At 41.1% G+C, this 72089-nt stretch overlaps 1 long non-coding RNA gene across 1 annotated transcript; it reads right to left on the reverse strand.

The window, feature by feature from the left end:
• Positions 1-30016: 30016 nt before the first annotated feature.
• On the reverse strand, positions 30017-56168 carry LOC149449867 (uncharacterized). Its single transcript, XR_016315357.1, has 4 exons — positions 56030-56168; positions 54872-54920; positions 36897-36997; positions 30017-30152 (listed from the first exon to the last, which is right to left on the reverse strand). It is a non-coding gene; the product is annotated as an uncharacterized LOC149449867 (long non-coding RNA).
• Between the last annotated feature and the right edge of the window lie 15921 nt (positions 56169-72089).

Below are 72089 nucleotides of genomic sequence, written 5' to 3' on the forward strand. Positions count from 1 at the left end.
TTGGTAAAATATAAAATATGAGGTTGTGCCGAGTAAATAGATATCCAACATGCCAAACCATAAATTTGTGTGTGTCAATGAAATTGCGTCAAACTTCAGTACCCTATATTTTCCATAGACAACACTTTAAAAGCCTCTTATAGGTCATTGGTTTAATGTTACAGAGGAGGTCTGTTGCTAGAATTATTGCTCTCACTCCGGCGTGCACAGTGATATGTAACATGTGTATTGCAATTGACATTTTCACGTATAGGCACCCGATGTGTGCGTTTATGTTCATATGTGCGTAAATTTTGGGCGGGGGGGCCTCAACATTTTTTGGGGAAGGATATCATGTGCTTGGGTGTAACTTTGTTTTTTTTTACAAATAATAAAAAAATTTTTTACCTAACTTTTTTTTTCATTACATAGGGGACACAAAGTCTCCTATGTGATTATTTTTTGGTGACATGTTCTCTTTATTGAGACATGCAGGGTCTAAAAGACCCTGCATGTCTCCTCTGGTTTCCATTAGATGTATTGCAATGCAAACCTTATTGCAATACATCTTTCCCCTGCTATTCTAGCCAGGAAAGTGAAAGCTGTGACCCGGAAGTGACGCCATGGGCATCGCCTTCCAGGTCCGCTCTCCTCTCCCTCCTCCAGCTGTCAGCACCCGCCATAGCTCTCACTGGGCCTGCAGATGGGCAAGCAAAGCCTGGATACATGACAGAGTACGCCAGTGGGGGGACACTGGAACCAGGGTGTGGAAGCGATCTGTGGCAGCGGAGCCACCTGACTGCTTTCACCTGACAAGCAGGAGCCACTGGATTGTGAATAAAAACCCCTGCTGTCAGGGACCTGGCAGTGAAAGGGTTAAAAATCACCCGCTAAATAAATCAGAATATATGAGCTGTTTGTTAAATAGCCAAAAATTGGTAAATACAGGAGAATTCTGGGAGAATGGCAGAACACTGGGTACAGGTCAAGCCAAAAGGATAACAGAATGGGAAGCTCATAGAACTGTTATTTTTTTGTAGTAGGGTTTGATATTGTATCCCATTGTCCTGTTTACCCCTAATAACAAACCACTGCAGAAAACATTTCAAAATATCAGATTTGGGCTATTCCTGTAAAATTGATGAGGCCATTAGGTAATGAATTGGATTGGTTGGAGTACAATGAAGTTAGATAGCATATCTTTAGAGTTGTAGATCCTGTTGTCTTACCACACTGAACATTACTAAAAATGCCATTTTTGGCAACTTTGAGAGCAATCTAGTAATATTGCAATTATGAGTCATACCATGCCATGTCAAGCAAACACCAGTCCTGAAATATTAAACAAATGGCATTACAGTTAAATATAATTCAAGAAGCCATCAAGCATAATGTTGCTTTAACCTCCTTAGCGGTATTCCCGAGTGTAGCTCGGGGTAAAATTTCTATACCAAAAGCGGTAACCCCGGGCTACACTCGGGCTTACCATGCGGTGTTGCTCTGGGGTCCCTGCAGCACTTACCATGTCCTTCGCTCCCACGATGTGTCCCCTGCAGCGTCCCCGGCCATCTCCTCCGGCCGATGCCGGCATCCGGCTTCTGTGTTCTGGTCCCTGTGACGTCGGGACGTACGGGCGCCGGAACCGGCAGGAAATTTGAAATTTTTTAAAAATGTCATTTTTGCTGTCATTGCTGTTTCAATGCATTTCACATATATTTTGTCCCTACTGCTTTGTCCTGTGCCCGCATTTTGAATGTTCTTTCTGCCTGAAAATTTAGAAAAGTTCATGGCGTCCAAAAAGCGTCCCTTTACATCAAAAGCGGTTTTAGAACAGCGATAGTAAATCAGAACCACTTGCAGAATTGAGTGATAATGATTTGTGGGGAAATTCGTCATCAGACACTGAAAACGATTTTGCGACTTTGCTCGGTGATGTGCGAATTTGCCTCTGTATTTCAAATTTCAGTGTTTTTGGTTTGATTATATTATTGAATTAAATTTATTATTATTATATTATTATTTTTTATGATTATTTATTAAATTATAATTTATGATTTCGTGTTTCAAATTTTATCCTACCCGGGATGTTTACTAGACTCTTGTTCGTACAGATTTCAGTGAGTTATTCCTAAAAATTACAGCCTACAATAAAAAACTACATATTTCCATGCAAAAAAATGGTACCGCTTTCAGCACAAAAAATCGGAAAGAATCATACCGCCAAGGAGGTTAAAGTGGTTGTAAAGGCTGGATGTTTTTTTACCTTCATGCATTCTATGCATGAAGGTAAAAAAAAACTTCTCTGTGTTGCTCCCCCCACAGCCCTCTCTAACAGTCACCTGAGCCCCATCTCAATCCAGTGATGTGCATGGCAGCCTTAGTTGTCTCAGGTCTCTCCTCATTGGGTCCTACTGCTGTCAATCACAGCCAGTGAGCCAATGAGGAAAGAGTGGGGGGGGGACTGAGCTGCAGCTCTATGTGTCATATGGCAGCATAGAGCTGGGCTCTGGAGGGAGCATGCACCAATGCCTCCATAGCAAGTGGCTTGGTCAAGGGTGAAGAGCCAGGAGCATGGGCGAAAGACCCAAGAAGAAGAGGATCAGGGCTGCAGGTAAGTATGACATGTTTGGTTTTTTTTGGTTTTTTTTTAACTGAACCTTTAATATCACATTAATATTTAACAAATATATATCTGCAAATGAAAGCTATACATATTATTCCCACCTAATATACCACAGTATATACAGTAGTTTCAGTTCAGGTACTACACATAATTATTTTACAAAGTTTAAATCCTAAGAATTACATTTAAGTGTCCACCAGTGCATACTGTGTAATATGTCCAATTATACCAGCATCAGGAGTCCATTTACTTTCATTTCTTATAAGTTACATGAAGAGAAAGTTATTAATCTCACAAATGCCTACACAAGACCATGCATGTAAACTCATTAAAAAGTGAGACAAGTTTTCTCGTACGTTCAGGCCTTGTACATTTAGTTGGTAAACATTTACAGTTTACCATTTCATTGCATGAAACAAATATCAGTAAATGTTTATTTCCTATCAAATTTTCATAAGGGTTTCACCAGTTCTACTGTTTGTGCATTTATTTTGATAGCCCTCTGGTGGAGATGGAATAAATAAGGGCTACTTCACTATTGTGCTCACGATCTTTCGGGGTCTACAGTGAAAATGTTGGAAATCTGTTCTAACAGAAGCCTTAATTGTTCCAAACAATTGGAGACTCACATGCCCTTTGTGCTGGATCCTAATTAGGAATATGAAGGAAGAGTGTACAAGTTTTCAGACTGTTTAATTAGATCTTAATTGTTTTATAATTATAAGCTTGTTAATTAAAGTGTTTTCTTAGCAAAATATTTCCTCAAGAAAAACAAGGAACATAAAGTGTTCATTTAAAAGGTAATTGATTATACTGATTACAAAGGTTAATAATGAAAATACAATCAATAACCACGACATTAATTAATATTGAGACTATTTGCTGCTAACTTGGCATTAACAAAATGTACACAATTACCTAAAAAATTAAACGGTGAACAAATATACATATGGAATTTTAAAAACATTTTATATACTATTTACTTCTGGATGATGGGGAACACAAGCCATTTGCTGTGTTGGAGCAAGTATATTCCAAATTGTTCTCAAAGAGCATCTGTGTATAAAACAAAAATATAGTTATTCTGTCTGTATGAATTCCAGTGCTTTGAAAAATATTCCTTTATTTTTGAAAGTAGTTGTTTATTTGTCACAGTAGAAGAATATACCTGAGTTGTATAGAATTCAGTGTATGACAATCACTATTATCATACTTAGCAGAGAATATCATGTACAGTTGCAAACAATGAAATTGCATTGCACACAGCTTCATGTTAATGACAAGATTTTTTATGATGGTAAACAAACAAATACAACAAATCAGCTTCAAACAAATGTTTACATAAAATGTGCAAAAAGTGCCATAGAAATCCAAATATCTGGCTATAGCTTATTCTTGAAGTGCAATACAGAATACAGACTAGGGTTTGGTAACCTGGTATGGTATAGTAGCCAAAAGCTGTAAATGTAGGAAGGAAACTGTAATCTCAGTGCAAAGAAACAACAGCTGTTGGAGATGCAACCCATTGCTCCCAGATTTTAAAACATGTAGAACATTTTAGAACTGTGGTCAAACAATAGCTCCATACAGTATGTGAGTTTATTAGGTAGAAGTGCCCTATTAATAAGGGTTACCCATATTGGCAGTTTGGGTGTATATGTACATTTACATTTCATCGCAATGCATGCACAAGCATAAACAAGAAGTTCCTGCATAAGTGCCTAAGTGGCACAAAACACATGACGGTCAGGTAACATCCATAAGAGATATTAAGGCTGCAGATATTAGGGATGTGCAATAGATTGAAGATTGAATATAGCCTTTGTGATTCAGGACCAAAATGTCCTTAACACACTCCCATGTCATTTGCAACCCCCCCCCCCCCCCAGCTTTCTGTGACATTTGAAACAAAGGTTATTTAACATTTTTCTTATCCTGTACAATCACAGAGCTGTATAGTAAGAATGTTGAAAATATCTAATTTGAATCATCTTGTCTTTGAATGAAATGAGTGTGGATAAATAGGTATGTAAAGTTTTGTTTCAATCCGTGTCAGTAGAGAATTATATATTTTGACACAATTGCTTCTTAAATTTGTCAGGTTTCATTTTTGTGGTAGAAAGTAATTCATGATAGTATCAGGAGATCAGTTTATATTTCTTTGCAGCATTATCAATTCTTGTAGACATTAAAATGACCTCCACTTGCCCAAATTGGGTGTATACTCTTAGTTGTAAATAACGATAAAACCATAAGTAGAGAAAATAAAATTGTTACTGCAGCTACTAAAATCTTTTAAAGAGGTTATGATCGAAAGCCTGATGTTCTGTATGTATGTCTACCCCATAAATGCCCATTGAACATTCTCTTCCATGGTAATAAGTTTACTGAGGTCTGGATTCATTGAGAGAGAGTTATTGCGTGAGGTTGATAATAGAAAAGAACCAAAAAGCTTAGCTGTTTGTTTAAACATTTTTATATTACTCACTGCTTCATAGGAATCAACTATAGTAGACACAGGTGCAGTACTTGAGATTTATCCACCATGTTTTATATAAATACAGTACACTATATTGCCAAAAGTATTGGGATGCCTGCCTTTACACGCACGTGAACTTTAATGGCATCCCAGTCTTAGTCCCTAAGGTTCAGTATTGAGTTGGCCCACATTTTGCAGCTATAACAGCTTTAGCTATTCTGGGAAGACTGTCCACAAAGGCAGAGGAGTGATATAAAAGGGACCTGATCAGCTAATGACACTGCCAGTCCATTCCCAGGAAGAGATGGCCACCCACATGTGTTAAATGAAAAGTATTTGTTCCTCTTTTCCTTCTTTGCTGGCTTTTTTCTTGGCCATCATTTGTATGTATACTTTTTTATCATAGTGAAACTCACCACTAGATTTGCTTTTCAGGGTTTTATATGGACAAACTTATAGCATAGGAACCAGTATTGGGAAACTGTGGATGTATTGGCTTTCAAGAGGTATGTTATTATCTTTGTAGACAATAAAGGTGCAGCGCTGTAAAATGTATTCAAGTATAGCATGCAATATGCAAAAACATCTATTAAAATGCAATAGTGTGGAAATTATATATAAATAAATAAAACGTCCAAAAATATGTGAAGATCCTGAAGAGTCACTGCTTATGGTGAGAAATGTGTGATCCAGAGGTGATAGATAATGAACAGAATGCGCACTCACCAGAAGTGCGTATTAAATACGCATTGAGGAAATCTCCTGTAGCATCAAGCATGTGTGAGCTCCTCCATATTCGGATCAGGCTGCATTCACTATCATCATCTGGTCACCGGTCAGGAAGGATTCTGGGGTTCATCATTCAGTCCTAACATCCAGGGTCACCTCTTAAGGGCAGGCACTGCGGATGGTAGCACTCACGAAGAGAGCCCAGTAAAGGACATCACATAGTGTGATACTGTTTGGATGAAATTGTTTTCAATGTAGTAAGGTAAAAATCACAAATACTGACCAGATATAAGATGGCCACCAATGGTGGCTAGATATCCAGATACTGTAGCCCACCTGTTCATCCAAACAGTGTTTCCAAGAGTGTTTAATAGTCCATAAAATGTCCCAATTCCAACAAAATAAAACTCGGTGAGAAAGTGCTTCTCATTTTTGGGGGAAATGTGTCAGTAGGGCTTTTTAGGTGACGTCATCACACACGCACGCTGCTGGGACTCACGGCTGTGCTCGGAGCCTGATTGTGTTTAATATGCTATCATATTCCTACTAATTTGTAAGTGCACTATCCCTGTAATAAATATGTACAGAGGTTTACTGCAGTATGAAGCTTCTCCTCTTTCTACCCCCTATCCGGTATTTGTGGCTGTAAATTGCTTTGTGGTACAGGGCTCTATGACTTTGATCTGGGCAGCACAATGGCTAAGTGATTAGTACTTCCACCTGGCAGCACTGGGTTCATTGGTTTGAATCACAAGCATGGAACTACCTGCCTGGAGTTTGCATGTTCTCCCTGTGCCTGTGTGGGTTTTCTCTGAGTACTCTGGTTTCCTCCAACACTCCAAAGACATGCTGGTAGGATAATTGGCTCCTGTCTAAATTGGCCTAATATGTGTATGTATGTAAGCTAGGGACCTTAGATTGTAAGCTGCTTGAGGGCAGGGACTGATGTGAATGTACAGTATATGTAAAGCTCTGCGTAAATTGACAGTGCTATTTAAGTACCTGTAATAAATAAAATATTGGATGGCAGGCTGGAGGAGACATTGCCCATGTGTATAAACACTTTGAGATCTGTACATTTGGTAAGCTGCCTTACATGGCAGCCTTGCATAGCCCTATCAGAGCACCAGAGTTATTTGTTTTTCACACTGAAAAGCACTTTCTCACCAAGTTTTATTTTGTTGGAATTGGGACGCTTTTGGACTATTTACAATTGATAATGCATTCTTTAGGTTTGTACATCTGGACTTTTTTTTAACTATATAATCTTTATGATTGAGTTATTTAAATTTAAAGGATTTACCCCCCTTAATGACCAGAAATGAAGAAAAACAATATTTTTTACTTTTGACTTTAAAAAATATACAGTAAACTCAAAGTTAGTTATACATTTAGACCAAAATGTATTCTGCTACATGTTTTTGGTAAAAAAAATTCCAATAAGTGTATATTGATTGCTTTATGTGAAAGTTATAGATAAACTATGGTATAGATACTGCAATTTATGCCATTTTTTGCTATACAGCATTGCACTAGTTTAACTGACAATTGCGTAGTCATGCAATATGGTACATAAATGAAATTTATTTCCTTTTTTCACACAAATAGAGCTTTCTTTTGGTGGTATTTGATCACCTGTGCGCTTTTTATTTTTGACACTACAAACAAAAATTCTGTCATAAAAAATATTCAAAAAACTAAAATTTTGTCACAAATTTAGGCCAAATGTATTCTGCTACATGTTTTTGGTTAAAAAAATTCCAATAAGTGTATATTTATTGCTTTGTGTGAAAGTTATAGCGTCTACAAACTATAGGAAAGATAATGGAATTTACACAGCTTTTCCATTCTGACTGCTCATCATATTTCTTGAGGTGCCAAAATACCAGCATAGTACAAACACCCCGAAATGACTCCTTTCCGGAAAGTAGACACCCTAAGCTATCTGCTGAGAGGCATATTGAGTCCATGAAAGATTTATTTTTTTCCACAAGTTTCCGGAAAATTACAAAAATTTAATTTTTTTTTTTTTTTACACAAAGTTGTCATTTAAATTATATATTTCTCGCACAAGCCATGGGTATATGTGGAATTACACCCTAAAATACATTCTGCTACTTCTACTGAGTATGGGGATACCACATGTGTGAGACATTTTGGGAGCCTAGCCGCATACAGGAGCCTGAAATCCAATGACCACTTTGAAAGTCTGAAGGTGCGTAACTTCCTCATTTCACTTTCTCACTACCTATCACAGTTTCGAAGGCCCTGAAATGCCAGGATAGCACCAAACCCCCCCAAATGACCCCTTTTTGGAAAGTAGACACCCCAAAAAATTTAAAAAGAGGCATAGTGAGTATTTTGCAGATCTAATTTTTTCTCACAAGCTTTTAAACAATAAAAAAAGAAAAGAAAAAATATGTTTTTGTTTTTTTTCTTCATTTTCCAAAAACTTGTGGCAACAAACGAGATCTGCAAAATACTCACTATGCTTCTTATAAAATTCCTTGGGGTTTCTACTTTCCAAAAAGTGTTTTTTTGGGGGGGTTTGGTGCTACCCTGGCATTTCAGGGCCTCCAAAACTGTGATAGGTAGTCTGGAAGTGTAATGAGGAAATAAAGCCCTTTAAAAGCCTGAAGGTGATTATTGGATTTTGGGGTCATGTACTTGGCTAGACTGCCAAAATGTCTCTCACATGTGGTACCCCCATACTCGGGAGAAGTAGCAGAATGTATTTTGGGGAGTAATTCCACATATACCCATGGCATGTGTGAGCAATAAATCATTTAAGTGACAATTTTGTGTAAAAAAAAACTACTTTTTTTGTTTGTCATTTTCCAAAAACTTGTGGTAAAAAAATAAATTCTTCTATTGATTCAACATGCCTCTCAGCAAATAGTTTGGGGTGTCTACTTTCCAAAAAGGGGTCATTTTGGGGGATGGGGGCATTTTATGCCCAGCATTAGAAGTTTATGCCACACATCACTCACTCTTCTAACCACCTGAAGACCAAGCCTTTTCTGACACTTTTTGTTCACATGAAAAAAATCTGTATTTTTTGCTAAGAAATTAATTTAAACCCCAAACATTATATATTGTTTTAAAACAAACACCCTAGTGAATAAAATGGTGGGTGCTGCAATTTTTCCTGTCACATAGTACTCACGCAGCGATTTTTCAAACGCAATTTTAAAAAAATTCAATTTTTTTACTTTTAATGCACAAAAACACAATATATTGGCCAATTATTTGGTAAAATATTAAAGATGATGGTATGCCGAGTAAATAGATATCAAACATGACATGCTTTAAATGGCGACAAACTGCATATGTTTTTAATATCCATAGGTAACGTTTTAAAAGCCTTTGCAAGCTACCATTTTAGATTTACAGAGGAGGTCTAGTGTTAGAATTACTGCCCTTGATCTGACGTTCATGGTGATACCTCACATGCATGGTGCAACTGCTGTTTCCATACTGGCACAGGGTCAAGGCTCACAAATGCAGGTGCGCGCGAAAGGGGGGGGGGTGGTGAGGGTACTTTTTTTTCTTTTTTTTTACACTGTCTTTTTTTTGTCACAGGGAATGCAAATATCCCCTATAACTTCAATGGGCATTGTCATATATTCTTTTTTCAGAAATCTGGGTTCTATCAGACTCTAGATATCTCCTCTGCCCTTACAATATCTAGTCAAACCAGGATCGGTGTGATCAGATGCTTTCCCAATTTACAAATGGCGCTGTTTATATCCTGCGAAACTGAAGTGATGAAATGCTCGTAGCTTCTGATTTCTTAGGCTATAGAGATGATTGGCACCATTCTGGTCTCCATCAGCTCTATGGTCAGCTGGCAGGAACACCGGCTGCATTCTCAGGTTCCCCCGATGGCACGGGACTGCCTGAGAAGGCAGTGGAAGGCAGCGGGGGAGGGGGGCATTGTCTCCTGCTGCTTGTAAAAGCCTGCAGCTAATTAGCCACTAGGATTGCTTTTACATGAAAGCCAATCGTCAGCTGAAAAAAAATGATACCAGGATGATGCCTGCAGCTGTAGGCATCATCCTGGTATAACCATTCAAAGTCCAGTGATGTACCAGTACGTCGCTGGTCCTTGTTGGGTATATATGCTATTTTCTTTTTTTTTTTGTATGCAGCCTGTGGACTGAATGAAAAAAAGAGAATAAATCTCTGCCAAAAAAAAAAGTGTGTGGTATGCCCACCATTAGAATATACCTCCCTGCATCCACCCACTTCTCATGGTGGGCACACATTAGGTCACACTTTGCCAGAAAAGCCAGTTCCAAGATTGTACAAATGTCTAAATAGTGGCACGCTTGAATAAAAATTGTCCACGTATAAGTGGTACCCCATATGGTAAAAGGATGACACCAATTCCCAAACTATCTTGCCACTGCTCCCCATGTAGTCTGGGCATCCGGGGGGCTCCATGTGACTATCTTTTCCCTCGTAAATCCGCAACTTATAAGCATAGCCTGCTGTCCTCTCACAGGTCTTCAACATCTTGACCCCATATCTGGCACGTTTGCTGGGGATAAATTGTTTGAATGCAAGGCGGCCAGAAAAATTAATCAGGGACTCATCAACGCAGATTTTTTGCTGGGGAGTATAGACATCTGCAAAATTTTTTTACAAGGGGCTGAATTTTGTGTAGCCGGTCAAATTCAGAGTCACCTCAAGGACGACAGAGTGTATTGTTGTTGAAATGCATAACACACATTATACTCTCATATCTATGCCTGGCTATGGCATATGATAAATCGGGTCTGTGGACCAATACAACCGCAATTCATTTTTTTTAGTAATGCCCATGTTGAGGGTTAGGCCCCCAAAAAATATAAATTCGAAAACCGTAATGGGTTTCCATGCGAATAGTCTGGCAATGTTTGAATTTTGATTGTTGTGCATATAAAATGCTTTGATCCACAATCAATGCATACAGATCTTCCGTGAAAAACAGCTCCAAAAAATCAAGGGGAGGAGTTAAATTTGCTATTTCCACCTGAATTCCGGGTTGGGCAGTGAATGGGGGAAGTACGGGTGCTGCAGAATTTGTGTGTTGGCAATCGGAAGGATACTAGGAACTCTATGGTCCTGTGCGCGAATTCTTGATGGTTGCGGGACAATACTTGTGCTCGCCACCTCACCAGCTTTTACTGCACTTATGGGACTCGCCACGTCACAAGTGATACTGCAGTGCTGGTATAATTATTATACAGGATTTATATAGCGCCAACAGTTTGCTCAGCGCTTTACAATATAACGGAAGACAATACAGCAACAATACAGTTCAATACAAGAGGGTTAGGAGGGCCTGATCCTTGGAGCTTACAATCTAAGAGGCTGCATATGAGAGTCATCAAAATTTACACACAGGCAGTGCTTGTAACAGTGCTGGTGACAGTGTTTGTTATGGCTATATGTGTGACTCATAGAAGTGCTTATAATAGTGCATGGGGCAGTGCATGTGACAGTACTTGTTATGGCCTAATGTGTAGATTGGAACAGTACTTGCTACATCTGTATATGTAGCTTGTCACAGTGCTTGTAATAGTGCTAGTTATTTAAGAAATGTGTTGGAGGTGAAGCAATAATTAATGGAACTTCACTTGGGTAATGGAGAAGTGTAAGAAAGTACCTGAATGTTTTAATGGCAAGCATACCCTAAGTAAAAAGAGATCCAACTGCCTTGAGAAACAGTGTGCTTTGCACAAAAATAATTTCCCTACTTATTCACCCCCCAAAAAATGTCAAAAGCAAATGAAAACATAAACACAGTTTTTGACAAGTTCTTCAGTAAAAAAAAAAAAAAAAAAGTTCCCCGAAGTACATCTAACATCAATCACAATGAATACCGACCTGCACAAAAAAAACCTGCCTCTCACCAAACTTGATGTGTTCCGTCCAGAGATACTTGCGAAATGACAGGTAAACACAGGGGTGGGGTTATCTGGTGACATCACTGGGTGACCCCACCCCCATATTTATCTGTCATTCAGAGAGTCTCTCTGGACAGGACACATCGTGTTTGTGCGGGTCGGCATTCATCATGATTGACATTGGATCTACTTCAGGGGACATTTCATTTTTTGGGTTTTTTTAAAGTAAAGAACTCATCAAAAACTGTTTTTGTGTTTTTATTTACTTTTGACTTTTTTGGGTGAATAAGTACTATGTACCCCATATTCATTCATATGAGGGGGATGGGACCTGGGGCAAGGGGTTTTCAAACCCTGATAAGTCATCCACCGCACAACAACACCACCACCACCCAAGGTTGTGGGGAAGAGGCCCTTGTCCACATCAACATAGGAAAAGGTGCTCCACAAAAGCATGCACCCTTGTTGAGGGCAGGTGTTCTGATATGGTTCAGAGGGAGCTTGCTCTTCCCCTCCTCTCCTGGCCTGCCAGGCTGTATGCTCAAAAGGCCTACTATGGGCACTGTGCACACAAAAAACTCTCCTATGGAAACACCATTGTCTGTTTCCATCAATCTAAATGTATAACTGCACATGCAAGTGCACATGCTACCTCCACTCTTACACCCTGTGTTTGATTGTAAAACCTACTCTCAAAGGTGAAGAAATTATTCTTTATGAGTAATTGAAATCAGCAATGTATTAATTATATTCCTCCATATCTAAACATACTTCATAAAGCATATTTTTTACAAACTTTCAACATAGCTTTCTACAAGCTTTCTACATATAAGCCCACAAGAATGAAATCTCCTCTTTTATCCACATTCTGTAAAATTTCTCTAACACTTGTTCTTTCTTTTCACAATTGTCTGGTGTTTTGCATCCAGAAATACACTTACTTTTTCTGTTGGGCCCTCACCCCCCAATGGGATGCCTTGGGGATAATATATTTTGTGGCATTCAAAAACCAAATCTGTAAATAGCATATATGTCATTTAATTTTTTTAAAGCACATGATTAATAGTGAAATTTCACTTTAGTTAAAATTAAATAAAGTTTGACCTTAGAAAACATAAAGTAGGGAATCTAGCTCTGCCAACTAAGTAAGGGCAATAATGGTGAAATAGTCTGCCTATAATGGTAACAATTGCTCCATCAATTGTTCTACTTAATAGCAGTTAGCTGTGACATTTGGGAGGGCACATAGGGGGAGATTTACTAAAACCGATACACTCTGGTGCAGCTGTGCATGATAGCCAATCAGCTTCTAACTTCAATTGTTCAAATAAGCAATAATGCCTGTATAAACACTCTCTCCCTTGAAGCAGATGGATTCTCGAGACACACTAAATACAGCATAAGAGTTCCACAAAGGAAAAGAAAAGAAATAGACCGATAGTGTAATATTGCTAAAAACAACCCATGGTTTATTCCTTTTCGTAAACATGCTACTACAAAATTAATAAATAAAACAGCCCATCAATGCAATAAAACTTGTCCCTGCAGACTCCCAGTGTGCCACATAAACGGCGTTTCACCCGGTCCCCTTGCTGAACTCGAGTTGTATGTCACTTCCGGGGGGGGGGGGGGGTGAGGTCACTTTCAGTTGCTGTGCAGTCCAACCCTGACACATTTTGTCATCCAACTTTTTCAAGGGGTTCAAACCAATGGAAATTTTTGTAGACACTTTTTTGAGTGGTTATAAATTATTATTACTCCATTGTGTGGTATTTTGGGTTCTCGTTATTTGTTGTTCAAATAAGCTTTGACAATAAAACCTGGAAGCTGAATGGTATTTATGCAGAGCTGCACCAGATTTTGCATGCTCCAGTTTTAGTAAATAACCTCACAGACATAAAAACAACCATTTAGCCCATTCCGGCTTTGTGCGTGGATACTCCTGAAATATTTTAAAAATGGCAGACCACATTTTCATATTTTGAAATTAAGTCTTACCCTGGGAGCCTTCATAAAAACAAGTTGTTTTATCTTTGTCAGGGAAGGAGGGGGGGTGCAGTTACGAGCAGTATTAATGTTGGATGCCCTTGTTATCTCACTCACAGAAGAGGGAAGGAAGTAGTGAAATGTACATGCAATACTTTGTATCAGGCAGTTAACAAGATATGTGCCAGGACCCCCTGCAATGTTTGAAAATGAGCAGATGTCTCACTATCTGTCTATCTTAGGGACACATGTGGCTGTCTATGGCCAATCGAAGAGTTGTAAAATGATATGTATAAAATCATATATTGACACTAGTGTATAAAATGTACTTGTGTAGAATATGTTGCAATTAATGATCCAGCCTGATCATCTTGGGGTGTCTACTTTCCATAAAGGGGTAATTTTTTTTTGGGGGGGGGGCATTTTATGCCCAGCATTAGAGGTTATGCCACACATCACTCACTCTTCTAACCACCTGATTACCAAGACTTCTCTGACACTTTTTGTTCACATGAAATAATCAGTATTTTATTATAGAAAATTACTCTGAACCCCCATACATTATATATATTTTTTTTAAGTAGACACCCTAGTGAATAAAATGGTTGGTGCTGCAATTTGTTATGTCACATAGTACTCGCGCAGTGGTTTTTCAAACACAATTTAAAAAAATACACTTTTTTACTTTTGATGCACAAAAACACAATATATTTACCAATTGTTTGGTAAAATATAAAAGATGATGGCATGTCGAGTAAATAGATACCAAACATGACATGCTTTAAAACTGTGCATGCCCCGTGCAATGGCAACAAACTGCATACATATTTAATATCCATAGGCAACGCTTTAAAAGCCTTGAGAGGCTACCATTTTAGATTTACAGAGGAGTTCTAGTGCTAGAATGACTGCCCTTGATCTGATGTTTGCGGCGATACCTCACATGTATGGTACAACTGCTGTTTACATACCAACACAGGGTCAACATTTGCTCACACAGTTGCGTGTGAGCACGGTGGCAAGGGTGATTTTTTTTTTCTAGTTATTTTGATTTTTTAAATTATTTTTACCTTTTTTTTTAAATCACTTTTATTGTTATCACAGGGAATGTAAATATCCCCTGTGACAACAATAGGCATTGACAGGTATTCTTTTTTGAGAAATCTGGGGTCTGTTAGACTCTAGATATCTCCTCTGCCCTTACATCATCTGATCTCACCAAGATAGATGTGATCAGATGCTTTCCCAATTTAAAAATGGCACTATTTATATCTTGGAAAACTGAAGTGATAAAATGCTCATAGCATAACTTCCAATTTCTTAGACTATAGTGATGATTGGTGCCATTCTGGTCTCCAATCACCTCTATGGTCAGCTGACAGAAACACCGGCTGTATTCTCAGGTTCCCCCAATGGCATCTTCTCCCACTGCTTGTAAAAGCAATCCTGCAGCTAATTAGCCACTAGGTTTGCTTATATATGAAATCCGACTGCCGGCTGAAAAAAAATGATACCAGGATCATGCCTGCAGCTGCAGGCATGATCCTAGTATAACCACTCAAAGTCCAGTGATGTACTAGTACGTCACTGGTCCTTGTTGGATACATATGCTATGTTCTTTTTTTTAAATGCAGCCTGTGGGCTGATTGAAAAAAAGAGAAGAAATCTCTGCCAGAAAAAGTGTGTGGTATGCCCACCATTAGAATAATGTAAGTAAGAATGACACCAAGCTGTGCAGTGGAATAATGTCCTTACAGGATGTCTTCAACTTACAAGCCGACCGCAATGCACTGTTTAATTGGGCAACTATGTGGCAAATGAGGTTTAATGTTGATAAATGTAAGGTTATGCACTTGGGGGCTAAGAATATGCATGCATCATACATACTAGGGGGGTACAACTGGGGGAATCAATGGTGGAGAAGGACCTGGGAGTTCTGGTAGATCACAAGCTTAATAATGACATGCAATGCGAAGCTGCGGTTTCTAAAGCGAGCAAATCCTCTCTTGTATTAAAAGAGGTATAGACTCCAGAGAGAGAGAGATATCATATTACCCCTGTACAAATCATTAGTAAGACCTCTGATCTGGAATATACAGTTCAGTTTTGGGCACCAATTCACAAAAAGAACATTGGAGAACTGGAGAACGTACAGAGAAGGGCAACCAAACTGATAAGAGGCATGGAAGAGCTCAGCTATGAGGAAAGATTAGAGGAACTGAATTTATTCTCGTTTGAGAAGAGGAGATTAAGGGGGGATATGATCAACATGTATAAATACATCAGTGGTTCATGTAGTGAACTCGGTGTACAGATATTCACCCTGAGGTCATCACAGAGGACAAGGGGGCACTCTTTACATCTAGAGGAAAATAAATGTAATCTCCAAACACGGAAAGGTTTCTTCACAGTGAGAGCTGTGAGAATGTGGAATAGACTCTCTAAAGAGTTAGTTCTGGCCAGCTCAGTGGATTGCTTTAAAAAGGCCTGGATTCTTTCTTAGATACACAGAATATAACTGGATACTAACATTTATAGGTAAAGTTGATCCAGGGAATATCCGATTGCCTCTCAGGGGATCAGGGAGTAATTTTTTCCCTGCAGGAGCAAATTGGATCACGCTTTGCTGGATTTTGTTGCCTTCCTCTGGATCAGCTGTGGGTATAGGATTATAACTCTTTTTTTTTAATGGTTGAACTGGATGGACTTTTGTTTTTTTTTCAGCCAGACTAACTATGTAACTATGTAAGAATATACTGCCCTTCATCCACCCACTTCTAATGGTGGGCACATATGAAATGTTCTTTTTTTTTTTTTCATTCAGCCCATGGGTTGAACGAAAAAAAAAAAGAACCTAACATATTCTGCTATTCACATCAATCAATGTGGATGAAGAAATCTCTGCAAAAATAGTTTTTTAAAAAAATATATGCCGAAGCATAGGGGCCATCCACCCACCGGCCACCCCAGGCCCCCATGCTTGGGCATATATGTTTTTTTTTAACTGTGGATGAAAAATCTCATCTAACAGTGCTGCACACACTGACATAAATTTTAAGAGCAAGACCCTGTTGCTGTCAAAATAAACAGATTGGTGCTGCAGCTGAATGGCATTCCTGCAAAGAAAACAGCAACGGTTACCAATAAAACAGACACTCAATAAAACAACATTTTTATTGAAATCTGTGCCAGAAAATATTATAAAATATATATGCCGAAGCATAGGGGCCATCCACCAACTGGCCACCAAAGGTCCCCATACTTGGGCATATATGCTCTTTTTAACTGCGGATGAAACATCTCCCCCAACACTAAGAAAACGGTTGCGGTTAACAATGAAATAATACACATAAAACAGTAACAATAAAACAGTAACTCAATAAAACAACTTTTTTATTGAAATATGTGGCAAAAAATATTTAACTTTCAGATGGTAGGGTCTGTCTAAATGTCATAGCCAGTTTCTTGACTACCTAACATCTTTTGAGACCCTGTGCATGTATGTGTCCTTGAGGCAGAGACCAGGTTGGCCAGGACAGGAGGGACAAAAAAATCGGGTGTCATGCCTAACTCCATGTCTGCTACAGACACAACATCTTTTTTTGGGGTGCCTTTTGGGTTGGGATACCAGGAATGGCATTGGGAAAGTAACTCTCATGCAGCCGGCTCGCTGCATCTGTGTTGGGGGTTTGGGCCACAGCATCTTACAGATACAAAAGGGCTGTGATGATCTCTTCCTGGAATGTTAGGAAGGATCCGCTTCATTCAGCTGCTTTGTAAAGCACAAAAGCGTTACAGTCGGGCAAAAAAGTATTTAGTCAGCCACCAATTGTGCAAGTTCTCCCACTTAAAAAGATGAGAGAGGCCTGTAATTGGCATCATAGGTAGACCTCAACTATGAGAGACAAAATGAGAAAAAAAAATCCAGACAATCACATTGGCTGATTTGGAAAGAATTTATTTGCAAATTATGGTGGAAAATAAATATTTGGTCACCTACAAACAAGCAAGATTTTTGGCTCTCACAGACCTGTACCTTCTTCTTTAAGAGGCTCCTCTGTCCTGCACTCATTACCTGTATCAATGGCACTTGTTTGAACTTGTTATCAGTATAAAAGACACCTGTCAACAACCTCAAACAGTCACACTCCAAACTCCACTATGGTAAAGACCAAAGAGCTGTCGAAGGACACCAGAAACAAAATTGTAGACCTGCACCAGGCTGGGAAGACTGAATCTGCAATAGGCAAGCAGCTTGGTGTGAACAAATCAACTGTGGGAGCAATAATTAGAAAATGGAAGACATACAAGACCACTGATAATCTCCCTCGATCTGGGGCTCCACGCAAGATCTCACCCCGTGGGGTCAACATGATCACAAGAACGGTGAGCAAAAATCCCAGGACCACACGGGGGGACCTAGTGAATGACCGGCAGAGAGCTGGGACCAACGTAACAAAGGCTTCCATCAGTAACACACTACGCCGCCAGGGACTCAGATCCTGCAGTGCCAGACGTGTCCCCCTGCTTAAGCCAGTACATGTCCGGGCCCGTCTGAAGTTTGCTAGAGAGCATTTGGATGATCCAGAAGAGGACTGGGAGAATGTCATATGGTCAGATGAAACCAAAATAGAACTGTTTGGTAGAAACACAACTCGTCGTGTTTGGAGGAGAGAGAATGCTGAGTTGCATCCATAGAACACTATACCTACTGTGAAGCATGGGGGTGGCAACATCATGTTTTGGGGCTGTTTCTCCGCAAAGGGACCAGGACGACTGATCCATGTACAGGACAGAATGAATGGGGCCATGTATCGTGAGATTTTGAGTGCAAACCTCCTTCCATCAGCAAGGGCATTGAAGATGAAACGTGGCCGGGTCTTCCAACATGACAATGATCCCAAACATACCGCCCGGGCAACAAAGGAGTGGCTTCGTAAGAAGCATTTCAAGGTCCTGGAGTGACCTAGCCAGTCTCCAGATCTCAACCCCATAGAAAACCTTTGGAGGGAGTTGAAAGTCCGTGTTGCCCAGCGACAGCCCCAAAACATCACTCCTCTAGAGGAGATCTGCATGGAGGAATGGGCCAACATACCAGCAACAGTGTGTGCCAACCTTGTGAAGACTTACAGGAAACGTTTGACCTCTGTCATTGCCAACAAAGGATATATAACAAAGTATTGAGATTAACTTTTGATATTGACCAAATACTTATTTTCCGCCATAATTTGCAAATAAATTATTTCCAGATCAGCCAATATGATTGGATTTTTTTTCTCATTTTGTCTCTCATAGTTGAGGTCTACCTATGATGCCAATTACAGGCCTCTCCCATCTTTTTAAGTGGGAGAACTTGCACAATTGGTGGCTGACTAAATACACTGTATATAGAGCCAACTGAAAAAAATAAAGACACTTTTTTGTACCAGCATCTAGCTTTTTGGGAATCTAAGTACGGCTTCATCATCTGGTCATTGAAGTCCACCCCTCCCATGTTAAGATCATAGTTGTGGACACAGAGGGGCTTCTTAACAACACCAGCCGCTCTGGAAATTTGGATGGTTGTGTCTGTGTGAATGGAAGACAGGATGAAAACATCCCGTTTGTCCTTCCACTTCACTACGAGCAATTCATAATTTTTCAAGCAGGATTGTTGTGCATATAAATTGCTTTGATCCACAATTAATCCATACAGATATTCTATGAAAAACAGCTCCAAAAAAATCAAGGGGAGTAGTTACATTTGCTGTTTCCACCTGAATTCTGGGTTGGGCAGTGAATGGGGAAAGTATGAGTGCTGCAGAATTTTTGCAAGCACATCCAGAAGGACACTAAGGGCTCTATAGGCCTGTGTTTGAATTCTTGGTGGCTGTGGGACATTACTTGTGCTAGCCACTGCACCAGCTTGTACTGCACTCATGGGACTCACCATGTCACCAAGTGATACTGCAGTGCTGGTATGTATAAGGCCAGGATGTACTAGGCCACTGGTGCTTGCCAGTTCACCAAAAGGTAGAGCGGCACTAGTACTGGCACTCTGCTGCATATGAGAATCATCATGCAATTGTACCACCTCAGCAACCTGGGAACCTGGCAAAGGGGATTGACCTTAGCAGGAATCTCTACTCCATCATCTGAGCTACCTGTCAGCTGTTGTCTACTGGTTTGTGTTTTGAGCCTGATTCTGTAAGTGAGGCTTCTCCTTAGCTCTCACCTGACATGCTTGGAATCCTGTAGGCCTCTTCACTAGTGTACCTTTCGTTGGACATTTTGGCCACTAAATGTATAGGTACCTAGTGTGACTCATAGCAAAAAGAGTACCTGGCTGTCAGGGACAGCTTGAACCGCTACAAAAACCTTTACCTGTATGATTCTGCGAACACTGCGGTTTTGTGTGAAATGTATCAAGTGACAGTGACCTATTGACACTGCACTTGCTGGGGGAGAAGGAGGGGGGTAAGCATAGGGGCTAAACACAGGTGCTGGCAGGATCCTACTAACGCTGCATTTTCGGGGCACTATAATATTGTAGAGGCTGGTATAGTTCTGATCTGACCAAAGATATTTATTCGTTCAGACACTATACTATCAATGGAGGTTTATTGTGTATGTGAGCATGTTCCTAGCAATCAAAGGGTTAAATGTGATGACTGATGTAGTGGCAGGCAATCTGATGCTATATGGGAGGGACGCTAACTAACACTAATGCTATCTGAAGTCACCTGTGACACTAATACAGTGCTTGTACTCATGTGGATCTGCTTTCTTCTCTCTCTGGAATGGAATTTGCCCAGGGAGAGAAGATGGCATCACTTCCTGTACCTGTGTAAATGTAAACACAGATACAGGAAGCTCTGTGATAGGGCAGGGATCAATCAGCAGATCCAGGAAGAACATCACTAGCCTGAATCTGCTGATTGATCGGAGCAACACCGAACCACAGCATGGCGATCATGGTGGGAGCACGGATCACATATATATACGTGATTTTATGCAGGGAGCCCGCCCTGTGACAGTAATTTTGCTATAGGGCAGTGCTAAACTGATTAAAAATTGTTCCTTTAAATGTTTTGAGCAGTGTATATATATATATATATATATATATATATATATATATATATATATATATAAAATTATTTTTAATGTTTTTTAACAATAATAATAGTACACAAAAACAAAGCACTACAAAGAGCAATAGAAAGCATCAGCCAGTAGGTGTTTATCATCATGATCACAATACGCACACAGCAAAGCATTACAGAACAATTTAAATTTTAAAGACAGAATCAGGCACATCTACAAAATGGTCCATACAACCGCTGCTCCTGAGGAAGACTGGCGTGGGATCCTGGGGCACAGAAAGGAACAACAATCTCCAGTGATGCTTAGAAGGGGAAACATAGAAAACACAGGGATTTAATCAGATACCGTGGACGCAGCTTTCACCTATCCCGCCCCCATATCTTATCAAATTCGTCTGGCACACCTCTGCTGGCATATATATCTTTATATAAAGGCAAAGTTTTAAAGGATAAGTTCACCTTTCATAGCATTTTACATCGATATTCAGGGTGTAACATTTAAAATGTTATGAATAGACTGGCAACCGCTCCCTCAAGCTTCTTCTCTCGCTATATGTCAAAATTTAAAAAAAACATGGCTGTAGGAGACCTGCATAGCATCGGAGATCTGCTGATCACTGGTGCAATGGTTTACAGGCTCCTGCAACAAAAATAATAAATGCACATTTTTTTCTTACCTGCAAAAAATGTGTATTTACTATTTTTTAGCAAAAAGTGAACCTATCCTTTAATTAATGCTTTCCAGGCCAGGGTAGTCAATGCAGCAGGTCTTTTCCAGGAGAGAATAATGAGCTAGTAGAAAAATAATGAACGTAGGGTGCTTAGCACCTTCGTGGGAGCCAAGGAGTCCACTAGGCCCAGGAGACAAGTTTCAGCTGAGGGCTGAACATGTATCATTGTGACCGACTGGATACATTACACAACCTCCACCCAGAATTGCTGGATAGCCATGTAAAAAACCTTCCCAAAAATTAAAATATAATTTAAAGTTACAAAACTTAGCAATGCATTTCCCCCATCCATTGCAGTACTTAAAGAAGACATCCGGTATAGGCAAAAAAATCACCCATTAATACATTCACCTACAAAAAACACTAAACAATTAATACAATTTTGAAAATCGTTACCATTTAGGATAAACGTTTAATTGAATTTTCATGACATCTCTGTGATTCAAAAGATATCAGCATCTGCTCTGCCAAGAAGGAGGTGTAACAGCAGGGATTGCATCATATCTTCTCCTCTCTCTCTGTAGTAAATAGAAACTACAGTTCCCATCAACAACAGGGAATTGTAGTGAATGTGGGCAGGTACACTAGGCCTGTGAATGTTGAATGTGTCTTAGAGTCTTGGTCCACCCACCACTGTAAGTGGGGCTGAATTACATCACTGCTTTCTGGAGAAAGAACTACAGAAGGGATATGCCAAGACCAGTGTCTGGGGCAATTGGAGGCATAGCAGCCACTTGTCTTAAAAACAGGAAACTAAAGAGAAATAACGGTTTGATTTATAAATAAATAGGCTATTTCAGAGCAACTACTGAGTGAACCAGAAGATGGATGACATACTTAGTGAAGGTAGGAAATCAGCAACAAGGACATGTAAAGTTTGTTTGGCTTGGAGTTCTGCTTTATTTTATAGAACTCAACACACTGTTGAGTTACTGTTACTATTGTGTACAAACAGCAACTTTTCATAGAATGGCAATTCAAGCTTGGCAGATTACAGAATTTTCCAGCCCTGATCAAGCCATACAATGATGAACTGCTAGTTCAAAACATCTACTTTATGTAGTACTATTTACTATTGCAGAGAAGAAGATTGTTGGTTAGTTTTGTAGTACATGGAAGAACATTTATCCTTAAACAAAGGTCACTTTTTACTCACCTGCTGAGCCTAACTAGTCCTTCCCCTCCATCAGGAGATGGTCCCATAGAACCCTAAAGGAAGCTACTGTACAATCCGTGCACTGAAGATCTGCTAGAGGAATGTAAAACCAACTCTGTAGGCCAAGGCTGTATTTTCACCATAAGAATGTATCTAAGGATGGGCAGGGTGTGATATTTTATCACAGCAGGGAGTTGGGAGTGGGAGCAAAATGATAAGTGGACAAAGCAACAAATTCACTTTCAATCTTATAAATATTTTCCTTTCGCTCTCTCTTGCCTATCATTTTTCACCAGGATTGAGAAGAAGCCCACTGCAAGCTCCAAGTTGACCATAGAGGGAGCTTACATAGGACTGAGGACCTTGTAAAGGTGCTGGTGCTTATGCCACCATTTGCCAAACACCATCTCTGTTATGTGGGAGAAAAAACAGTGAGTTATACGCCGCCCTATACCTGGATGTACCAGGTAATCGTCTTCACTGGAGGAATGAAGAAGAGAAGAGCTGAGTATAAGCTGCTGAAGGGCTGCAGTACATTTTCTTAAGGCAACTTAAAAATGTTAAAAATGAAAAAAAAAAATGTTTTTGATATTTAAAATTTTATGCTTTCAATAGTAGCAATAGATGTTTGACTTTGCTTTAGCTATTTAGCTGAACAACAATGGTAGTTTCTAAAGAAATTTTTAGAAGTAATAAATACATCAGTAAAATACATTTACAAAACCAACAGTTTACTGACTTTAATAACTTCGTTTAATCAGAAAGTATTTTAAAAAATATTTTACATAATAAAAATGAATGTTTAAATAAACTACATGATAATAAGTATTTACGTAATGATTTTAAGTATATACTTATTATAATGTAATTTATTTAAACATTTATTTTTATCATATACAATATTTAAAAAAAATATTTTCAGATTGTAATTGAAATGGAAATAAAATTGTGAAACATACAACTGTGTGCACTATGACATTTCAGTGTATTCAGAGGTGTATCTTGGATTAAACTCATTTGTGACCATAACTATTGCAATTTACTATATCAGAAAATCAAAAGTTTGGATTTTCTACTGGCATGTAAATCCAATTCACAATATTTCCATAACATATATCCGTTGGATGTTACCAGTGTTTGTGTGTCACTTTAGATGGATTTAACTCTATAACCGTCTAGTCTCAGTTTTTCTGCATGTCGTGTTTTTAAACAGTTTATATTTGTTATCATATCAAAGACAGGCTTGCAGTTTTCAAAAGGAAGAAGAGAACACAGCGCCCAAGGCTCTTCCAGCATTACATTTCTTATTCCATTTTATCTTTCTTGGTTTTGACTAATGTCAGTAACAGCTACTGGTAATAAACTGCTTGTTACAGCTTGCTGTTGCCTTGAAGCATTGGCTTTGATACATTGTTAGCCAATTGGAAGCATTTCCTGATTACATTTGCAAACTGCTTGTTTATTGATTGGAAGTTAATAAAGTAAAAGACAACTTTACAGCTTAAAATTAAATGAACAGATCCTTTGATGTGCACATTATCCAATCATCCAACACTTAATGCAATGGAAAGAAGTTTTCTCTTCCTTTTTTACAGGGCCGTGGGTGCATTGGATAAATTAATTTTGATATAAGAGCAGTTATTGATATACATGAAATAAAATATAGATATATGAAGATGTTCCTTCCTAATTGTAAGCATGTTATATGCAAATCAATGTGTATGAATTTATACTAGTGTGTTTAATTAAGGGAATCTAATCCTGTCTTTTTCACTTTATCCTGTTTGTTTGTTTTGTATATAGAACCTTTCTGTTTTGTCTCTGTTTTCTAGGAAGGTACTAATGAAGTAACTTTCAGAGCTCATATTTTTTCAAACTCTAGAGTTTTTTCTTTTCTCTAGAGATTTTTGTCTTTTGACTTTTATTTTTTTTTCCATCAATGTTACCAAAATTTAAGGAACATCTAAGAATATGTTAAAAAAAATTAAATATATTGCACCTTACCAGTCCTTAGATTTGGTGGCTGCATTTGTTTTCTTTTTTTCTGGCTAAGTATATTTTCTACATTGTCCTTGTAACTTCCTGTGCACTGAATTAATATCAGAAGCAGCTTACCCAGCTATCCACTGTGAACTACAAAACACCTCCTCCCTATGTAATAGAGATTAGGAAAAGAGCAGTTGTTTGAGGTCCAAATCAGAAGAACATCCTACGATGACAAAGCTGCTTCTCCATAGATACATTACAGTGGGCAATGTCACCCTATGATAGGAAGTGTGTTAGTGGCAGGATCACCTGGTTAAAAAAAGGGAAAAGCATAAAGCATCTTGTTAGCATAGTGAATGTGATGAAAATCCATTTTTTTAAAAAATACCCAATCACTTGCAAGGAGAAAAAAAAATGGGTATTTTTGCTTGCACATGAATGGATGATGGATGCCATCAGAGCTTTACCTCATTCATTAAGCAAAGAGAATATAAAGCAGCCTTTTTTACTTTAGTAAATCAGCCTTTAGTGTTTATGCTTTTGCATAGTGGTGTGTGAAGACATCCCCTGCAGATGAGAGGAAAAAAAAAATATATACACTATGTGTGTGTATATACAGTTATGTTCAAAATAATAGCAGTGTGTTGAAAAAAGTGAATAAAGCTCAAAATCCTTCTAATAGCTTTTATTTCCATACATACAAATGCATTGGGAACACTACACATTCTATTCCAAATCATAACCTGAAGAAAAATATATCAAATTTGTGTTGTTCCTCTAAAAAAATTAAAGAAAAGTGAATATTAGACTGTTCAAAAAAATAGCAGTGTTTGTATTCTTCTTTACAAACTCAAACATTCACTATATAAACTGAAACAGGTTTGAAGATTTTGCTTTCCTTTGAATCACTGAATTAATATTTAGTTGTATAAGCACTGTTTCTTAGAACTGCTGTACATCTGTGTTGCATGGAGTCAACCAACTTCTGGCACCTGTGAACAGGTATTCCAGCCCAGGATGATTGGACTACATTCCACAGTTCTTCTCTATTTCTTGGTTTTGCCTCAGAGACTGCATTTTTGATGTCACCCCACAAGTTTTTTATTGGATTAAGATCCGGGGATTGGGCTGGCCACTCCATAACGGCAATCTTGTTGGTCTGGAACCAAGATGTTGCACGTTTACTGGTGTGTTTGGGGTCGTTATCTTGTTGGAACACCCATTTCAAGGGCATTTCCTCTTCAGCATAAGGCAACATGACCTCTTCAAGTATTCTGATGTATTCAAACTGATCCATGATCCCTGGTATGCGATAAATAGGCCCAACACCATAGTATGAGAAACATCCCCATATCATGATGCTTGTGCAACCATGCTTCACTGTCTTCACAGTGTACTGTGGCTTGAATTCAGTGTTTGGGGGTCGTCTGACAAACTGTCTCCGGCCACTAGACCCAAAAAGAACAATCTTACTTTCATCAGTCCACAAAATGTTGCGCCATTTCTCTTTAGGCCAGTCAATGTGCTCTTTGGCAAATTGTAACCTCTTCAGCACATGTCTTTTTTTCAACAGTGGGACTTTGCGGGGGCTTCTTGCAGATAGCTTGGCTTCACATATGCGTCTTTTAATTGTAACAGTACTCACAGGTAACTTTAGACCTTCTTTGATCTTCCTGGAGCTGATTGTTGGCTGAGTCCTTGCCATTTTGGCTATTCTTCTATCCATTTGAATGGTAGTTTTTCACTTTCTTCCACGTCTTTCAGGTTTTGGTTGCCATTTTAAAGCATTTGCGATCATTTCAGCTGAGCAGCCTATCATTTTCTGCACTTCTTTATATGTTTTCCCCTCTCCAATCAACTTTTTAATCAAGGTACGCTGTTCTTCTGAACAATGTCTGGAACGACCCGTTTTCCTCAGAATTTCAGAGAGAAATGCACTGAAACCAGCATGTACAACATTTGCTGCCTTCCTTCCTTAAATAAGGGCAATAATTGCCACCTGTTTTTCAAAGAATGAATGACCTCACTAATAGAACTCCACACTGTTATTATTTTGAACAAGCCCCTTTCAATTAGTGATTCAATTACACAGAATCAGCACCATGCATGTCATGACTGTTGGGTCTGTTGGATTTCTATTATTCTACTACACCTGCTAGTAAATTATTTGCCATGTAGAAATATCATTTCTACCAAAAACAGTGATTGATCAGGTTAGTGATATATATATATATATACTCACTGGTCACTTTATTGGGTACACCTTGCTAGTGCCAAGAAAATAGACCCCACACCATTACACCACGAGCCTGAACCATAGAATGGATCCATGCTTTCATGTTGTTTATGCCAAATTCTGACCCTACCATCTGAATGTCGCAGCAACCAGTCTGCCCACTCTCTGACCTCTGACATCAACAAGGCATTTTTGTCCACACAACTGCTGCTCACTGGATATTTTCTCTTTTTCGGACCATTCTCTGTAAACCCTAGAGATGGTTGTGTGTGAAAATCCAGTAGATCAGCAGTTTTTGAAATACTCACATCAGCCCACCTGTACAAACAACCATACCACATTCAGCAATTGAACAGGTGCCCGTGAGTATATATATATATATATATATATATATATATATACAGTGGGGATCGAAAGTTTGGGCACCCCAGCTAAAAATTTGTATTAATGTGCATAAAGAAGCCAAGGAAAGATGGAAAAATCTCCAAAAGGCATCAAATTACAGATTAGACATTCTTATAATATGTCAACAAAAGTTAGATTTTATTTCCATCATTTACACTTTCAAAATAACAGAAAACAAAAAAATGGCGTCTGCAAAAATTTGGGCACCCTGCAGAGTTAATATCTTGTACTGCCCCCTTTGGCAAGTATCAGAGCTTGTAAACGCTTTTTGTAGCCAGCCAAGAGTCTTTCAATTCTTTTTTGAGGTATCTTTGCCCATTCTTCCTTACAAAAGTCTTCCAGTTCTTTGAGATTTCTGGGCTGTCTGTCACGCACTCCTCTATTAAGGTCTATCCATAGATTTTCAATTATGTTGGGGTCAGGAGATTGTGAAGGCCATGGCAAAACCTTCAGTTTATGCCTCTTGATGTAATCCCCCATGGATTTCGAGGTGTGTTTAGGATCATTATCCATTTGTAGAAGCCATCCTCTCTTTAACTTCAGCTTTTTCACAGATGGCATCAAGTTACCATCCAAATTTGCTGAAATTTTATTGAATCCATTTTTCCTTCTACTCGTGAGATGTTCCCTGTGCCACTGGCTGCAACACAACCCCAAAGCATGATTGATCCAACCCCATGCTTAACAGTTGGACAGAGGTTCTTTTCATTAAATTCTGTGCCCCTTCTTCTCCAAACGTACCTTTGCTCATTCCGGCCAAAAAGTTCAATTTTAACCTCATCGGTCCACAGAACATGTTTCCAAAATGCATCAGGCTTGTCTATATGTTCATTTGCAATGTTCAAACGATGATTTTTGTGGTGAGGACGTAGAAGAGGTTTTCTTCTGATGACTCTTCCATGAAGACCATATTTGTACAAGTATTTCTTTATAGTGGAATAGTGTACCACAACTCCAGTGTCTGCCAGATCTTTCTGGAGGGATCGTGCAGTCAAACGTGGGTTTTGAATTGTTTTTCTCACAATCCTGCGAGCTGTTCTGTCTGATATTTTTCTTGGTCTTCCAGATCTTGCTTTAACTTCCACTGTTCCTGATGACTGCCATTTCTTAATTACATTCCAAACAGAGGATATTGACATCTGAAAACGCTTTGCTATCTTCTTATAGCCTTCTCCAGCTTTGTGAGCGTCAACTATTTTCAGTTTCAGTTTTCTAGACAACTGCTTAGAAGAACCCATGGTGCTGATTGTTGGGGCAAGGTCAGATGAGTCTGGGCATTTAAAACCTTTGAGATTGACATCACCTGGTCTTCCCAGACGATGATTGAGAACAATCCATGACACTGGCAGGTCTCAGCTTTGCAAAGGGGGCAGTGCATGCTATAAATTCTGCAGGGTGCCCAAACTTTTGCAGACGCCATTTTTTTGTTTTCTGTTATTTTGAAAGTGTAAATGATGAAAATAAAATCTAACTTTTGTTGACATATTATAACAATGTCTAATCTGTAATTTGATGCCTTTTGGAGATTTTTCCATCTTTCCTTGGCTTCTTTATGCACATTAATACAAATTTTTAGCTGGGGTGCCCAAACTTTCGATCGCCACTGTATATATGCTTGTGATCTTGGTTGTTTGCCACAGATCAACCCCTGGTTTAGCCTTTCATTTTACAATGTATAGTGACCACTGGGAGGCAAAACAAGAAAATCTTAGCCTAGGCAATGACACTTGATAAAAGCTTAAAGATGAAGTTTATTCTTCTTTTATTTTGCTTTCCCTGGTTCTACCCACACCAACATGCTAATTGGTAAATAAAATATTTCTGTTTTTATGACATGTTTCTACACGATCTTGTTTCTATTACATACCTCAGATTCATTTGTTTTAATAAAGGTTACTGTTTCGAGTAGGGTGGGGGTAAGATAAATGAGTAACTGCTCTGAATTTCATCTTGAGCTATTGAACTCTGTAAATAATAGGGGTTTCAGGACAGGAAGTGATGGTAAATCTTTTCAATAGGGGGCTTAGACAAAAACAAATTTACAATTTGCTTTTGTCTATGCCCCTACATGCTAGGTTATTATTATTATTATTATTATAATACAGGATTTATATAGCGCCAACAGTTTACTCAGTTTGCTCAGCACTTTACAATATAAAGGGAGACAATACAGCAACGATTCAGTTCAATACAAGAGGGTGAGGAGGTTAAAGATTAAATATTAGGGGGAGATTAGGTGTGAAAGCTGAACTCTAGTCAGTCATGTTCAAAAATAAGTATGCGCCCCCTCCCCCCAAGGTTTAAAGAAGAGGAAAATCCACATTATTCTTTGTTCCCCCAAGCTTCCACTCCACTGCATGACAAGTTTCGTAAAGCCTATACTCTTCGCAGGTAATACATTTATCCCCTCTTTGATGTCATTATCAGCCCAGCATTGTCTGTGAGCATGGCAAGGGCCCACTCACATTGGGAAGTGAGGGAGAAGGTAATCCATCCTCTATTTTAAACTTCCCCTAGACTAAATGAGCATCTAAACCTTGCTGGGGGTCTGGGAGGGAAAAGGCACATATTGCTAATATTTTATGGCTGTCTGGAACTCAGCTTTAAAATACTTATTTTGGGGTTTGGTTAAGATATATGCTTTAAGGAATTAACATAATTTTTTAGCACCTAGTATAGCTATTTCAAACACTACTGAAGCACTACAAATTTTCACTGCCATACAATCTATTTCTGTTCAATATTTTTTAATTGAGTTATATAAGAATTTAAAGTAAGACAACAGAGTTGAGTGGTTCAGCATAGAAATCACATTGCAGAAATGCATATACTTCCAGTAAAGGTGTTCTTCAATGTCCATGCTGGGCTGTAAGAGAAAGGAAAGGGTGTAGAGTAAAGGTCAAAGTACAGGTTGGAGGGCAGAGAGTTTGCAGTTGATGAGACAATATACATTTTCAGGTTGGACATGCTTTTTAAGTGTGCAAGGTATAAGAGGCGGTGATCAAAGTCTGGAGGTAAATACTATGTCCATGGGTACTACACTTTCTCAGGCTAACTTATCATTCAGTATTGGGGCCATATTTTTTTAAGCATCATCCAAGATAGCCATATTTTTGGCCTCCTGAGGCTGCTAGATTTCCATGCTTTTGCTATAGTTTGTTTAGTCACTGTAAGGATATTTGTTATCAGTTTGACCCGAGAATGAGAGTGGTGGTGAATGTATGCAGTAAGTGGTATTTAGAGACAGCAAAGAGTTCTGAACAGGGAAGTTTGTATTCCTCTTGAAAGCCAAAAAAATATTTGAGTTCAGTTCCAATGAATAGTTTATATAATCAGATGGTAGCTAGAATAAACCAGTTCTTGAAACTATTTAGATTATGAAGACTTGGAGCAACAAAGAATTTGTGTATGATAGATCTCAAACATAGATGAGTTGGCTATAAGGCTTCATGTACACGAGCAGCTCCTAATCTCGAGTGTCCATGTACACATAGGCGTTTAACAGAGTTTAGGAGCTGCCGTGCTTAGGTGAGGTTAAACCTCCCTCTCCTCTCCTCGCGTTTAGGATAGGAACGTTTTGACCACCGACCACGGGAAAACGCGAAATTGTGGTACTGCGGTTGCAGCATTTTGCCACAATTTGCGTTTTCCCACCAACTTTTCCACCCAACATTGGCAGATCAAACGGATTATCCGTAAACATTGGGATATATTAAAAGGAGATACAGTTCTGGATAAAATCCTTCCAGATGTCCAACAAGTTGTTTTCCGTAAGACTACGAACTTGAGGGATAAAATAACTATGAACATAATTAATCCTCCATTGAATTTTTTAAGGGTTTAAAATGGTTTTATCCCTGCAACAAAAGTGTTATCTGCACAGTAGGAGGATGTAGACACAAAAACAGACCAATTTTATCTCATATAGTACCAGTAGGGAGTATAATATAGATTCATTTGTATCCTGTAATTCTACACATGTTGTTTATCTCCTCCAATGTACCTGTGGTATTCAATACGTGGGTAGAACCATGAGATGTTTGAGGGATCGTCTTATGTGTATAATATTAAAACGTGAATTCAAATATCATAGTCTTTTAGCACATATCAGACAATTTCATAACAGAGAGCCAAGGGAGATTAGGTTTGTAGGAATAGATAAACTAGAACCTTACTAGATGGGATGCAATAAAATTAGAGAAGTCTCGCGGTTAGAGATGCGATGGATTTGTGAACTTAAGTCTTATGCCCCTTTTGGTATGAATTGATGTTGGGACATCAATTGTTTTATAGATAGTAAATAAACACAGAAAAAACTTTTAGTTTATATTTTACCCTTACGAATAATTTGAGATTTTTGATGATTTTATTATTTATTATTTTTTATATTTTATATTTTATTTTTTTTATTTATTTTGCACTAGAGGCCTTCTTTAATGTTGCACAATTTATTTTGGAATGTCATATCTTTTAGTGGAGCCTTCCTGTTCTCTTATTATTATTATTTATTTTTGTTTTTGACATCTTTTTGGGACAATAATAGTTCCGTTTTTACTGATATACCGGTTATAATTTTTATTAATTTTCATCCGCTTGTATTATATTAACAATTTTTTGTCTTTTATATTTTTGGACAGAGATACTTTGTCTGTAGGTTTTGTCCTTTTTTTGTCCTTTTTTAGCTACCCTATTTTCAGCTTCCATTTATGTGGATAACATATCTACTGATCCACTACTGCAAGATGGCAGCACCATTAAGGTTGCCCTTTTTTAAGATGGGGGCTACTTACATCTGGTTCCAGTTAGATATTCAGAAATGACCCTTTTAAAGATGGTGGTATCATTACTTCCGGTTTTTACAATATGGACATTTTGTACTTCCAGTTCCGTTTCTTGTTTGATTGCTGGTATATGCGACACTATATAAATATGTGAGACGGCAACACTGTAATACCCCTTGATAATGTCCAATTGTATGAAACGCGTCGGGGAGATGTTTTCGGTGCGGATGTCATGGCGCTGTGTGATCCCGGGTCGGCAGCGGCTGTTCGTGTAAGCTGACAGTTTTTGTTATATGCTTTTTGGTTTTATGCATTTATATTTACTTATTATCTAATAAATACTACACACGTCAAGACATACAGTATGTGTTCCTGTTTAAATATGGGCGTTTATGCTGTTGTAGTGGTAGTCATCACTTCTGGAGAGTTTTCAATTAATTGGGAGACAGTGATGGCTCTCTAGATTTACTGCTGTGTGTTTCAAAGCCAAAGATCTTCCCAAAGTCTTCAGCAGTTTTAAGTAGGTTGTGTATAGTAGTTATAGGGTTTGTGATAAGTTGTAGCACATCATCTGCAAGAGACTATTCCCCATTTCTCAAATGCTTTTTGTAAGCTAACGGAATGTAATATAGAGGGGAATGTTAGGTTTCCTTAGGGAGCAAGGTCAATTTACAGATGTTGTCATTTGCTAGCCTTGTAGGCTTTAAACCAACCTAATCTGGATGATCTATGCCTATATTTAGTCTAGTTATTTAAAGCTTAGTTAGAAGTTTGATATAAATTAGGGAAAGAAATGGGTCTGTAATTGTCCCAATGGGTTGTGTTAGCATGTGGTTAAATACATATGCATATTGTAGAAATAGGCTTTTAGAGATAAAGTAATGCAATTTTTGTAAGACATTCATAAGCATGGGGGGGGGGCTAATTGTACAAAGTATTCCTTCAAGTGTGTGGCCATGAAACCATATGGCTGTTTATTTGTTTTCTGTTGTTTTTTTTTTGCCTGTAGAACTGGAGAGAGTGCTGGTTGGTTAAGTTGGAAGAAGAGGCTTTTTGCATCAGAAGTGTCTATTTCAGTGGGAGAAATAGAGTTTTTCCATATGTCTTTTGAATTCTAGAAAGATTTTCTCTGGATTAGTTTTGCATGCTGTATATCACAGCCTATATAAAGCCTGATAGGTTTAAATGTAGGATCAAAGTCTATAGTCTGTTACCAAGCATTGTATCCAGTTGGTTATCTGAAAGGTAAAATGTAACTTATACATTCTGTGAAAATATGGCCATAACTATATATGGGTAATGATGTTATCTGGGATTCCCAGGCTGCTTTATTTACAATCAGAAAGAAACTAGAAGGGAACTATCATGTTGTGGCAGTGCTTTTTTGTCACTTTTAAAGAAGTGCATGGGTTAACTGCTTGCTTTGTTCTAGAGGAGAGGACAGCGGAGATATACATACCTGACCCAACAATCCTGCTAGGCACAGGACCGCTCCCTTCGGTGGGTAAGGTGAATATGAGCTTAACCCATGCAGTGTGGACACAGCCCCATTGTATGGTGAAATAAAATGTTTGCTCAGAGTACTTCTTTAAAGTAGTACATATTACTGGTACACAACTTTCTCTGTAGGTTTCAGGCATCTCCGAACATTTTATTTAAAATATTTGTGTATTTTAATGTTGCCCATTAAGCTTCATTGAAAGCCTAGCTCCCTGCTGAATGGTATTGTTTTTAGACATTTTGGCAGTTGAATATATCCCTCCATGGCTATGCCCAGCTACCCATGCTCTTTTTTAACATAAGCTTCCAAACTGGTCTTGAAAAAGTCCAGAGAAAAATATGAGATTCACCTACTATAGATTTCAATGGTGTTACCACTATGTTTGGGTTTAAGGTATTGTTTCCTAAGTTTGGTAAAAGTCCACTAAACAGAACTTTGCTTGGTACGTTCTTCATTATATACAACCTTGTGTGTAGACTTCAGCAATGGGTTGTGATCTTGAAGCAGGGGGTAGGGCATAAATAATCCAATGGCTGCTTCAGTAAGATGTCCCCTATTTGATACATTGACATGTAAGCATACAGTATATTATGTCAAGGGGCAGATATTGAGTTTTGGCAATGTTTGACGCTCTATTGATCAACCAGAATCAGCCCAGGTACTAGGAATGGGGGGAGTAGGAAAGGACCCATGCCTAGGGAGGGGAGTTGGGGAAGGAGAGAGTTTAATGGGGCCATGGTTAAAAATAGTGTCTACAACAGGTAACCATTGATGCAATTATATACAACTGAATGATTTAAAAAGTATGGGCATCATAACAAACATTTCAATATTGAGTTGGCCCACCCTTTGCAGCTATAACAGCTTCAACTCTTCTGGGAAGGCTGTCCACAAGGTTTAGGAGTGCGTCTATGGGAATGTTTGACCATTCTTCCAAAAGCATATTTGTGAGGTCAGGCACTGATGTCGGAAGAGAAGGCCTGGCTCACAGTCTCTACTTCATTTCATCCCAAAGGTGTTCTATCATGTTAAGGTCAGGATTCTGTGCAGGCCAGTCAAGTTCCTCCACCCCAGCCTCGTCATGTTGGAACAAGAAGGGGCTATCCCCAAACTGTTCCCACAGTTTGGAGATGGCCAATGGACAAATGTCTTGGTGTGTTGATGCCTTAAGAGTTCCCTTCACTGGTACTAAGGGGCAAAGCCCAACCCCTGTAAAACAACCCCACACCATAATCCCCCTCCACCAAACTTTACACTTGGCACAATGCAGTTAGGCAAGTATCGTTCTCCTCGTAAACACCAAACCCAGACACATCCATTGGATTGCAGACAGAGAAGCGTGATTCATCACTCCAGAGAACACATCTACACTGCTCTAGAGTCCAGTGGCGGTGTGCTTTACACCACTGCATCCAGCAATTTGCATTGCAGTTGGTGATGTAAGGCTTGGATGCAACTTCTCAGCCATGGAAACTCATGCCATGAAGATCTCTATGCACTGTTGTGCTAATCTGAAGGCCACACAACGTTTGGAGGTCTTTAGCTATTGACTCTGCAGGCAGTTAGCAACTTCTGTGCACTGTGCGCTTCAGCATGCACTGACCCCTCTCTGTCATTTTATGTGGCCTACCACTTCATGGCTGAGTTGCTGTTGTCCCCAATTGCTTCCACTTTGTTATAATACCACTAACAATTGACCGTGGAATATTTAGTAGCAAGGAAATTTCATGGATGGACTTATTGCACAGGTGGCAACCTATCACGGTACCTTGATTTCACTGAGCTCCTGAGAGCGACCCATTCTTTCACAAATTTTTGTAGAAGCATGCCTAGGTGCTTGATTTTATACACCCGTGGCCATGGAGGTGATTGGAACACCTGAACCCAATGATTTGGAGGGATGTCCCAATACATTTGTCAAATAATGTATATCAACAGAAGGGTAGATATCATGGTAGTTTTGTGGAAGGCATTGACATGTGATTAGAAAAGATTATAGTAGAAGAAACAGGTAAATGTGGAATATCCTACTAATATGTTGTATGTGCAAAGGTTGCTGAGGTGTAGTCCCGATTCACATGACAGGCAGGTCAAGGTAAAAAAAAACTGCCACTGTACACCAGCATAACAAATTAAGCAAAGGTAAGACATTTTCCTGGGAGTGCAGGGATAACAGCATATAGATCTAGAGCTCCAAAAAAAGGCAATGATCTGTCCAATCTGTCAGCTTGGATTGGTGACTTGCATAAGGAAATGTAAGAAAGACACTAGGGTCTACAACAAAATGAATGGAGTAAATAACAAAGGTAACCATATTCCAATAGGAACAAGATATTTCTGGGGCAAAGAAGATGATTATCCAAGTAATTAAAATTATTTTGCAACAGTATGAATTTTGAGAAACAGTATGAATGTTATATTCAGAGAACAGACAAACCGTTAAGCATTGACTATGACTAAGCTCTTTTCCACTTCCTGATCCTTTCTATTGGCCACACAATGTGACGGAGGCTCCTGCTCACCTTTAAGGCAGGGGATTTGTAAAATTTGAGTCTGAGCTCAGTCATAGAAACTGTAGTAGATATTTGCATGAGGAATGCTTTGATTTTGCAAATCTTTGGATGCATAGAAGATGTGATATGGAAGTGCCTACACTAAGCACCTTAAGTCATTTTTTAAGGTAAGGTAAGATGTTTGCTTAATTTTTTTTGCACTGTTTAAAAATTAGCTTGTTTACAGACTGCCATGCTGGTACTGTATCTCCAATGTATCTATGAAAAGCAACTGCAGATATCAACTAATATCTGAATTTATGTGCCTACACGCCAATATGCACTTAAAGGCTATTTAAATTGGTGTCCAAATTTGCAAGAATTTGGGGCACTGGCAAAAGTTACTTTTTTGCTTTATCTAATTTTCACACATCTTCCTTATGTAAGTCTTTCAGGAAGAGAATAATAGGGTACTAACATTTCAGCACTTGTAAATTACACATGAGGGTTATATACTAAAATTAGAGAGTGCAAAATCTGGTGCAGATCTGCAGAGAAAGCAATCAGGTTCCAGGTTTTATTGCCAAAGCTTAATTGAACAAGCTGAATTTAGAAGCTAATTTGTTATCATGCACATCTGTACCAGATTCTGAGTGCTCCAGTTTTAGTAAACCAACCCCATAGTTATGTTATTTTGGTGTAGGCAAAAATACGTGATCATTAGAGAGGCACAATATAAAATGCCTATGAAACACATCATTTTAATGTGTTCAACTGACCAACATATTTTTTTGTCACTGCATCATGAACACAATTGGAAAGAAAAAAATGCCTACCTGTCTCTTGAGAGAATAGAAAATGGCACTTTGACAGTGCCTCCATGGTGCATTTGCCAGACTGCCCCATTTCACTGTGTTTTTGTGAATTTCTCAGATACCTGTCAGCAAAGACAAAAATAACAAAATGTTAATGAAGAATGCAGCTCTAAAAATATCACAACAGAAACCATTCTTGAGGGGTTACTTTTAAATTTTAAAGAGATAACTTACATGGAAGAAAGAGAACTCTGTGAAGAAGTATTTAAAATAAATCACACTGAGGCAATTGTATGAAAGCGTCAGATCTTTGGATTCCTCACTTTTACATTTAGGAAATCTTGTATGGCACATCATGCATGTTGGCTTTCTCACACTGCTGTTCCTGCCAAAAGACTGATATAGAAGACCATAACCTTTTTCAGCTTGCAGCCCAGGATAGCTGCAGTCCAATGCGCTATTAGCAAATATAGATTTTTCATTGTTGTTGAAGCTTAAGCTCATTTACTGTAAAGCGCAGCTATTCTAATACATAATCGAAGTTTTATACAAAATAAAGCCACTAGGTGGCCTTGGTACTTATAAAACAAGTTGCATCTCCCAATGCTTTGGAGACAAAACCAAGTTTCTTTGCTGTATTTAGAATCAGAAACTGACTTATTAATTCATACAGTAATGAACAATTATTTCTCCAAGTTTAATGTTTTCATACTCAAAAACTAAAACCACTGTGGATGAATTTTGCACCTCACAATTTGATAAACTAATATATGTAATTTACTAAGTGTATCACCCAAGTTTAATGATACAGTCAGACAAGTGTTTTGCATCCAACAATGCATCAACATATCTCCAACTGGCAAGGTACTGTTACATGGTAATTCAGCTACTTGAATTTGTTACTTGTATTCAAATGTCATTAAATCTTTTCATCAGCAGTGGAACAACATTTACATTTTAGTTTTTAAATGATTAGAAATCAGGCATACAAGCTGTGCGATAAAACTGAAAAAGAATGTTGAATTTTAAAGTGCACCTATCATTTAACTGTAAACATATTACTGTAGGGGAGGACTGCAAAGAAAATATTCACAGCCAATAATCCTGTCAATAATAAAATAATCTGAAGTATTTTTAACATTGTCTGTAGACCTTTTCAAGTACTACATGTTACCATGACTGTGCTAAAAGGTAAGGTTTTTGGGAAGTTAGGTGTAAAAGGAATAGCTGTTAGCAGGTACAATGAGCAAGTTTCATAGGGAAAAAAGGTGAAGGAAAAGCACTTAAAATGTTTCTTTCCAACCCACTGCTCGCTAGCACTGCTAAGTATCAGTGATAGTGTTATACAGACCTGTTCTGGCCATTTTATAATTTACAATTTTTCTGTAGACTGCTTCTCTTCATTCAGCCAGGTTTAATAAAACAATATTGTGTTTTTGGCCCCAATAATGGTACTAAAATAGCAGTGGTAAAATTTACAACCATACTTCCCTGATTAACTCCATGGCAGCGTACGAATGGGTAGACTCTGTGTCTGCTCCTACCTCATGAGACCTCTCTCCCATAAATTTTGAGGCTGATCCAGTCCATGTGTTCTGTTTTTTGTCCTCCTCAAATCATAGGGCCAAACAAGTTGTGCAAGCAACTCCCCTTCTTTGCCTGAAATAAACTTGTTGCCCCCTGAATGCAGACCCCACTTTATAGTCCTTTAAATAAACTCTTTGAATGGGTGTTGAGGCTGGAATTTGGAATTGTTGCCTTACTAAATGCAGATCTGTTCCCAAGGGTGACAACATGGCTGTGCAGCTGTCTGTTATGTAGATTTTGCCTGATGTTAATGCATTTTTATTTGCCTCTGATCATGCATGCTGTGTTTCATTTTCCCTCAGTGATGCATCTCTAGATCTATTGGATCCCTTTATGGCTGCTGGAACACTTTGTGAGTTCCACAGTGGCTTGGGGTGGTATGAAGCCACCTGCCTGGATGCATGTGGACTTTTTGAAGTGTAACTCCACTTTTGTTAAAACAAAAAATATGTATTACGATGTTGACAAGTCCCTTGGGTGATCTGTGTACATTGCAGAATATTATTGTAAATCTGTTGCAGATTCCTACAGTTTTGTTTCTGTCCTGGATAAAACTTTTTCATCATGTCCTGCTTTCTGCATAGCAGGGTTTGGTTCAATAAACACTTGGTAAAATCTCAGTGCTCTGGTGTGGTAAGCTACAATACCAGCCTCCCTTTAGCAGTAGGTAACCCCTTAGGGGTTTATTACTAATCAATACAATTCCTATTGCATTTATTTTTTTATCTGCTTTATTAAGTAGATGAGTAACTTTTAATATCTTTAAAATACTAGATGGCTTGAGTAGCAATTGTACATCTTCTTAATAATGTGGAGTTCTATTTTAGAAATGCTCAGTATCCTTGTTTGTCAGGGATTTTATTTTTACTGAGACCCGCTATGCTGTGACTGTTCTATGCAGGTTAGTAGTGGTGGATGCCTGTTCCTTCCATTCTGGTATATCTTCTTGGGTTGTCAGACCTTCTGTGGGTCTCCTAAAGCTGTGTGCTGTTTACCTCCTTGTATGTCTTACTGCCAATTTGCTACAAAACCATTTGCTTACTGTCCTAAGCCATGAGTTTGGTACCTCATCCCTTTAACCAGTTGTTTCAAAGAAGGTAAGGGGTAAGAATTTTCTTTCAGGTGTATGAGAAGCTAACTAATGGACTCTTTGCCATTTAGTCCCTCCAGATCAACATGTACCATTCACATCTAAGCTGGGTCTGTGCCACTTAGGCCTTGGCAAGCAAAGCCCAGTATTAATCCTGCTCTGTTCAAGCAGACAGGGATATAGAGAACAACTCCTAACAGGCTGTCATATTTATTAAACATGGGGTCAATACACTCTAAAGGAATTGTTTCCACTCTCCCTGTGAAGGGATTATCTATTCTGGCAATGAGAAGTCTCATAGCCTTCCCAGGCAAAACAATCCTGTTCAGACTCCTCGAAAGAAGAAGATGCAGATGAGCATCACTTTATGAATCCTGCTTTGTTCAAGCAGCCAGTGATTAAGATAATGATGTCGAAGTTGTCACAATTCATTAGGCATGTGGTCAAGACACTCTAAAAAAGTTGTTTGATGCAGGGGGCATCTATTGGGGAAATGTCCAGTTTTCATTCCAAAAGCAGTAAACTGGTCTCAGAGCCTTCTCAGGTCAATCAACCCTCTTCAGACTCGTCCAAAGAGGAAGAGGAAGATGAGGATGACCTTTGCCCAGGTTATTGATTCCTCCTTTGTAAGGCTGATGAAATGCCTTAAAATACAAGTAAAGCAGTGGAAATATTTCAAGTGCTTCCAAAAGACACCTTTGCAATTTCCCTATGGTGACTAAATAAAAGCTCAATCTAGAATGCAGCAAACAGCATGTTTTCACATCGGGATGTCAAAATGATGCCCTTTTGAAGAGGAAGGTGTCCAGATTATGAAGTTACCCCTATGGTCGGTGTATCCTTTTTGAGATTGGTCAGATTCAAGACTTTACCAATTTCACTGCATTGTTCTTGATCTTAGAAGGTGAAGCTTAAATTGACAGCAAGGATCTGTGATTATGGTTAGTCTGGCTTCCTGCTCCAAAATAAATGTCTGTTGAGCGAAAGAAAACTGCAGTTCAAGAGTCAGTATCCAGTCTCACTCCAGGGAGCTTAGCTTCTGCAGTTCTGGAGGGAGTCCAGAAAAAACTGGAAAGCCAGCACATGATCTAAGAAGTCAGCAAAGAGCTCCATGCCAGGACGCTTCCTGGTTATTTGAGGATTGTGCCAACCATACATGTCTTATGGGCTCTTGGTTGTCTCTCTTTCAACATGGGTACAGAAGTGGTCTTAGATTCTTTGGACCTCAGGGCAAGAAATTCAGGCTATGTATAAGAGATAAATCATCCTTCATGTCTCAGATTGTACCACACATAACTCTTTGCTCCAGGGACAAGAGACTAGTTCCCCTAACCTGTAAAACAAATCAACTTGCTTTCTCTTGGGATGGTAATTCCAATCCTAGCAGATGAGATTTTAGGATAGGTACTATTGTTACCTAGAGAGTGACCTATTCCACCTTTCCAAAGCTATCTCTTTTCAGAAATACCTATGTTTCTATGTAGTTTGACTCCAATCTGTCCTTCCAGCCCCAGGTCCAATCACTGACAAATTCATGTAGACTCCACCTCCGCAACATCTCTAAAATACATCCGTTCCTAACCCCAGAAACTACTAAGCAACTCATTCACTCCCTTATTATATCACGACTTGACTACTGTAACTCCCTCCTCACCTGCTTACCTCATCACAGGCTATCCCCACTTCAGTCTATCCTGAATTCTGCGGCCAGACTCATCCACCTTACTAACTGCTCCATATCCGTCACCCCCCTCTGCCGATCCCTCCACTGGCTTCCGATTGCCCAATGCATAAAATTCAAATTACTAACATTGAAGTACAAAACTGTCCATAATACTGCCCAAACTACATCACCGACCTGACATCCATATACCACCCAAAACGTACTCTCCGCTCCTCACAAGACCTCCTACTCTCTAGCTTCCTGGTCTCCTCCTCCCATGCCCATCTCCAGGACTTCTCCAGGGCTTCCCCCATCCTCTGGAACTCACTACCCCAATCCATCAGACTGTCACCTACCCTCCTCACCTTTAGGCGCACCCTGAAAACCCATCTCTTCAGGGAAGCCTACCCTGCCCTCACCTAATTGCCGATCTCCTCCACTCTTCCTACCACTCCATCTCCCACAGCTATTTCCTCCTGTACCACTATCCCCTCCCTCCTAGATTGTAAGCTCCAAGGAGCAGGACCCTTGAACCCCTCATGTATTGTACTGTATTGCTACTGTACTGTCTCGTGTACTGTCTCCCATTATAATGTACAGCACTGAGCAAACTGTTGGCGCTATATAAATACTGTATAATAATAATAGTTTGAGTCATTATTTAGTTTACATGTGCTTGGCTGGTTAGCGAATAAAGAACAGTGTCATCTGACCCCTTCACAAAACCTTGTGTAATTGGGAGAAAACTAATCATGTTTCAGAAATATGTCGCTGCTAGAGAACATACCAGCGTTAAGGTGCTGAATTGTCTTGGCATTCCTCTCTTCACATGTCAATGCCTGCACCTATTCCAGAAGGAGGCACCTATTCCAGAAGAGCTTTTCTCCAACAGTGAAAATGCACCAAACTATTCATATTTCACAGACAATGATAAGAAGCCTTTGGTGGTGGATGTAGTAGAAAATCTTCTCAGTTGCCAGACGGCGGTCCAAAAGTTAATAGAACCTCCCTATTCAATGAGTTATCAGAAAAATTTCAGATTTCTGTCTAGCTTTGTGCTCCCTTTGCCTTTTGTCACCTGACTGTAGGTTCTGAAGTCTCCATAAGGCTGGATAACATGACAGTGGTGTACTCCATCAACAGGCAGGTCGTAACCTGTAGCCTTAGTCTTTTGAGATGTAGAATTGACCTGGACTGAGAGGAATCTCCTCAAGATTTTAGCAATCTACATGCCAAGGATTTCAGAACATCTAGGAGGACTCCATGTTCCATGTCCCTATATGAACAACAAGTTGTCTCTACATCTAGGCTCCTTCAAGTGAATTCTGTCTCTGTACAGGATTAAAGAGTTAGGCCTGTTTGCATCTCTTTACAATTGCAAGTTGTAGGGTTTTTCATAAAGGGCCAGCAAGTCCTGGAAGTGGATGTTCTGACTGATCAGGAGAGGTTTTCTAAACTATATGCTTTCCCTGCAGTCTTCATCATATTTTCTTAAGACTACTGTTAAAAACAATGGAAACCATTGTAATGTTTCCCTATTGGTCAAATAGGCTTTGATTCACTCTTCTACTTCATACTTAGTTATCAGGTCCCAGTCCCTCTAGCTCTCAGATGAGATCTCCTGTTGCAGGGTGCTATACTTCACCCTTGTTAATCTCCTACAGTTATTGATTGATAGATGTCCAGTTAGATGGTGCACTAATATTGTTAACAACAGACTTTGATTGAAGTACATCCAGTTTGTCTGCTTCTGACTTCTCTTTATTTAATCCTCAGGTCCACTACATTCTCAGCTTCTTGCAGACCAGCCAGAATATTGGACTGATCTTTGGCTCTCTTGGAGTATAGATCTCGGCACTCCAAGCCTTTTTCAATTTCTCTTCCGCAAATTACTGTTTACTTAATGGTGTGCTGTGTCTTGTACTCCAGAGAAAACCAAAACTCCCAACTCTTGCCTTCTCCAGATGTGTTCACTTTTGGTCCAGTTAAAGTATCAGTGATGCATGAAAATAGCCTTTTTAATGGATATCACCTCCTGCCAGAAGCTTTGCAGTGATCAGGGACTTAAGCTACAAGGGACCCTTTTTTGGTGTTCTGCCCAGTTCAGGCATTATTCTCCCTGAAAGTAGGATTACTTAGGATGACCAGTTCTATTTGCAGGATGTCAGGCTATTTCAAGTTTACTCACTAGAGATTTAGGCCATCTCTTTGTCACTTTTTTGGCAAAATCAGAGGGAAGAAAACATGCAGATCCATCGCTGGATAGAAGGCTAAGGTTTGACTCTTATGGAAGTGATGGCAACATGCTCAACCAGGAGCCACGATGTGCTGGTGATATAAGCTTTGACTTGTGCTGTCACAAGTTTCTAACTGGTAATTGCTCCACTAATAGCTTTATGGCTCGGTGGAGAGGCAAGCTAGCATCCTTATCCATTTATTTTTGGTGTTAAAGGTTTGTTGGCTAAAACAATGCTTGGAGCTAGTTATTTCCCATTCGTATGCTGCCATGGAGTTAGTGGAAAACAGAAAAAGGTTATCAAATACTGCAATTTTCCTTTCCTAATTAACATCATGGCAGCATAGGATCCCTCGCAGTTGTTGAGTGATCTAGTTATGAAACCGGATGAGCTTCAAAATGTATGGGAGAAGGATCCTATGAGGTAGGAGCGAGGGCATATTCTGCCATGAAGTTAATCAGGAAAAGGAAAGCTGTTGTAAGTATTTGATGGCAATTTTCCTGCACATGTTATGGCAGTGTTTGCTCATATTCACAATTGGGAGTCACTCTGCTCCATATTTCAGCACCATTTTTGCAGACATTCAGGGCCTTATAGTATAGCAGACTATTTTCACAACCCAAGCTCCTACCATTGACATAGAAAAGATGTTAGGATATTAACCGTTTCAATACCGGGCAATTTTACACCTTCCTGCCCAGGCCAGTTTTCAGGTTTCAGCTCTCTCACACTTTGAATGACAATTGCGCGGTCATACAACATTGTACCCAAACTAAAATTTTATCATTTTCTTCACACAACTAGAGATTTCTTTTGGTGGTATTTAATCACCGCTGGGGTTTTTAATTTTTGCTAAATTAACAAAAAAATTTTGAAAAAAAACACACGTTTTTCTTTGTTTCTGTTATAAAGGTTTGCAAATAAATAATTGTTCTTCATAAATTTAGGCCAAGATGTATTCTGCTACATATCTTTGGTGAAAATAACCCATATTAGAATGTATTTTTTAGTTTGTAGGAAAGTTATAGAGTTCACAAACTATGGTATAGTTCTGAATATTGATCAATCCTGAAGTACTGACGGCCAATCTAATTTCTTGAGGTCCAAGAATGCCAGAACAGTACAGATATCCCCCAAATGACCCCTTTTTGCAAAGTAGACAGTCCGACGTACTTCATAAGAGGCATGGCGAGTTTTTTGAAGTTGTATTTTTTTTGTCATAATTTTTCGGAAAATGAAAAAAATTAGTTTTTTACATATTCTCACCATTGCAGTACAGCGTCATCATATAGCTGGCATGGCGGTGATCAGGGACACTGACTGGTGACAGTATGAAAAAAAAATATATATTTTAAAATTATTTTTTATTTATTTTTTTTAGATTTTTTTTTCATATTTCACTATGACCAAAGTAGTACAATGTTACCATAGTAACATTGTACTACTTTGGGGAAGTGATCAGTATTTTTTTTTTTTACACAATTTGCTTATAGCAAAGAATTACTTTGCTATAAGCAAGCATTTACCTGAATGAAATCGATTCATTCAGGGTTTTTTTTTTTTTTTTTGTGCTTAGCTGGGATTTGGCCACAGCTAATCACATGACATGTGCATGTGATTAGCTGTGACCATTCACAGCTAGACACTAGTATACAATGGATGGCATGAATGAAGCCATCCATTGTATACAACTCTCATGTGACCTGCTGTGATTGGTCACATGACAGTCACATGGTACCGGCAATGGGGGCCGATACTCAGATCTGTCATCAGCCGTGTCCGAGGTACACGGCCATTGACAGATCGCGCCGCTGCGCAGCTCTGCAGGAGCACAATCTGTGCATGTGCGGGAGGATGCCATATGGCGTCCACCCGGAACGCTGATGACATTTGCCGGCCGCCATTCGGCCATAGGGCGGGCGGCAAATGGTTAAGTACATTTAAATATAGGCTGACTGCTGATTTCTTTCTGAAAATGCTAGCTGACTGGTTATTATAATAACCCACTGTTGAGGCTAGAGCAGAGCAATTATTTTTTGAAGCTAGCCGGCAAGGGATATAGGGTATATCTGAAACTGCAAATTTATAAACAATTTTCAGTCACTCACCCTTAAGGAAATTAAATACATGTGAGGCTTGTGGGAAACCCTATGTGTAATGTTAAGGATCCACAGTAAAGCTGGAGAGACTTTTCAAAAAAAATTCCTAAGAAAAGAATGTTCTAATAAAGTTCATTTGTTTTTCTAATCATTAGTGGGTCAAACTGACATTCATTTTTGACAGCAGTGATGAGAAAAGTCGAAGAAGCAGTATGGAAATTTTTTCTAGAACAAATTAATTTCTAACAGTGTATGTGGTTTTCATTCAGTAAAGTCCATTCATTCCAATATCGAATATTAAAATTAAACTAAATCTTTTGAAAAACACACATTTTCATAATTTCATATGAAAATCTATTCATCTATGGACAACTTAACATACTGAATATATTTAATGTTAAGTACATAGTCCATGAAAGAGAAACATGCAAGCTTCTGCCTTTTGTTACATAAATTTAACACAAAGTTGGATCTTGGATTTGTTTAATTGTGATATTTCCTTTTATCCTAATTCACTTCCTGCAAGATTTGTAGGTGCTCCTAAAATTTTTTAACTATAATAATGCCAATATGGTTTCCTATTTCCCTAGGGAGTCGTTATGTTATGTTCTGTAACTGTTTTCCAGGACACCCTTCATATAACTTCGTGGCATTCTCAGAATGGAAAAAAAAGCTGAGCCACCATTTAAAAATGTCTTTTCTATTGATAAGAATTAATAATGTATTGCTTTGTTCTACAATACTGTGTGAGCTACATAAATATTAGAATTCTTTTAATAATATCCAGTACAAAAAAAGCTTTTTTTTCCGTAGCAGCACCCAGTTTTCTAGATTGGGTTATTGCATGACCACAGAGGTCAGATGCTAAAACTGCTACTGGGTGAATGTGGTCTGAGATGTCAAACGTGACTCCTTCTCCAATTTTTTATTAGCTACACACAATATTAGACATTATATATCCCACTGGCACATCCTTTTATCCATTCTGTAACCTGCTGTTTGAGTTTGTGGGTGATTTATTAGGCCTACCTAAGATGATAAAATGACTTTTTGAAAATGTTGTATGAGATACAAGGGACTTGTGTTATTATTTAGTACCATGTTCCAAAAACCTTTAGTTACACTTTTGAGTCCACAGCATAACTAGAGCTATAGTAGAGCATGCTGGGACTCTGATGGTGCAGTTTGATGGCCCTACTATGTTTTTTTGTAATATGCAGCCCAGCAGGTCATGAAAGGGGGAAGATGAGCGAGAACCCCCCCTTCCTAAACCATACCAGGTCATATGACCACAACATCGGGGGTGCTTTGGGGCGAGGGGGTCTTACCCCCCTCAAAGCATCTTTTCCCCAATGACAATGGGGACAAGGGCCTCTTCCCCACAACCCTGGCTGGTGGTTGTAGGGGTCTGCAGTATTTTAGTAGCGTTTTTTAGTGAATGTCAACATTTAAAAAAAAAAACTGTGCAGGCTTATTTCATACTTGGATGCGGTAAGATACTGTTTTGTGAATTGTCCCCATAATACTTTTGGCTAAGCTGTTGAAGTGTTCTGTTTCTCCTTCATTTCTAATGGACTATATGATTTTCACCCCGTCTAAAGGTAGGTTAGAAATAAAAGCACCAATAATTGCTTGTAACTATATTTTCCTTTTCTGCACACCTGCTCACCCTCAAACAATAACTAATACATTATTACCTTTAGTATGTGAACATTTATTTTATTTTTTTTAAAAATTGTTCCTGATATTTATTTTAAAAGAGTGCCATTTTTATTGAGTGGAGCAAGTATTTGTTAGCTTTTGTATTTCTATTTTCTGATGCTAGCAACACCAGTTGCCCTGCAGTCAAAGTAAAGGTAATAAAACAAAGCTACATTTAAACTACACACAAGAATTGTAGGCATGCCTGGGGCACATGTTAGAAGAGCAGAAAGAAAGATGCAAAGAGCAGTGAAGTGCCATGTGTTTACAAGGGCTCCTTCAAAGCACACACTATAATACATTCTAACCTGTAAACAGTTTAATTGGCAACAACATTATAAGTTACAGTAAATATGAAAGTAACTTAATGTTATAGGTAAAAAAATGTATTTGTTGGATCATAAATTATTTACACAATGGGCAGTTGTAATCCTATCTGTCCCTGATGCTGGACTTTCTCAATTTTTTCAGACTCGGTTTAAGTGACATGTAGACATAATAAGCCTCATTTATCAAAGCTGCCAAAAGTCGAACTGATGTTTAATAATTAGATTCGCAACCAATCAGATTCTTCCTTTAACAATATGTACAGAACAATAATAAAAGCGATATTTTGACTGACTCCAATGATGAACAAAAACTGTTCTTAAAGACAGTTTGATTACCTGGCAATATGTGATTATTTAGTTGTATTTGTTATGAGTATTCAAAATTTTGAAGTATATTTTATTTTTGTAATCAAAGCTTTTCAGAGCATACTGAACTATTCTTACCAGTTTACAAAAAGATATTAGTACATAACATCCCTTCTGGTGTTATACGCACACATACCAGGACCAATTAATCTGCAAGCATTCAGTGTTTTAGATAGTGGAAGAAACATAAAATATTCAGCTTATGCACTGCTGGTATTGAAACCAAAAACCCCAGTACTGCAAAGCCACTGTGTTAGCTACTGGGCCTTTGTGCTGTCCATTTGGGCGTTGAAAAGAACAGCATTTTCATATGCATAATAAAAAATGAGCCCTCCTGTGGACACAGGTGCTCCCAAAAGACACCATGGATTCCCAATGGTCATGAAGGAATGCCACATACAGTTATGGTCAAAAATATTGGCACCCCTGCATTTCTGTCAGAGAATACAAAAAACTTTTAATGCACCCAGAAAATTGTTGCAATTACAAATGTTTTGGCATTCTTATGTTTATTTCTTTTTTTGTATTGGTATGGCACAAAAAAGTGGAGAAACAAAAAACCAAATCTGACACATTCCACACAAACCCCAAACATGTACTGGACAAAATTATTGGTACCTTCTCAAAATTGTAAGAAATAATTGCATTCCAAGTTTGTGATACTACAGTAATTTCTAATTAAACTCACCAGTATCAATTAACAGATCTTAATGTTCCTGCTTCCACTGTGCGCAACATTGTGAAGATGTTTACAGCCCATGGCACTGTAGCTAATCTCCCTGGATGTGGATGAAAGAGAAAAACTTGATAAAATATTGCAGTGAAGGATTGTTTGAATGGTGGATAAAAAACGTTGATCATCTTCCAGACAAATTGAAGCTGACCTTCAAGCACAGGTTACAACTGTGTCAGCTTGCACTATATGTTGCAATCTGAATGAAAAGGGACACTATGGTAGGAGACCCAGAAGGACCCCACTGCTGTCACAGAAATATAAAAAAGTCAGATTGAAGTTTGCAAAAACTTACATGAGGAAGCCAAAATCCTTATAGGAGAATGTTCTGTGGACAGATGAAACACAATTACAGCTTTTTAGTAAAGCCCACCATTTTACTGTTTTCAGAAAAAGTAATGAGGCCTTTAAAGAAAAGAATACACTCCCTACAGTCAAAGATGGTGGAGGTTCACTGATGTTTTGGGATTGCCTTGCTGTTTCAGGCACTGAGTGTCTTGACCATGTGCATGGCCTTTGAAATCTGAAGACTACCAACAAATTCTGGGGTGCAATATAGGGCCCAGTGTCAGAAAGTTGGGTCTCCTTCAGAGGTTACGGGTCTTATAGCAGGATAATGACCCAAAGCACACATCAAAAAGCACCCTTAAGACAAAGCACTGGAGAGTACTTAACTGGTCAGCAATTAGTTCAGATCTCAATCCCATAGAGCACCTGTTGAGAGATTTCAAAACAGCAGTTGGGAAAGGAACCATTCTAATCTGAGAGACCTGAAGCAATTTTCAAAAGAAGAGTGGTCCAAAATACCACTAGAGAGGCGTAAGAAACTCATTGATGGTTAGAGGAAGCGATTGATTTCAGTTATTTTTTCCAAGGGGTGTGCTACCAAATATATTAAATTGAGGGTGCCACTTTTGGAGTTTTGCATGGAATGTGTCAGATTTGGCTTTTTGTTTCTCCACTTTTTTGTGTCATACCAATACAAACAAAAGAAATAAACATGAGAATGCCTAAACATTTGTAATTATGTCAAGGTCTTACCTTTTCCCTGAGGTTATGTTACTCCATGTGCTGGCGTCCATCTTGGATTCTGCTGTGCATGGTGGGAATCCTTTTATGCCTTCAGGTCTCCGAGGTCCATCCCCCAGAGGGGCGTGGCTGATGACATATAAGCCTGTGGCCCGCACATGCTCTTTGCACTTGTGTCTTGTGTCTTTGTGTTGCTATTACTCTGTTCTGACTCTCGTGACTCTCCTGGTATCTGATTCGGCTTGTGACTTGACTATTCTTTGTATTCTCCTTTGATCTGACCCTCTGTTGCTGAACCCGGCTCGTGACCTGTGATTCTCGTCTGCTGTCCTGTACTGTTTTGTCCTGTTGTTGTTGACCCCGGCCTGTCTGACTACTCTTTTGTCTCTTCCACCAGCTACACGCCATTGGCGGCGGCCATTACCGCAGCTGAGGTGTCTCGGGGGCCGCGACCTGGTTCCTGGCTGCGTCAAGTCCATCCCCACTATCAGGGGCCCTGGTGAAGGGCAGCCTGGGACTTAGACTCCGCGCCCTAAGGGACTTCGGTCTGTGGGTGGTGGTTGTCGTCAGCCAGTGCGTTACATTGTTAGGCCTGCCTGTCCGTTCCTCGGCTCCTGCCCTGACATTACACAAGTGCCATGAACCCTGACGGTGCAGGCACGCCTTCGCTCCCAACGCTAGTCGCCAGACTCGATCAACAGGATCACCTGTTGGATCAGTTCGCTCAGGCGTTGCAAACTCTGCTTGCACGCACTGCACACCTTGCTCCTGGTGCTATTAGGCCGGTAGTCACTCCGGTGGTCTCTCCCGCTGCTTCTCCGCCTATTGCGTCCACCACCTCGGCGGCTACATCAGCGGCACCCAGAGGTATGACTGGTTCTGCCCCCCTTCCACAGCGCTTTGGGGGTGAGCCGAGTCAGTGTCGTGGGTTCCTCAACCAGGTGGGTATTTATTTTGAATTAATACCCCACACCTTTCCGTCTGAGAGGTCAAAGGTTGGGTTCCTAATTTCACTACTCTCGGACAAGGCCTTGGCCTGGGCAAATCCCTTATGGGAGAGGAACGACCCGGTGATTCAAGATTTTTCCGGTTTTGTCGATGCCTTCTGTAGGGTATTTGACGTACCGGCTCGTTCCGCCTCGGCAGCCAAGCTGCTCATGACCATGCATCAGGGTTCACGGACCGTGGCCGAGTACGCAATAGAGTTTCGTACCCTGGCGGCAGAGGTCGGTTGGAACAATGAGCCTCTGGTGGCTGCGTTTTCCCATGGTCTTTCTGACACATTGAAGGACGAGATTGCAGCTAAGGAACTGCCTGTGGTGTTGGAGGAGCTCATCTCTTTCCTGATCCTGATTGACACCAGGCTCAGGGAGAGGCCTTCACTCAAGGAATGCCTGCGGAGGCCTTCCAATCGACTGGCACCTGCGTTTTCTGTCCCTCCCATTCCTCCCTCTCCTCCCACGCCTCCTGGGGATAGATTGTCTCGTGGTGAGCCCATGCAGCTGGGGTTTGCTCGCCTTTCCGAGGGAGAGCGGGCCGCTCAGCGTCGGGAGGGTCGCTGCCTGTACTGTGGTCTTGGTGGGCACTTTCGGCAGTCCTGTCCGGTCCGTCCGGGAAACGCTCGCACCTGAGATCCTGTCAGGGACAGATCTTGGGTGGAGTCTCCTCATCCCCGGCGTTCCGCAGAGATAAGCCACTGATCACCGTTGTCCTCTCTTGGGCGGAGGGCTCGGTGACGGCCCAGGCGTTGGTAGATTCTGGGGCTGGCGGGTTGTTTATGGACAGCTCGTTTGCTGCCCAGCACTCCATTCCCCTGCAGGCTTGAGTTACCCCATTGGTTCTCGAGGCGATAGATGGCAGGCCCCTGCAACCACCGCAGGTTACCCACGAGACTATGTCAGTTGAAGTAGCTATTGGGGCTGTTCACAGGGAGTTGGCCTGTTTCCAGGTGATTTCTTCTCCGCACTATTCGGTGGTTTTGGGGTATCCCTGGCTCCAGATGCACAATCCAACCTTCAATTGGCAAACAGCCGAGATTCTCTCGTGGTCTCCACAGTGTGGGGCCGGGTGCATCCGTGGGCCGGTTAAGGTGTTGTGTGCCTCCTCGGACTCTGCGTTGCCCTCTGATTATGGGGAGTACCAGGACGTGTTTGATAAGGTACGTGCTGGTGCCTTACCTGCTCATCGTCCTTACGACTGCACCATATCCTTGCAACCCGGTGCCACTCCTCCGCGTGGCAGGGTGTATCCTCTCTCGGTTGCGGAGAATAAGGCCATGGAGGAGTACGTTGCGGATGCGCTTTCCCGGGGGCACATTCGTAAGTCTACTTCCCCAGCAGGAGCGGGCTTTTTATTTGTAAAGAAGAAGGGTGGTGAATTGAAGCCTTGCATTGATTATAGGGGTCTTAATCGAATCACCACTAAGAATGCCTACCCGATTCCCTTGATTACTGAGTTGTTCGACCGCCTTAAGGGGGCAACAGTCTTTACCAAACTTGTCCTTAGGGCGGCGTACAACCTCGTACGGATCAAACAGGGGGATGAGTGGAAGACCGCGTTTAACACCAGAACCGGTCACTACGAATGCCTGGTGATGCCCTTCGGGTTGTGTAACGCGCCCGCAGTTTTTCAGGAATTCATAAATGATGTCCTTCGTGACTTGTTGCAGCAGTGCGTGGTAGTTTACTTGGATGACATCCTGGTTTACTCTGCCTCCATGGAGTCCCATATCCAGGATGTCAAGCAGGTGCTGCAACGATTACGTGAGAACGAACTTTTTTGTAAACTTGAGAAGTGCGAATTCCATCGATCCCAAGTTGCCTTTTTAGGCTACATCATTTCTGCGGACGGATTCTCCATGGACCCTCAGAAGGTTTCGGCGGTTCTGCAGTGGCCTCGTCCCAATGGTCTTCGGCCCATTCAGCGCTTTTTGGGTTTTGCCATCTACTATCGGAAGTTCATCAGGAACTTCTCCACGCTGGCAAAGCCTCTCTCAGACCTAACCAAGAAGGGCAGTAATCATCACGAGTGGCCATCCGAGGCCATCGTAGCTTTCGAGGCTCTGAAATCCGCCTTCGCGTCGGCTCCGATACTGTCTCATCCCAATCCTGGATTGCCCTTCGTCCTTGAGGTTGATGCATCCGAGACGGGAGTAGGCGCTCTCCTGTCTCAACGTCGATCGCCCGATGGACCTCTACTTCCCTGTGGGTTCTACTCCAGGAAGCTTTCCTCTGCAGAGTGCAACTACCAGATTGGAGACAGGGAGTTGTTGGCAATCATTCTGGCTCTCAAGGAATGGAGGCACCTGCTCGAGGGCTCCGCAGTTCCGGTCCTCATTCTTACCGATCATAAGAACCTGACTTATCTTTCGGAGGCCAAAAGATTGACACCCCGCCAGGCCAGATGGGCTCTGTTCTTGTCACGCTTCAACTATGTGGTTTCATATTTGCCTGGTTCCAAGAATGTCAGGGCTGATGCGTTATCACGGCAATACTCTGAGTTGTCCAGGGAAGACTCTGAGCCAATCTCAGTTATTCCTCCAGATCAGATCCTGGCTGCCATTCGCACCAGTCTGACCTCTCCTCTTGGGGAGCAGATTTTGGCGGCTCAATCTGATGCTCCTCCCGGGAAGCCGGAGGGTAGATGTTTTGTACCCGAGGGATTGCGCACCCGCCTGCTGCGTACCTACCATAACGCCAAAACTGCCGGGCATCCAGGAAAGAACCAGCTGTGTTGGGTCGTCTCTCACTTATTCTGGTGGCCAACCCTCAGTGCCGACATTGCCTCTTATGTAGCGGCATGTTCGATCTGTGCCCAGAATAAGTCTCCATGGCATCTCCCTTTGGGTCTTCTGCAACCCATTCCCAATGGGGAGCGTCCTTGGTCACACCTAGGTATGGACTTTATTGTAGACCTCCCGGTGTCTAGGGGTCATATGGTCATCCTCATGATCGTCGATCGGTTTTCCAAGATGTGCCATTGCATTCCACTCAGGAAATTACCAACAGCGCAAGAACTGGCCACGGTCTTTTCCAGGGAGATTTTTCGCCTGCATGGGTTGCCTAAGGTGATTGTCTCGGACCGCGGGAGTCAGTTCGTGTCCAGATTCTGGCGTGCCTTCTGCTCCCAGTTGGGTATTAGTCTCTCCTTTTCCTCAGCCTACCACCCGCAGTCCAATGGGGCTGCAGAGCGTTCCAATCAGGCCTTAGAACAATTCCTTCGGTGTTATATTTCAGACCATCAGGATGATTGGGCCGATCTCCTGCCTTGGGCAGAGTTTGCCAGGAACTCGGCGGTCAACTCCTCCTCCGGGATGTCTCCCTTCATGGCCAACTATGGGTTCCAACCCGCGGTATTACCTGAGAGGTTCTCACCACAGGACATTCCGGCTGTGGAGAACCATCTTGCTGCCCTGCGTTCTTCATGGGGGCAGATGCAGAGGGCCTTGAGGGACTCAGCTCAGCGCCAGAAGTTCCAGGAACCCGGCTCGTGACCTGTGATTCTCGTCTGCTGTCCTGTACTGTTTTTTCCTGTTGTTGTTGACCCCGGCCTGTCTGACTACTCTTTTGTCTCTTCCACCAGCTACACGCCATTGGCGGCGGCCATTACCGCAGCTGAGGTGTCTCGGGGGCCGCGACCTGGTTCCTGGCTGCGTCAAGTCCATCCCCACCATCAGGGGCCCTGGTGAAGGGCAGCCTGGGACTTAGACTCCGCGCCCTGAGGGACTTCGGTCTGTGGGTGGTGGTTGTCGTCAGCCAGTGCGTTACATTGTTAGGTCTGCCTGTCCGTTCCTCGGCTCCTGCCCTGACAAATTACAACACTTTTTGGGGCAAAGTGGTGCATTATCTGACAGAAATGCATGAGTGCCAATATTTTTGGCCATGACTGTACCTCCCATGAACAGATAGGACTCATAAAGGCTCTGAGAAAATAGATTCCTGGAATCAGAAATTGTTAATCGCAAGTGAAGGTTTTTTCAGTCTACTTGTCAAAGCAATTGAAGCCAGGGTTCCTTATTTCAGTTTTCTGCCCCTTCAAAATTTTGATTTTCCTTATAGTGCAGCCATTTGATTTGCCTTTTTTCCAATATTTATCAGTAGGTTTAGGGTAATGTTCTATAAATCATCACATATAGCAGAAGTAGGCCAAGCATTTGTACATACAGGTGAAGTAGGTCAGAAACTTGCAACTATCTTTTTTCTGCCTTCTTTCCTAGAAAGTAGATCAAAAATAGCATTAGAAAGGTCAAACAAAATGATACAACTGTATTAAATTAAGAAACACTAGGTTACTTCTTTATGTAATTATTTCAAATAGCTCATAGCAATACTGCATATAAAAAGAGTTTTTCCAATTTCCGAAAAGGTGAAGATATCAAATAGGTGAGATTGAAGCTAGGTTTTTTTTCCTAATTTTTTTTTTTGCCCATGCCCCATAATGATATGTGATTTTCACATTCTTTTACACTAGGGTACATTTCATCTCATTATGAACATCTTGGCAAAAGGTTAGTTGACCTATCAAGTGTGCATGATGGATATTTAAAATTATAACATTTTCTCAATATTTTATTTTTTAAGATAAAGCAGAAAGACTTTGAAATTTTTTTTTTAAACGTTAACTATTTTAATTGCATTCTCTGTTATTAAAGCAAAACAATTTCTGTGGTTTTTTTAAAACAAATTTAGATTATCAATAAATATCCAGTTGTGTTGGATCTAAAACTAAAAAGTACAATGTACTCATGCATGCACACAAACTAGATGTGTTTACACATTGTTCTATGCTTGTTGAAGTATTTATGAAACTGCTGCTACCTTTAGTAAACACTAAAGAGTGTTAAGTCTTTAGAAGATGTCAAGTGAGATTTTTCTCACAAGGATAGGTTAATACAAAGTCTGTATGATTGCAGCTGAGCATTTTTCCGCTTGCATTATTATCAAAGACAGGAATCATATTATGTGTGTACGGTTTTAAAAGCATATGGTTGTTCTGTGCCCAGAGGAAATGCTAGTGTACAAGTTTAACTGGATGCACTTATTTACTTGATGCATCTACTAAGGAATAAGACTTTTAAATAAAATATTGCTTTTTTCACGAGACATTACATTCAGCTTTTTTCTTATTTTCTGCTTATTGAAAACGCAATTTCTAGACCTTTTACCTCCATGTGTAATGCTGTGAAATATGAACTGATGTATATTTTGTTAAAACTAGCATCGTATTTCATCAACCATGGTATTCACAGCACTGACATGTTGCATATGCTGTAACAAATCTGGAAAAACGGACATGTGTATGAATTTGGCCTCTCCACTGACCTCCTGCTGACTGGGTAATGAAGAACCATCTTTGAAAAGTGCAGTCTGCAGAGCATTTTCTCAACCCATTCTCTGCTCTCTGTATAACCCAAGATCTGCGTAGACAAAGAATCTATTTCTGAACAGAACGTTGTTGTTCTTCATGCCTCAAGATCTCAACTAGTAGTGCCACCAGGGGGCACTTTCAACAGCATCAGGGAGTACTCTACTTCTTAACTAGAATTCACATAGCAGTTTAGCTCTTTTAACAGTAAGCTTTATATCCCATCTCTTTCATTAAAAGTGTCATAAAAGGAAAATAGGACTGGGTGAGGTGTGCGGCGGCCGGGCTATCTCTTCCTATTTATAAAAGGAAAATAGGCTACAATGTAGCAGGGCCCTTCCTTGGTAGCTGTTCTGTAAATAAATACCACTCAGTTGCAGCTTTCCAACTTCCCGAACTAAGCAGATATCTGTTCTGTACTACTGGCAAGTAAGGACTGTAATGAAAAAAAAAATAAAATCCTTGATGATCAAATGAATAAAGGTAAATCAATATTTTCCACATTGACCTTTCTAAAGCACCATTGGGATGTTTTAAGGTGACCAGGGCTTCCTGTTCATCATCCAGGCAGATGAAGTCAAGATCAAATCTGTGAATTTCAACTAAGCAGGGCTGTCTTAATGCATGGGCACCCCTGGGCAGTGCCCAAGGGACCCAGGTGCATGGGGACCCCATGATAATTTTGCATTACACCAACTGTCCCGGATTTTCCAGGACATTCATGCTTTTTACTAACCTGTCCCAGGATGGCTGTATCCCGACCATCAGCCCAGAACCTGTACTGTGTCCTCATGATCCCAGTATTGCTCTCCTGATCTCCCCTGTACTGTGCCCCTTTGCTTTGAGAGTAGATGTATACATTGGGGATAGATGATAGGGGCCCCAGTGTATTACTTTGCCCAAGGGCCCATGAACTATTAAGATGGCCCTGCAGCTGAGAATTTGTATCGTGCATGATTTCTAAACTAGAGTGGGAGGCATTGGTGGAAACTGCAGAAAGCTCCTAGTAAATAATGGAGATTATGGAGAGTTGTATTCCTAAAGAAGCTGAGCTGCCAAAGAGAAGATCTATGGAATGCATTTTTGCCAATCAGTAAAATGAGAGGCAAATTGTTTTGGTGAGTGTGGGAGTGGCACTAAGGTGGTGGATTGGAAAAGCACACAAGATATATGAATAAGAATATTGCTGATTCAATTTCACAAAGACATCTCAGATCGATATGTGAGTGTGTTTATAAACTGTATTTGAATTGCACATGGAATTCACTATAATTTGCATAATTGTATTTTCTTTATGTTTACATAATTATTTGGGTTGTGCTACCAGGTAGTACACTATTAGGATTATTCTCTTATATGTTTTATTCACTTATGATTTAAGATTGCTGTAATCTTTTATAAAAGGACACTATAGCTATATTATAATAATGCTTTTTGGGTTTGTTCCTAAGCGCAGGGTACTGGGAATTTTTCAGTACCATTGGGATGTTGCGTGGTGCATAGCTTGAAAAAGGAAGATGTTGATCAAAAATAGCTCTATTGGTGCCAGCTATAGAATAGCACTGGAACATAACTATAATACCTAACCGACGCAATCTAAACAACTAAAGGATTGTGACTTAGATTAAAACAACAATAGGTTCCTGTATCACAATCTAAACAAGTGCCAACTCCAATTACTATGTGATGCACAAGCCTATAAAAGGTAAATAAAAAACTTCCTTTACTTGCCCTGACTGAGCCAAATCCTCCTTCATTTGTGCCTCACATGCACCCAGACACAGTAACACACATTGGAAGGGTTTTTTCAACAGAGGCAGTGCTGCCAGCCCAAAAAGCAGTTGGAAGGTCTTGATGTGGCCAGGTGCTCATTGACAAGACATACAAATCAGTGAAAATGCCAATAGCCACACCGTCTGCAACGTTTGTTTTCTCACCACTGTACAGTCTACCTGAGGGTAAATACTCTACTGTAGATTCAGGAGCAGTGCAGCGCGGTTTCCACATCATCACATGAAGTTGCATTAGATGGATTTCACTTATAATTAAGTGCTGCAACACACATTTTTAAATGGGAGGCCATAGTTCTCATTTCATGGTATAGAATTCAGAGCTTAACTTCTAAAACGACAACATTTTTCAAAGTACAGGATAAAGAGTGGTTAGAACCCCTTGTAAGATCTGTGTGCTGTTTCTATCCCTTAGGGGAGATTTACTGTCATTTTCTGCTCCATAGCTACAACAGAAAGAGTGAGAAAATCTCTGAAAAGTGACAGAAAAGATGACAGGTGTCATCAAAAGAGGTATCCACAATGGGAAATTTCCCCTCTGCTTTTATGCTGGTTGTGATGATAATGAGGTTTAATGAACCACAAACTGTGTGGGGAGAAAGGGGGAAGTGGAGGCTAAACACAATGCCACCCTCATTCTTTGGTTGGTAACAAGACAGGCAGATCAAAATTTCCTGTCTATGTCCACTGGGCATAATAAAACATCCAAGTATACTTACAACACACCACTCAGACCTTTTGTGTGGCCAGAGTCCTGCCACACTCTGGCCAGGGGACAAGATAAAGCTGCTGCACTAGCCACTGCAAGAGTCATTTTTGGGGGCCAGTGACTCTTGCAGAATTGGATCAGGCTTAATATTCAATTGATCTGAGCTCTGCAATTTTTAAAAATCTTAAACATTTTTATCAACAATCCCAGCTATCTTCTGTGAACTTTAAAACATCTCCTCTCCATGTAATTGAAATGCACAGAAGAAGCGTTCAGTAGTTCAAATCAGGAGAGAAGCCTATGATGACAATGCTGCTCTTCCATTCATGAGCATTGTCACTGTAGAACAGGAAGTGTGTCACAAGCGTTAGCAGGTGAAAATAAAATAAAGGTGAAACTAAAGGAAAAAAAAGATGGCAAAAGGGAAACTAATGCAGCCTCTACATTGCAGGACTGGTAAACTGTAACATATTACATTATGTTTTTATCCACTTGAGCTTCGGAGTGTTTTACCCCCTTCATGACCAAGGCATTTTTTACGCTACTTTAACTGGCAATTGCGCAGTCATGCAATACTGTACCCAAAGAAATTTGTATAATTTTTTCACACAAATAGAAATTTCTTTTGGTGGTGTTTGATAACTACTTTCTGTCATAAAACATATCCAATAAAATCAAATTTCAACATAAATGTAGGCCAAAATGTATTCTGCTACATGTCTTTGGAAAAAAAAAATCGTAATAAGTGTATATCATTTGTTTTGTGTGAAGTTATAGCATCTACAAATTATGGTATATATATGATCCTAATGTACTGATAGCATATCTCATTTCTTGATGCCCTAAAACACCACGACAGTACAAATTCCCCACAAATGACCCCTTTTTGGAAAGTAGACAGTCTGAGGCATTCAGTAAGGGGCATGGCAAGCTTTTAGGTTTAAGTTTTAAGTAGTAATTTTTTGTCATTTTTTTTTAATTAAGTAATTGAATACAATTTGTTTTTTTCACTTTTTTTTTTACATACTGTCACCAGGGAAGTACAATGTCATCATATGACTGATGTGGCAATGATCAGGGACACTGACTGGTTACAGTAAAAAAAAAAATGATTTTTCAATTCCATTTTTAAAAAATGTTTTCATTATCTTTTATTTATTTTATTTTATTATTTTTTTTACATACTTTCATCAGAGTAGTTCAGTGTCACCATAGTAACACTGTATTACTCTAAGGGGATTATCAGGATTTATTTTTTTTTTAACACTTTGCTGTTATATTGAATATCAATGTAACAGCAAAATTTTCAACTGTCATGAATGGGTTAACCATTCATGACAGCTGTGATCACTACTGATCTGTGATTAGCTACAGCTAAAAGTACAGGGTGCTGTGACTGGTCCTGGCACCATGTGATGGCTTTGGGCCAATCACAGCATAGTCAACTCAGCTGTTATAAATTAATTAATTCAAAACAGCTTTGTTGACATTGTGATCATGTGATCGGATAGAGATCACATGGCCCTGAGTATCAGGGTCCACATTTGTAGTGCGCAGCACCCCCCTTAGACTAAGCAGCCAAAGTGATGTGCATGCATTTGTGATTTTACCTGAAAGTGCTGACCTGCCGCAGTATATATACTGTGGCTGGTTGACAAGTGATTAAGCTTTAGTCACATATATGGCTGTGTGTAAAGTAAGAGAGTTAAGGAATAAATTAGGGAATGATAAAGAAGTAGAGATGAAGTTAATAAATACAGTGAACCAATGTTCACTTTGAATACCCAGTTTTGTGCTAGAAAGTATCATTTTTTTTTATTTTAACATTGATGAGCAAAATTTACCATCATTCTGTTCTTCATTCTAATCCCCTGGCAACATAATAGCCGAATCTGATTATTTTCCTAAATTTGTGCAACAAGCTCTTTTTCCTTCAGATTTTGTTAAATGTGCAAAACAAACTCAACTCATCCCTTGCAATACTTTCAGTAATGATAATATACTGTTGCTAATTCATGTAAATACACCCTGACTGACGCCTATTAACCACAAAAACTGTATAATTCCACTAATGTCAGTATTTCAAGCCAGCCTCATGTTTTAGAACTTTGAGGACTGATTCATTAAAGAAGATGTCTTGCCAGAAGATGAAAATGCTTGTTAAACCCCCATGGAAACCAGTGCACATAGTACTTGGTCCCATTCAAATCTGTGCAGGGGTTTTCAAATAAAAGGCCAGATATTATTAATTTGTGTAATTTTATTTTTTCTTAAGTGTAGTAGCTGCTGTCTTGTATTTTTGCCTTGTGACCAGCTACTGTCGTTCAAAATAACACAAGGTAAAAAGTAACTACTCCAATATCTCTACTCTAATTAGTTTGCAGAGGGTGGTGGGTTCATGCTCAGTCTTTCTTGTCAGCTGGCAGAGGAGATCATGGAGGGCTCAAAGCTGCAGGACAGACCTGCAGATGTTCCATCTACCAGTTTTCATGAGAGTTGGGGGTGGCTCAGTTTGCACTGTCTGTTACCCCCCTCCTTGCCTCTGTGCTCTTAGTCAGAACTCGATCTTCTTCATCCAGCATGCTTGGATAGCAGTGTGGGAAAGGGGATGAGCTATCCAACCACTCTACTCAGCAACACCTGATCTAAATGAGACCAAATGCATTGTGCACTGGGTTCCATGAGGGTTTAATAAACCTTTTTTTATCTTCCGGTAAAATGTTTTCTTCACAACTAGATGAAAAAAGACAAAAATGGTGTTGCTGTCTAGAGTAATCAGCCATCTTCTACATTTTATACACTATTAAGGAAAATTAGCAAAAGTATTGCCTTTACTTGAATGAGGTACAATGTGGTTGTACATGAGATACCCATGCACACTTGAGTGTACAGAAAGGAGCAGTCTGGAGTGTACAGCTTTGTATATGAACAGGACACCCCAATATTTTGCCAAATACACTCATGCACCATATAATATCAACAAATATTATATGGTGCACATCCTGACAGTAAGTCTTAATTTTGCTCAAGCTTCTCTATGACATAAGACTCCTCCCAATTTCTACACATAGTAACATGGTTAGGTTGAAGAAAGACACAAGTCCATCAAGTTCAACCAATAGAAAATAAAAGAAAACCTCCACAAACAGAACTCTATACCCACAATTGATCCAGAGGAAGGAAAAAAAAGATAAAGCGTGGGCCAACTGCTACAAAAGGGGGAAAGTTGTCTTCCTGATCCCTTAAAGCAATTAGATATTCCCTGGATCGACACTCTCTAATGTTATTACTTATAAGTGTTAATATCCAAGTTGAATTGTATGCATATAGGAATGTATTAATTTTATTTTTAAACAATCAACTGAGCTGACTAAAACTAGTTCCTGAGGTAGCCTATTCCACATTTTTACTGTTCCTACTGTGAAGATGTCCTTCTATATGTGGAGGTTAAACCTACACTCCACCAGACCCAGAGATTTCCCCCTGCTCTTTTGCAATAACCTTATAACTTTGCACTATGGTTCACTATATTTATGTACAGTATTCAAACATGGTAATCATATCCCCCTTTAGTGCCTGTTCTCAAGAGAGGATAAATTCAGTTAATCTAACCATTCCTCATAGCTGAGGTCCTCTATGCCTCTTATCAGCTTAGATGCCCCTCTCTCTCTATTTTCCCAACACCCTTTTTATGATTTGGTGCCAAAACCTAGACTGAGCATTCCAGATAAGATCTTACTAATGCTTTGTACTGGAGAAAGATTGCGTCTACCTCTCTTGAGTCTGGACCACTTTTAAACCTCCTCCCGCCAGCCATGTAAGGAAATGACAAACAGGTTCTCTCGTTCTGGGAGGACGTCATATGACGTCCTCCCACTCTAACCGCAGTGCAGTGATAGATGGTGCGCTGTGTCTGTCAGGGCTCCCAGGTATGACCAGAGGTGTGTGACTGAAGCAGGGAAACGCAGACGTCAGATATGTGATAAACAATATAATTTATTAACACTAACAGTACAAACATAAACGCAGTGCAATACTAAAACATAATACGGTGCAAACAAACCAAACCAAACCACCCACAGATAACAGTATATACAAGCAAGCGTCGTCAGGCAGGCCGGGTCAATATCAATTGGGCAGGTAGGTACAGGGGGAGCAAGCGGAGAATGGTCGGGGTCACAGGCCAGGTTCAGCAGGTAGCAAGCAGCATAGTACAGAGGGTCAGGCAGAGGGATGGTCCGGGTCACAAGCCAGGGATCAGAACAGGTAGCAAGCAGCGTAGTACAGAGGGTCAGACAGAGGGATGGTCAGGGTCACAAGCCAGGATCAGAGCAGGAGAAGTCAGCAAAGGAACAGCAACAGGATGCAGGACAGATACAGGGCCCAGGACAAACACAACACCAAGGCAGAGTCTGCAAGTCTGGCCATCCCTTAAATACACCAGTATCATCAGTTCCAGGTGTTAGCTGGCTGAAAGGTTGAGTCTCTGATTGCTGGGAGCACCCGCTGGCCAGCCCTGGTACTGCAGATCAAAAGGCAGGTGAGTCCCACCATTGCTGGCCAGTCCATTCCTAACAGTACCCCCCCCTCAAGGAGCGGCCTCAGGACGCTCCAAACAGTCCTAGCTGGGCAAAATGTTCCACCGCCCGGGTCTGGCAACTGGCGGGATATCAAAGACTGGCACACCGGGCAGGACTCCGGGCAGCGGCACACCGGGCTGGACTCCGGGCAGAGGCACATCGAGCAGAGGCACACCGGGCAGAGGCACACCGGGCAGGACTCCGGGCAGAGGCACATCGGGCAGAGGCACATCGGGCAGGACTCCGGGCAGAGGCACATCGGGCAGGACTCCGGGCAGAGGCACATCGGGCAGGACTCCGGGCAGAGGCACATCGGGCAGGACTCCGGGCAGAGGCACATCGGATTACCAGGCGAAGCAGCAGGCAGCGGGCCACCAGGCGGAGCAGCAGGCACCGGCCCCCGGGCGGGGCGACAGGCACCGGGCCCCCGGGCGGAGCGGCGGGCACCGGGCCCCCGGGCGGAGCGGCGGGCACCGGGCGGGGCGACGGGCACCGGGCCCCCAGGTGGGGCGACGGGCACCGGGCCCCCAGGCGGGGCGACGGGCATCGGGCCCCCAGGCGGGGCGACGGGCATCGGGCCCCCAGGCGGGGCGACGGGCATCGTGCCCCCAGGCGGGGCGGCGGGCGCCGGACCCCCAGGCGGAGCGACAGGTCTCGGGCCCTCAGGCGGAGCGGCGGGCGCCGGACCTCCAGGCGGAGCGACAGGTCTCGGGCCCTCAGGCGGAGCGGCGGGCGCCGGACCTCCAGATGGAGCGACAGGTCTCGGGCCCTCAGGCGGAGCGGCGGGCGCCGGACCCCCAGGTGGAGCGACAGGTCTCGGGCCCTCAGGCGGAGCGGCGGGCGCCGGACCCCCAGGAGGAGCGACAGGTCTCGGGCCCTCAGGCGGAGCGGTGGGCGCCGGACCCCCAGGTGGAGCGACAGGTCTCGGGCCCTCAGGCGGAGCGGCGGGCGCTGGACCCCCAGGAGGAGCGACAGGTCTCGGGCCCTCAGGCGGAGCGGCGGGCGCCGGACCCCCAGGTGGAGCGACAGGTCTCGGGCCCTCAGGCGGAGCGGCAGGCGCCGGACCCCCAGGCGGAGCGGCAGGTCTCGGGCCCTCAGGCGGAGCGGCGGGCGCCGGACCCCCAGGAGGAGCGACAGGTCTCGGGCCCTCAGGCGGAGCGGCGGGCGCCGGACCCACAGATGGAGCGACAGGTCTCGGGCCCTCAGGCGGAGCGGCGGGCGCCGGACCCCCAGGTGGAGCGACAGGTCTCGGGCCCTCAGGCGGAGCGGCGGGCGCCGGACCCCCAGGAGGAGCGACAGGTCTCGGGCCCTCAAGCGGAGTGGCAGGTGCTGGACCCCCAGGCGGAGCGACAGGTCTCGGGCCCTCAGGCGGAGCGACAGGTCTCGGGCCCCCAGGCGGGGCGGCGGGCGCCGGATCCCCAGGCGGAGCGGCGGGCGCTGGACCCCCAAGCGGAGCAACAGGTCTCAGGCCCCCAGGCGGAGCGGCGGGCACCGAGACACCAGGCACGACAGTGGGCTCCGAGTCAACTGGTATGACCGCAGGCACTGGGTCAGACATTGGATGGTCTGGCTGGACAGCGGGCATCGGGTCACCAGGCATCAGGTCATTTGGCTCGACAGCGGGCACCGCGTCATCTGGCAAGGCAGTGGGCTCCGAGTCAACTGGTATGACCGCGGGCACTGGGTCAGACATTGGATCGTCTGACCGGACAGCGGGCATCGGGTCACCAGGCATCAGGTCATTTGGCTCGACAGCGGGCACCGCGTCATCTGGCAAGGCAGTGGGCTCCGAGTCAACTGGTATGACCGCGGGCACTGGGTCAGACATTGGATCGTCTGACCGGACAGCGGGCATCGGGTCACCAGGCATCAGGTCATTTGGCTCGACAGCGGGCACCGCGTCATCTGGCAAGGCAGTGGTCTCCGAGTCAACAGGCACGACAGTGGGCACCGGGTCATCAGGTACCGGATTGTCTGGCTCGACAGCGGGCATCGGGTCATCAGGTATGACAACGGACACTAGGTCACCAGGCATCAGGTCATTTGGCTTGCCAGCGGGCACCGCGTCATCTGGCAAGGCAGTGGGCACCGAGTCACCAGGTACGACAGCGGGCTCTGAGTCAATTGGCACGACAGCGGGCACTGGATCAGGTACCGGATCATCTGGATCAACAGCGGGCATCGAGTCAACTGGCCTAATAGGATCGTCAGGCTGGATCAGTTCATCATGCTGGGTAGAGGCATTAGGCCGAGTAGAGGCATCAGGCCGAGTAGAGGCATCAGGCCGAGTAGAGGCATCAGGCCGAGTAGAGGCATCAGGCCGAGTACAGGCATCAGGCCGAGTACAGGCATCAGGCCGAGGAGAGGCTTCAGGCCGAGGAGAGGCTTCAGGCCGCGTAGAGGCATCAGGCCGAGTACAGGCATCAGGCCGAGTACAGGCATCAGGCCGAACCACGGAAGGCAGGCTCACCGGTTTGGATACTGGCAGGATGGTATTGGTTGGAAAGAATTTTCGCTTTTTTCTGGTTTTAACTACTGGAGCACTGCAAGTAAACGCAGGTCTGCAAACGAATGGAGCAGCTGGAGACAGAGAAGAACTGGAGGATGGAACAGGAGAGGGAGCAGTTGCTACAGAGGGCTTTTTTACAGGGTTAAAGGCAGGATAGGTGCAGCGAGTGGGAACAGGGTACTGACATGCGGTAGATAGCCAAGTATACTGGGCTGTAACTAGAGGAGCTGGTGGGAATACAGGAGTAGAGTTAGAAGCAGGACTGGGTCTTTGTAAGCTGACTGAGGCTGGGTGCAACAAATCTGTCCATGTCTGCAGTAGGGGTTGAACAAAGCTGAGCTTACACAAAGTCTGTCTGGTCAATGACTGCACTGCGTTTATACAATCTCTTAGTGTCTGTGGTGAACATGCAGAATAACGCTCCAGAAAGTAACCCACATCATCCTCTAATAACCACACCAGGGACTCTACCTGGTCTGCACTAAATGGTGGCAAAAATTCATCCCTGCATTCGGGGGAACCAGATGAAACCAACTCTGCACAAACCTCAATCAATGGCTGCACCTCAGAGAACACTGTGCCCTGATCTACTAGAACATGAGCGAGCCGTATACATTCTAGCAATTCATCCCGGGTATACTCCTTCAGAGTTTGATAAGCATACTCCCTGTCATCAAACACTAGCAGATATAAATACTCAACCTCCTCAAGATCCATCCTTCCCAGCAACAAGCCAAGATGGCTTCCCTGTGCAGCCACTTCTGGTCAGGATTGGCCTTGGTGTAATGTCAGGGCTCCCAGGTATGACCAGAGGTGTGTGACTGAAGCAGGGAAACGCAGACCTCAGATATGTGATAAACAATATAATTTATTAACACTAACAGTACAAACATAAACGCAGTGCAATACTAAAACATAATACGGTGCAAACAAACCAAACCAAACCACCCACAGATAACAGTATATACAAGCAAGCGTCGTCAGGCAGGCCGGGTCAATATCAATTGGGCAGGTAGGTACAGGGGGAGCAAGTGGAGAATGGTCGGGGTCACAGGCCAGGTTCAGCAGGTAGCAAGCAGCATAGTACAGAGGGTCAGGCAGAGGGATGGTCCGGGTCACAAGCCAGGGATCAGAACAGGTAGCAAGCAGCGTAGTACAGAGGGTCAGACAGAGGGATGGTCAGGGTCACAAGCCAGGATCAGAGCAGGAGAAGTCAGCAAAGGAACAGCAACAGGATGCAGGACAGATACAGGGCCCAGGACAAACACAACACCAAGGCAGAGTCTGCAAGTCTGGCCATCCCTTAAATACACCAGTATCATCAGTTCCAGGTGTTAGCTGGCTGAAAGGTTGAGTCTCTGATTGCTGGGAGCACCCGCTGGCCAGCCCTGGTACTGCAGATCAAAAGGCAGGTGAGTCCCACCATTGCTGGCCAGTCCATTCCTAACAGTGTCCCTGGGACACAGCGGATCACCGATCAGCTGAAAGAGCAGATGATGTCATCTCTGTCATGTGATCAGCTGTGTCCAATCACAGCTGATCGTATGTAAATAAGGAAATGCTGGTTATCGGCATTCTTCTCCTCACAAGCTGTCACGCTGACAGCTTGTGAGAAGAGGAGAGCAGGTAATCAGTATTCCTCAGAGGGGACATCTACACTGATCATCAGTGTCCTGATGATCAGTGTAGCCCCATCAGTGCCACCTGTCAGTGTCCATCAATGCCACCTGTCAGTGCCCATCAATGCCACATACCAGTGCTGATCAATGCACATCAATGCCACATATCAGTGCCTTCCAGTTCACATCACTGCCACATATCAGTGCCCATCTGAACTGCCTTTTAGAGCTGCCTATCAGTGCCAGTCAGTGCCGCCTATCAGTGCCATATATGAGTGCTGCCTTTCAGTGCCCATCAGTGATCCTTGTCAATGCCCACCACTGATGCCTGTCAATGCCCATCATTGCCACCTACCAGTGCCTCCTCATCAGTGCCCATCAGTGCAGCCTATCAGTGTCCATCACTGCAGCCTCATTAGTGCACATCAGTGAAGGAGAAAAATGACTCATCTACAAAATTTTATAACAGAAACTAAGAAAAAACTTTTTTTTTCAAAATTTTCAGTTGTTTTTGGTTTGTTTAGTAAAAAATAAAAACAACCCAGAGGTGATTAAATACCACCAAAAGAAAGCCCTATCTGTGTCAAATTTTTTTTTAAAATGTCATATGAGTACAGTATTGCATGACCATGCAATTGTCATTCAAAGTGCGACAGTGCTGAAAGCTGAAAATTGGCCTGGGCAGGAAGGGGGTTAAAGTGCCTGGTAGACAAGTGGTTAAAAATAGAAAGTATATTGCTTGCTTTTTGACTACGCAGCTTGCATTCTATTATTAAGTTTATAATCTATGATCTAGCAGAACTCTCAGATCCTTCTTTATTATTGACTCTCCCTGTTGTACCCTCCCTAGTGTGTATGATATATGCATATGTTTAGCCCCAAGTGCAAAATGTTCCATTTATCAACATTAAACATAATTTTCCAGTAGTAACCCAATCAGAAAGAGCTTCTTGCAATTTGGAGATACCTTGATATGACTTTAGCCTGATGTCATGTGCAAACACACGAATGTTACTTTTAATCTCAAACTTTATATCATTTATAAATAGGTTAAAAGGTAAGGATCCCAGCACTAAACCTTGGAGTACATCACTAACAACTCTAGGCAATTCAGACTATGAATAAATAATCACTACTCTCTGCGTATGGTCATTAAGTCAGTATTCTATTTACAGACTGGATTTTCTAAGTCTATAGGCCTTACCTTACACATTAGCCATCTCTGGGGAACTTTGTAAAATACTTTTATAGAAACTATATCGAAAACCACTCCTTTGTGTAGGTTTTGCTCACTTTTTCATAAAAATGTAGATTTGATTGAAAAACTCAGTTTCTTGTGAATCCATGCAAACTATTGCCCAAACCTTGCTTTACAGCAAAAACCCATGCATGTAGTCCTTATCAAACTCTCAAGTATCTTCCCTGCTATAGAGGTTAAGGCCACAGGTCTGTAGTTACTGAAAGTTACTTCCCCTCCCAATGCTATTCCTGTTCACATAAAACTTGAAATGGTGTCTGCATCTCATTACTTCTTGAGTTTTTCCATTAAAGGGGAACTAAAATCTCTCAATATGTATTAATTATTTTTAATCCTTATGTTGCTAGCATTAGTAAATAGATAGGGAGGTATATTACATTTCCTTGATTTAAACTTTTTTCTCTGTTGCATCCTGGCTTCTGTCCTAGGCCAAAATTATGCCATACATCCCATGAGTCATCACAGTAATTTTTTCTTTCATCTGGAGGAGGGGAGGAGGATTCTTTTTTCAGCTAAGCACACCTTTCTGTTTGCATGCCTGAGCTATTGGGTATATGGATTTCAGGAAGTAATTGCTACATGAATCACCTACCCTTAGTCAAGATGACCATGACTAGAAATGCTAAGGGGTGTTTTTCAAAGTGATGTCTAAACAAAATAAAGCATTGTAACACAGATGGATGGGTGAGTTTGCTCTGAATATTAAAATGAATTGAAGAGCGTTTTCAGTTTGTGGTGCTCAAATACAGTTATATTCTGCTTTAATATAACTATCAGATTTATCAAAACCTTTGTTTTCATTGTCAAAGCTTGTAGTGTTTCAGTTTAGTTTTAAAATTATAAATGATATATTGGATGGAAAGCAACTACCTGAGTAAAAAAAAATCCTTATACTGCCAGTTTTCAGTATGTACATCCAAATTTTTACTTTTCTTACAAGTTTTGTTGTAAGAGAAGCACTTGGAATTGTAAGTAAATTAAAATGAAATTAAATATATTCAAACTATGAAAAACACTTAAAAAAGCTGATAATGGCCACCCTTCAATTCTATTGACATTAATACTTTCTTTGAAATAATTGAAAAACATATTCTTGTACCTATCTGAATATGTTTAATCTTGGTCTTGTCTCATTCAGTTCTTTATGTGCTAGAAATGTTTCAATTACTCATAAGGGGCATCCTTTGGGGCTAATGATAGCCCCTAAACCACCCTTCTGGCATTCCACATTATGCCGAAGGCCCACTAAAGCAATGCTAACTCTGCAGGGACAACCTCTCCCCCAGGCCAGCCAAGCATATTCCCTGAATTGTATGTTAAACCTTTATTATCAGAGGTAAAATTAATAAATTCTTCTTCTATTATATAGAAAGTCCTACTGCTTTTGAAGAAAAAAAAATCATATTTATATATGAAATATATATAAAATAAAGCACAATGTCCCAGGAGTGTTTATGCTATTTTCATTTTATATTCTTTCATCATAGGTATCACATTCATTATACAGTACATACTATATTTGACACTTTAAAAACTAATTTTAATACACAGTTGAAATACATACTGTATATAAGGTAAAAAAACTAATTTTAATACACAGTTGAAATACATACTGTATATAAGGTAAAAGGATTGTTCAATCTGCCAAAAGGTTCTGCTCAGATAGCACCCCTGAATTTCTATGCAGACTACACTAAATTAAAGTGGAAGTAAATCTGCCATAGGTCCCTGGATCAATTGTCATAATGTGCAAGCATGCACATATTTGCACACTGTAACTCCACACCTTTTTTAAAACGGATAAGTCCATGATTCTCCTCTTAATTTTATCTGCTACCTCTTCCATCTTTTCTTGCTCTTCTTTTGGACTGGTGTTTATTTTTTTGGCACTTCAGCAGTCCCCCATTATGTAACTCCTGTACATGCATGTTGTAGTTACATTTTCCTGGAAGTCAACCACATTCTCAGGATCCTACAGATACCAGGAGTGGGGAGAATAAATTCAGTTCAGCTAGTCTTTCCTCATAGCTGAGGTCCTCTATGCCTCTTATCATTTTAGTTGCCCTTCTCTTTCTTAACTCATATGGTTATGGACAAGGCTTTCAAGAAGCTTAGAGGGATAAGGGAGCAGGTAGATGAGTCTGAAGTTATTCAAACAGGTGGGGTCCAGTGAGGATTTTTAAGTATGGGGGTAACCAGTGCATATTTGAGCAGCAAGGGGGCTGTAATTGTGAAAGAGACAGGGTGCAGGGGACAGATGGTGAGGTGGGCCTCTGAAAGGTGTTTGGCAACTTCCTTGATGGTAACAGGGTTGAAGGAGAAATGTATTGTGTGTCGTGTTGGTTTGAGGAGAAAGCTGGAAACTGAAGATCTCATCACAAATGGTGTTGATCTTGTTCTTGAAATGACTGGCATTCTCCTGGGTAGTAAGTAAGCTAGTGGATGCAGGCAGTGGAGGGTGAAGTAAGGAAATAAGGGTAGAAAAGAGTTGAAGAGGGTTGGATGAGAGGGTTTTTATGAAATTGGTGAAGTAGATTTGTGTTAGCAGTATAGAGGCAGGAGTTGTATTTGAGAAGGGCAGAACTGTAAAGGGTGAAGTCTTTTAGTGTTGTCTGTTTGCCAGGGTTGTAGCAAGCGAAGCTTGGTTGTGTGTCTAGAGAGCAGAGCTAGTATGTCTAATGAGGATGACAGTACATTATTGTAGGCAGAAGTGGCCAGGTCTGGGCAGGACAAGGGTGCGATTTTGTCATATGGCAGTCAGTATCAGAATAAGGAAGAGAAGGTTTGAGATGGGAAAGGTTTCTACAGGTAACTGGTGGTTGGAGGCATGGGAGGTTGGAGACAAGTCATGTGTGAAACAGCCTTTATGGTATTGGCGAACTAGAAGAGAAAAGGCATTTTAGGCAGTTTTATTTAATGAGAGAGATAATTAGTGTAGAGTGTAGAGCGCTGTCCCTAACTTCCCTACTATACGCAAATCCTTCTTGGTCCATACGGTTCTATGAGGGTAGCAGGGGTTTATGGCACAGAGCCAAGATTTTACCAAAATGTTTATATATATGTTTTTAATGGAAATGGGTCTGTAAATTTGACAAACCAGAGGATATTTCCCCTCTTTGGGGATTATTGTATGTGCTAATTGGGATTCTGGTTGGAATGGTATGCCCATAATAATTGATGAGGAAAGTTTTAATAAAAAAAGGAATAACACCTCTTCAACTAATGTGTATTATTCAATACCAGAGTGCAGAAGATACAGTATTTAGATATGGCTGCCAGTCTATCAAAGATGGATGGATATGATATGACAGGTCTGATACTGCACTGGATAACATTGAGCCAATCATTTTGCTATTTCAACTGAATCCTACTGCAATTTGTAATTTTTAAATCTATATGTGTATGACTGAGTTTGTCATTTTCAGAGGGCACTTGCTAAAAGCCTTTCCCCTAATATGAATTTTTGCTTGATATGTTGAAAGAGCCTTTTTGTTTCCACATCTAAAAGTTATTCATTCAGAGACTAAGCTATATCAGGTCAGAGAAATTACT

Source organism: Staurois parvus, unplaced genomic scaffold (assembly GCF_062004578.1).
Source record: "Staurois parvus isolate SC_StPar_1 unplaced genomic scaffold, SC_StPar_1.0 ptg000599l, whole genome shotgun sequence".
Lineage (NCBI taxonomy): Eukaryota > Metazoa > Chordata > Amphibia > Anura > Ranidae > Staurois > Staurois parvus.